Source organism: Cetorhinus maximus, chromosome 6, assembly GCF_964194155.1.
Source record: "Cetorhinus maximus chromosome 6, sCetMax3.hap1.1, whole genome shotgun sequence".
Lineage (NCBI taxonomy): Eukaryota > Metazoa > Chordata > Chondrichthyes > Lamniformes > Cetorhinidae > Cetorhinus > Cetorhinus maximus.
In genome coordinates, this window is record NC_135884.1 from 128,667,486 (window position 1) to 128,739,574 (window position 72,089).

Genomic DNA, 72,089 nt, shown 5'->3' on the forward strand with positions numbered 1-72,089 from the left:
TGGTGGGGCTTCAACCCGAGCCACTGTCCCCTCTTGTGCGCTCTGTGGAATCTCCACTACCGCTGGCTGGGGATTTCTATCCTCAGGCTGTACCTCTTCTAAACCTGTGTCAGGGGCAGGTAACTCTCTGCCCTCAGGTCCCACCTCGTCTGAGTCCCAGATGAGCGGGGAATGTCCCCAAATGGTGGGTGGGATGGCCCTTCCCTTAAAACAAGCCACTGCGCCTGCTTGTGCAGTCTGTGAGTTTGCTCCTGCTGCAGGCTGAGGATTTTTATCCTCAGACCTTGCCCTAACTGGCTGTTCCCTTCTCTCGGATTTAAACAACTTACATTGGTTAATGTGGAACCATTTGGTGCACTGAGGCAGCTTTATGGCGTATACCATGGGGCTTGCCTTATCTACAATGCTGTAGGGCCCCATGTATAATGGTTCTAGACTGCCTACCCGAGCAAAATTCCTAACCATAACCTGCTCCCCCTATCTCCCACTCGTGGTGCGTACGGGGTTCTAGCAGCAGTCGGTTACTCCGATGCTGTTTTCCCATGTTGCTAGCAGCCTGCCAGTGAACCTGTTTAAGGTGTTCAAACAGATTCCTGATGAAGCTGTCCCGGTTCACCTCTCTGAGCTGACCCTCCATGAGCACCGGGGCTAGCACATGGGTGGGGGTCCGCATAACCCTACCAGTCATGGGGAATACCCCGTGCTTTTTGACTGGCTGGTTCAGATCCCCATTAGGACCAACGGTAAGACTTCTACCCACTTTCTAGCTGAGTCTACCATCTCTTTCCTCAGCCTTTCTTTCAAGGTTCTGTTCATCCTCTCTACAATCCCTGAGACTGTGGATTGTGTGCAATGTGCCATTTCCCCTTTATGCCGAGTACCATAAGGGTATTCTGCATGACCTGCCTGGTAAAGTGCCTCCCTTGGTCGGACTCCACGTACTGTGGTAGCCCCCATCGTGAGAACACCTCCCTGACCAGGATCCTGGCTGTACTCAGAGCCGTGGCTGTTTGGCAGGGGAAGGCTTCTACTCACTTTGTGAACACATCCACCAGGACTAGGCAGTACTTATAGCCTCCCTGGGCGGTGGGCCCGATGTAGTCGACTTGGATCGACTGCCATGGTCCCTCTACCCTCCTGATGTGTCCCATAGGTACCTTCCTTTTGTGCAGGTCAGGGTTGTTAGCAGCACACACCAGACAGCTGGCATAGAACTCGCGGACATCTTCCCTGAGTCCTGGCCACCATCCTGCCTATTCCACCCGCTGCCAGGTCGTCTCAGGCCCGGGATGCCCTGCTCCTGGACCCTCATGGGCCAGTTGAAGGAATTCCCTCCTGTGCTGCTGCGGTACTACCCATTGCTCTCCCTTAAACAGCATGTCTCCCTTTACAGAGAGGGCTGCTGTGCTGTAAGGCCCCTCTACCCTTTTCCCTTCTGCCACTGCACTGAGGACTGCCTTGAGGACGGGGTCTTGAGTTTGGACCGTCTTAAGGTCCGGGGTTAAAGCTACCCCTGTTCTCCCCCATGTCCCATTCCTACCCGTGACTGCTGCTATAGGGCGGGACCCATATGGGTCCCAGAAAATGCCTGTGCGGGCACCCTCCTTAGCTAGCACATCGGCCTGCCGGTTGCCCTCACTCTGGGGTTCTGCGGAGGAATGGGCTTTCACCTTATGGATGAAAACCTCCCCTTCCTCCCCCACTGCTGCTAAGATTTTCTCTAGTAAGGGTTTGACTGTGAGGGGTCTCCCGTCAGCGGAGGTGTATCCACGGTGGGACCAGATGGCCAGGTACTCCGTACACGAATTGCATGTGAACATGCTGTCCGAGCAAATCGAGTATGGGGTGGGGAAGATCTTGGGGTGTGTAACCACGTACATTACCGCGGACAGTTCAGCCTGTTGGGCACTCATGGTGCTGGGGAGCTTAATTGCCAGGGCAAGGTTTGCCGCTGGGTCATAAACTCCACACCCCGTGAGTCGCTCACCAGCAGATACTGTGCTGGAGCCATCCACATCGATTTCACGGCCTGTGGGGTGTATCCCGGCCCATAAACCTATGTCTACTTCCCACACCCCTTCTATGGAACACCGGTGGGCTGTTCCAGGATATACCAGGTTAGTTGCAAGCTTTGGCTCGCAGAGCCCTTTTACTTTTAGGTCCATCTGTGAGAGAAGCAGGGTCCAGCGAGCAATTCGGGCACTGCTCACTGTCCCATCCTTGATTCTCCCGTCCAGGAGCATCTGGGTGGGCGTGTGATGGGTGAGGAGGGTGATGGGAGAGGTGCCTGTGAAGATCAGTGATCTTTTCACAGCCCAATGTGTGGCCAAGAGGTGCCTTTCACAATTGGCGTCGCTCTTCTCCACATCTGTGAGTATCCTGGAGGAGTAGACCACCGGTCTCAGCTTGCCATGCCGCTCTTGGAGCAGCACAGCACTCAGGCTGCCCCCGCTGGCTGCTGCCTCCAGGAAGAACTCTTTCTCTCCATCTAAGGCCCCTAGAGCTGGTGTGGTCTGCAGATCTTTCTTGAGCCTGACAAATGCTGCCTTGCACCCTTCATCCCAAACCCACTCCACTCCCTTATGCAGGAGTCAGAGCAGAGGGGCTGCTGTGGCCGCAATAGTCCTCAATGAAGTCTCTGCAGTACCCAATTAGCCCTAGAAATGAACTCACTCCCTTGACTGTGTTGGGGACTGGTAGGTCCTGTACTCCTTCTCGTCTAGCTTTATCTATGGCCCTTTGCCCAGCGCGTATTGTCAGGTCCAGGAATTTCACCTGCTGCTGGCCGATCTGCGCTTTATAAGACCATAAGACATAGGAACAGAAATTAGGCCAATCGGCCCATTGAGTCTGCTCCGCCATTCAATCATGGCTGATAAGTTTCTCAACCCCATTCTCCCGCCTTCTCCCCGTAACCTTTGATCCCCTTACCAACCAAGAACCTATCTATCTCGGTCTTAAATACACTCAATGACCTGACCTCCACAGCCTTCTATGGCAATGAATTCCATAGATTCACCACTCTCTGGCTAAAGACGTTTCTCCTCATCTCTGTTCTAAAAGATCTTCCCTTTACTCTGAGGCTGTGCCCTCGGGTCCTAGTCTCTCCTACTAATGGAAACATCTTCCCCACGTCCACTCTATCCAGGCCTTTCAGGAATCATGTAAGTTTCAATCAGATCCCCCCTCATCCTTCTAAACTCCATCGAGTATAGACCCAGAATCCTCAAATGTTCCTCATATGTTAAGCCTTTCATTCCTGGGATCATTCTCGTGAACTTCCTCTGGACCCTCTCCAGGGCCAGCACATCCTTCCTGAGATACGGGGCCCAAAACTGCTCACAATATTCTAAATGTGGTCTGACCAGAGCCTTATAAAGCCTCAGCAACACATCCCTGCTTTTATATTCTAGTCCTCTCGAAATAAATGCCAACATTGCATTTGCCTTCCTAACTACTGACTCAACCTGCAACCTCAACCTGAGAATCCTGGACTAGGACTCCCAAGTCTCTTTGCACTCCTGATTTCTGAATTCTCTCCCCATTTAGAAAATAGTCCATGCCTCTATTCTTCCTACCAAAGTGCATGACTTCGCACTTCCCCACGTTGTATTCCATCTGCCACTTCTTTGCCCATTCTCCTAACCTGTCCAAATCCTTCTGCAGCCTCCCCGCCTCCTCAATACTACCTGTCCCTCCACCTATCTTTGTATCATCTGCAAACTTAGCCAGGATGCCCTCAGTTCCTTCATCTAGATCATTAATGTATAAAGTGAAAAGTTGTGGTCCCAACACTGACCCCTGCGGAACTTCACTAGTCAGCGGCCGCCATCCTGAGAAGGACCCCCTTATCCCCACTCTCTGCCTCCTGCCAGACAGCCAATCTTCTATCCATGCTAATACCTTGCCTCTAACACCATGGGCTCTTATCTTACTGAGCAGCCTCCTGTGGGGCACCTTGTCCAAGGCCTCCTGGAAGTCCAAGTAGATAACATCCATTGGCTCTCCTTTGTCTAACCTACTCGTTACCTCCTCAAAGAATTCTAACAGATTTGTCAGGCATGACCTCCCCTTGATGAAACCATGCTGACTTTGCCCGATTTTACCATGCACTTCCAAGTATTCTGAAATCTCATCCTTAATAATGGACTCTAAAATCTTACCAACGACTGAGGTCAGGCTAATCGGCCTGTAATTTCCCGTCTTTTGCCTCACTCCTTTCTTAAACAGGGGGGTTACATTAGCGATTTTCCAGTCCTCTGGGACCCTCCCTGACTCCAGTGATTCCTGAAAGATCACCACTAACGCCTCCAATATCTCTTCAGCTATCTCCTTCAGAACTCTGGGGTGTAATCCATCTGGTCCAGGTGATTTATCCACCTTCAGACCTTTCAGTTTTCCTAGCACCTTCTCCTTGGTAATGGCCACCATACTCAGCTCTGCCCCCCGACTCTCTTGAACTTTGGGGATGTCACTCGTGTCTTCCACTGTGAAGACTGATGCAAAGTACCTATTCAGTTCCTCCACCATTTCTTTGTTCCCCACTACTACTTCTCCAGCGTCATTTTCCAGCGGCCCAATGTCCACTTTTGCCTCTCTCTTACCCTTTATATATCTTAAAAAACTCTTGCAATCTTCTTTTATATTACTGGCTAGTTTACCCTCATATTTAATCTTCTCCCTCCTTATTTCTTTTTTAGTTGTCCTCTGTTGGTCTTTGTAGGCTTCCCAATCCCCTGGTTTCCCACTGCTCTTTGCCGTATTGTATGCTTTCTCTTTAGCTTTTATGCTGTCCCTGACTTCCCTTGTCAGCCATGGTTGCCTCGTCCTCCCTTTAGTATGCTTCTTCTTCCTAGGGATGAATTTTTGCTGTATCTCCCAAATTACTCCCAGAAACTCCTGCCATTGCTGTTCCACTGTCTTTCCTGCTAGGCTCATCTCCCAATCAATTCTGGCCAGCTCCTCCCTCATGCCTCTGTAATTGCCTTTATTCAACTGTAATACCGTTACATCTGATTCCAGCTTTTTCCTCTCAAATTGCAGGGTAAATTCTATCATATTATGGTCACTTCCTCCTAAGGGTTCCTTCACCTTAAGCTCCCTTATCAAATCTGCCTCATTACACATCACTAAATCTAGAATTGCCTGTTCCCTAATGGGCTCCACCACAAGCTGCTCCAAAAAGCCATCTCGTAGACATTCCACAAATTCCTTTTCTTGGGATCCATTACCAACCTGATTTTCCCAGTTTACCTGCATATTGAAATCCCCCATGATCACTGTCACCTTGCCTTTCTTACACACCTTTTCTATCTCCTGGTGTATCTTGTGCCCCACATCCTGACTACTGTTCGGAGGCCTGTACATAACTCCCATTATGGTTTTTTTACCTTTGTGGTTCCTCAACTCTACCCACACAGATTCTACATCATCTGACCCTACATCATTTCTTGCTATCGATTTAATTTCATTTCTTACTAACAAAGCAACCCCACCCCCTCTGCCAACCTGCCTATCTTTTCGAAAGGACGTATATCCTTGGATATTTAGCTCCCAGTCCTGATCCCCTTGCAGCCATGTCTCCGTAATGCCCACCACATCATACCTGCCAATTTCAATCTGCGCCACAAGCTCATTTACCTTATTTCGTATACTGTGTGCTTTCTTTGGTTTCACTTTAAAACCTTCCTGCCCGAGCAGTTCCAGCAGTTCGGCCAGAAGTGGGCCATGCTCCTCTCTTGAATTGGTGAATAGGAGCAGGTCATCCACGTATTGTACCAGCCGCCTGGGCTGGCTGAAGCCCTTTAAACTGTTTGCCATGCATTGGTGGAAAATGCTGGGGCTATTGTGGAAGCCCTGAGGCAGACAGTTCCAGGTGTACTGTCGCCCTTTAAAGGTAAAGGCAAACTTGTACTGATCCTCTCTCCTTAAAGGGATGGACCAAAACCCATTGGAGATATTCAGCACAGTGAAAGTGGTCGCGGATGCTGGGATACTTCCTATCAGGTCGGCAACTGCTGCTATCGTGGGTGCACAGGCTGAGATGTTACTGTTGAGCACCCAATAGTCCACTGTGGCCCTCCAGGAGTTGTCCATTTTTCTAACCGGCCACAGTGGAGAGTTCACGTGGGTGGCTATCGGTCTCAGGACCCCCTGTTGCATTAAGGAGGACATAGCTGCTTCCATGTCTGGCTCTGCTTCCCTGAAGAAGTTATATTGCTTTTGTGGTCGGGCCATAGGATCCCCATCTACACTGACCTCGAACCCGTTGACCCTCCCACAGTCGTGTTTGTGTGTGGCAAATGTGGCTAGGTGGGTTCGCACAAATGCCTGGAACTCCTTGGGGTATTACTGACCATGAGTTCGAGGTTATAACCCTCTTTAGGCTTCATGGTGCACAGGGTCCCCTTCCCCTGTTTCCCTTGGATGACTACTACTCCACCTTCCTTTCCTGTTTTTGCCCCCCATTGGCAGTGATTCCTTAAATCCACTAGGATCCCGTGACCTACAATAAAGTCGGCTCCCAGGATCCCTGTTCCACCCTCCACTTCCCACTTCATTAGGATACAGGTCCACTTAGAGCGGAGTGTTCCTAAACGAATGGTCAGCGGGATGGAAAATGAGCCAGCCTGTTCTTTACCTGTGAACCCCGACAGACTGTATGGGACCCCGTTAGATAGAGGTGAGGTGGTGGGGTTAGCTGAATGGATCACGGTACATGATGCTCCTGTGTCCAACAGATAGGTCCCCTTTACGTCTTCTACCTCCATCTCAACGAGGGGTCTCTTCAAATAAGTCGTAGGTAAGGGAACACAGGTAAACAGGCTGCGCTGGCTCTAGTCAGGGTTGTGGGTTAGATGGGGCTGATGGGGTCAGCGCGCTAGTGATGGCTGCTACCCTCACTGGGTCAGTCAATAGGGTTCTCATGGCCTCCAAAAATTATCTCGACTGTGGGGGAGGGGTTCCTGTCTCTGCCTTTTGGGCTGGGGTTGAGGAATTCTTTCCCTTGTTATCTTTCCAAGGATTGTTACACTCCTTCCTCCAGTGTCCATTCTCCCCACACCCATAACAGTTGAGCTTTGTGCTGGAAGGGTTATTCCCTTCCTGATGCCACTCCATCCTACCCTGGCCGGGTTTCATTTCATGCACTTTTCCTTTAGGTGGATGTGCATCGGTTCCTTTACCATTACGGTAAGCTATAGTCAATTGTCTGATCACCGTGAGTTCGGTAGTCAGGGGATTCTTTGGGTCAAATCACATTCATGCCGCAGCCCTGACCTGTGGCAAGCTGTTTGCCACCAGGAAACGGAGCCAGTGGGCCCACTGATCCTGGTCCAGGTTAGCCCGGTTAGGCGTCCCACTGCATACGCTCCTATACACCGGCCACAACCTGTCTGCAAAAGCCTGCGGGGGTTCTCCTACGAGCTGCACTGTTTTTTCCACCCGGGAGAAAGGACTTCCCTCATTCATCGCCATGGCCTCAAGAACTTCCTCCTTGAGCTCCCCATAATCACACTGTCCCATCTTACATTGGTCAGAGAGGGACTGGAAGAGCTCAGTCTCCAGGGAGAATAGCAGCATTTTGACCTGTTCAGCATCATTGCACTTGTTGATGCTTGCTGCTTGTTCCACTTCCCTGAAGTGGACCGAGGGATCCCCATTTGCCGCAAGTTTAGTTAAATGGCTTACCATGGCCCTAAGCTGTTGGGTGCTGTGGGGAACTGCGAACTAGTTTTGGAGGGGTCCCTCATCCCTGTTATCAGCGGACGGGCCGAACCTTTGCTGCCGGGCCGGGCACATTGGCCCCGGTCCCAGCCTCTCTTGCTGGGGTTTTCCTCCTCAGCTTCTGCCCCTAATTCCACCCTCCCTCCTGCCAGATTTCGCTAAAGCTTGGCGCTACGGGTGGTGGTTGTGGGCCCTCCTGCTCCTCAGCCGGGTAATCCCTTGGCACCTGTGGTGTCTGAACCGTCCTCCCCAGGTTCCCTGTGAAGTCGACCTGGGCTGCACTAGGGCTTATGAGGCATACCATGCCTTTTGCCGTCCTTAGAGCAAGGTTCAGACTCTCTATCTGCTTCTGGCAGGGGCCATGGTCTGCATCCTCAAACCCCTGTGCGCTCAGTATCTTATAGGCTACCTGTAAGCCTTTTACTTTCTCCTCCTGCTCTCTTACTTGTCTTGCTAGGCGGGCATTCTTTTCCCGCAACCCCAGCTCATTGCTCTTGGCCTCGGTGACCTGACACTGTAAATATTCCTGCTGGGTCTTATGCTCCCACACTAGCTGCACCCTTTCCTGGTTCAGAGCCTGCAATGCTAACAGTAACTTCTCCCCTGCTAGGGCCTTTGTTTGGTCTTCCAGGGCTGACTCCTGAATCTCAGCTGCCTGTGCTTCAACGAGCCTGTCCAAAATCTGGATCTGTTTCTTGAAGCACATCGGCCAGATTGCCTTTTCTATGGATTTTTTATGATCCTTCCCTTCTGTCCATTTAGCTGCAACATCTACCGGGCGCCCAGCCTTTAACAGATTAGTGACCCATTTTTTTTCCATATTCACCTTACTGAACACATAATTTGAAATCCTCTCTTCCATTACAGTTCTCTCTTCCAAATCAGTGTCCACTGCATCGCATCCCTTTTGCCAAGGTCCTGTCGCGGTCGCCATTATGTAGGGGGTGGTGGTGTGTGTGTCAGCTTCACCTCTGACTTCTGAGCGGTCCGAATCACTCCCACTCCCTGGGCTCTAGACCTTGGACTTATTTGGGGGTTGTGACAAAGTGCAGCAGAAAACTGGTTTTGGTGCAAGAGAAAAAAAAACTGGGTTTATTGAAGTCACAAATGAACTTATAACATTAGGATTACATTGAGATTAAACAGACTTACAAAGTATACTTAGTTAAGAATGGGGAACATACGGCATAACGAGGGAAAATCATGCTACTAATCCCTTACCCTTGTCCCACCCCCAAATCCTAACTAAATTGAACTAGGAGAGGTCAGAGATCATGCTCACCAACCAGGGTTCCTTGACAGTTCGAAATCCAGCCAGGTAAGCCGGTTGCAGTTTTGGGGTATGCTCTTTGTGACCTCTGGGGCCTGCCGTCCCCACGTGGTCCTGGTCTGTGGAATCTGCGAAGGTTCTTCAGTTGGGTGGAGGGCACGGTTGTGGGTGGTCGATCTTTGTGGAGGGCTGCGGTTGCGGCCTTGTTGTCTTCGGTTGAGCCTGCCACCCCGTGCCCCTTGCAGTGATGTTGCCTGCGGGCTTGCAAACCTCCAGATCTCCTTCCTCCGCTTGGCTCAGCTCCCTGCTTAAACTTGGCTTCAACCGCTCCCAATTGCTCACTGCCCAAAACTGCTCACTTCTGATCTCCTGGCCCAGTTATACTGTTTTTTTTAAATTTCTTATCTCAATCCAAATCAAGGTTAGTTCCTTGTTTGATTTTGGTGGGCTTCCTCAGGTTATTGTTGTCTCGTTGTTTTTAATGGGCTCGCATGATGTTTATCATTGTCTCCCTGCCCCCGTAACTAGTCTTGAACTGAAAGCCATTGTATGTGTGGAGTATTGATGGGTTCGCATAATTGCGTTGATTGTTGTCTTCCTGCCTTAGTAGTTAGTAGCGATTATTTATGCAAGATTTTGATGGGCTTTAGTTTCGTGTCTTTCTCTGGGTTGATTGTTTTAAAGGGAAGAATGCATATTCTGTCTCCTCTCGTTGTCTGGTTTCAGGTAAAAGTCCAAAAGTCATATCCTTGTTGATGATATGAAAAGTGTGCGAATTTTGAGAACCCTTCAGACGAGAGCTCAGAACTGCAGGGTCAGGCAGGGAACGGGGGCTAATCCCACAGTGACAGGCACCTTTATGAGCACTGACACTGTTTCCCACCAGATCCACTGGGAAGGAGGTCTTGTTCCAGGAAGCTGTAGATGTCAACAACGACCTGCCATGAAAGCCTGTGCCTCCTGGTTAAGCTGAATTGCTTCGAGGTGGTGCTCACACAAGTCTAAGGAGCCAAACCTCTGCCTGTAAGCCTGCTTTGGTGGCCTGGCCTCCTCCCAGCTGGATCTCACTGTCCAGCCTCTCTGCCCCTGTGGAGTGGCATGTGGCTGAATAGAGGACAGCTGCTGTTGTTGCTGGTTTTGTTCTTGCTGCTGCTGGTGCTGTTGGTGTTGCTGCTTCTATTGTTCCTCATCAGCGGTTCAAGATGCAACAGCATAAGCTGTTCCTGTGCTGTGGGGAAGGCTGGCAGCAGGGAAGTGAAGATCAAGGTGAGTGAATCCAAGATGTCAGGTGAACTGCCTTCCAAGGGATCGGAAATCACCTGTCAAGAATTTAGAAATCACCTGTCAAGCAGTGAAAGCACACTTTCAGAAGTGCTCTGAGCAGCAGCCTCTAATCCAGACATGGCTGCAGCTCTTCTCTCTTCAGACTGGCTGAAAGGAGCAGAATGTGAAATTATCATTGAGATACACCAGCACAATCTTTCTCCAGAAAATCTTTAAGGCATGATATCAATTTAAACGTCCTAACTCTGCAAAATAATCACCGATATTTTCTTTAACTTGAGTAGCTCCTATTTAATGGTAACTTTTAGCACACACTAGAAATCAGATTATTGACATGTAAATCCAAACCAGAGTGAGGAAATGAAACAGAACAAATCCTCCCCACAAGTCCCAGGTGACTGGTAAAACACTGCATTACTTACAGAATGAACAGGAATTTACAATGGATCAGTTTACAAGAAAGCTGAACCGGGACACCCACCACTCCTCCATCAACCCCTACACCTCAACCCCCTCCCACGGCACATTCCCATGCAACCGCAGAAGGTGCAACACCTGCCCCTTCACTTCCCCCTTCCTCACTGTCCAAGGGCCCAAACACTCCTTTCAAGTGAAGCAGCATTTCACTTGCACTTCCCTCAATTTAGTCTACTGCATTCGCTGCTCCCAACGTGGTTTCCTCTACATTGGAGAGACCAAACGCAGACTGGGTGACCGCTTTGCAGAACACCTTCGGTCTGTCTGCAAGCATGACCCAGACCTCCCTGTCGCTTGCCATTTCAACACACCGCCCTGCTCTCATGCCCACATGTCCGTCCTTGGCCTGCTGCAATGTTCCAGTGAAGCTCAACGCAAACTGGAGGAACAGCACCTCATCTTCCGACTAGGTACTTTACAGCCTTCCGGACTGAATATTGAATTCAACTACTTTAGATCATGAACTCTCTCCTCCATCCCCATCCCCTTTCCGATCCCCCATTTTCCAATAATTTATATATATTTTTCTTTTCCCACTTAGTTCCATTATTTTTAAATGTATTTCCATCCATTGTTTTATCTCTACCTTTTAGCCTATTTCGATCCCACCCCACCCCCACTAGGGCTATCTGTCCCTTGCTCGTCCTGCTTTCTACCCTTAATGACCCCATTAGCACATTTCTTAGCTAATATCACCACCGTCAACACCTCTTTGTCCTTTTGTCTATGACATTTTTTCGCAATCTCCACCTATCACTGGCCCTCTATCCAGCTCTACCTGTCCCACCCCAGCTTAAACCAGCTTATATTTCATCTCTTTTCTATTTTTCCTTAGTTCTGATGAAGAGTCATTCAGACTCGAAACGTTAACTGTGTCCCTCTCCGCAGATGCTGTCAGACCTGCTGAGTTTTTCCAGCTATTTTTGTTCTTGTTCTAGACTTCCAGCATCCACAGTATTTTGCTTTTTATCTCATTAAGGTAATCTGTGCAGAATGTTGAGAACTAATACTGAGGACAAGGATGGCGACAGCACTTCTACGGCAATGGAGACGTAAATGAGGTGATAAGTATTACCAAGAATGTCAGTCTGATCAGTGTAATCTCCTGGAGATATGAGGGTGATTCCAGGGCCTGAATTTTTCCCTTGGCATGTGGAGGTGATCGGTGGGCCCAGAAGTGGATGTAAGCGCTGGTCCCACCCAAGAATGCCAGCCCACAGCAATCTTATACGCTGGCTGGCCAATTAACAGGATGAAACTCACTCTCCGAGAGGGTCAGCAGTGCCAGGGAGTGGGAATAGGGTGGGCGCCTCCATGGAGTCAGCTGCGGGTGGGGAGAGTAGGCAGTGAAGGCCATGGAGTGCCATGGCCAGTCTGTAAATACCTCTTTAAGGATAGAAGCCTGCTTACTTACGTAAGATATGAGCAATATGGTTTACACAGAGTAAACAACAGTTCTGAATTACACAAGAAATGTAAACTCCTGCATCCACAATCCTCGCTTCATCCTCAGCCTTATATCTCGTCCTGGATTTAGAAAGTGCAAATTGTATGTTCCCCGTCTGCCCGTTCAGCTGTAGAAATGCACAGCCCTCTTAAAATTGTAGTCTATTGCTTACTAAATTGTCTGAATTGCACCCTTATTTGACACGGGGCAGGCTGCCGACATTCGGGCACGCTCACCCAGAGAAATATCGTGACGTGGTGCGACGATCACGCTCTGTTTCGTGGGACGTCATGAGTGCCGGGTACCTGCACGGGTGCCATAAAATTTAGGGCCAGGTTTTGTAGGTGTATTTGGGACACATTCAGTGTGTCCACCATGGCCATTATTGCACTGTGAGAAAACAATAATACAACTTACAGGTTAGCAATCGCATACTGGCAAGATGCAGATCCGGGCAATTCAGTTTAACTTTTTGGATCTAAAACCCGTAATAATGCTCCAATTATCTATTCGGCCTAGCAGGAGGAGCCCTTGTCAAGCTGAATAACAGTTGGACAGTGTTTGGGAAAATAAAAATTCCTGAAATTAGAGCATAGTCTTTACTCTTCAAATGACTTGGCTCCCTCCAGTGTTAGCAGCATTTGCGGGTGTCTGAGAAGCATGGTTGGGGAGCAGTAAAGCATAATTAGAACCAGCTTCTGCTGTAATATTCTGTTGCATCTGGACTACCTCAGCGTGGATCATCCAATGGCCAGGGTAGATTACAGAGCAGCTAATTGTTCTGTTTTGTGTTCACAGGATCACAGAATTATTACGGTGCAGAAGGAGGCCATTCGGCCCATCGTATCTGCACCGGCTCTCTGAGCATTTTAACTCAATGCCAATCACCTGCCTTTTCCCCATAACCTTGCACATTGTTTCTATTTAAATAATCATCCAATGCCCTGTTGAATGCCTCAACCGAAACTGCCTCCACCACACTTCCAGACAGTGCCTTCCAAATCCTACCTACTCGCTGTGTGAAAAAGTATTTTTCCCTACTCTATCTCAATGATGCACCAGGAATCTCCTCTTCAGGTTCAAGAATAAATGGGAAGCAATAGGTGGAATCTTATTCTAAAGGACCTGCAAACAGCACTGAGGTCAATGCCAGGTAGGGAACCCATTTGATTCAATAACGGATTTTACCGTGGCTCTTTAAATCAGCCACAGCATTGGTATCCTGCTTTCCTGCTTCCACATTTGCCGGCCATTCAGAAATAGCGGGTGGGATGAAGCAATGAATCTGCCAAAGGAGGGATTTCTCCTGAGGCTCAGGCTTTCATGGCAGGTCATTGCTGACATCTGCAGCATCTGGACAACATTCAAACCTGGCAGAGTTTAGAATGGCTGAACAGTACATTGATTCCCGAGGTTTCAGCAATCCCAGGAACGGAGAGAACTGGGAAGGTTGCCCCTGGGTTTTAGAGACTTTTGCTGGAGGTCCTGCTGTGGGATCTGAGGAACTGAAATGATGTGTTATTTGCCATGGACAGGAGGATGAGGCCAGTCGATCAAATCACACAGGGATGGGCGGGAGTGGTGAAGAGTGAGCAGCAAGAATGTCATCCCTCAAACCTGGTGAAGCTCCCCAAGTGTGGGGACAGTAACAATTCTGTTTTTTTCTCCTTACAGAGGAAGACAGCTCAGAACCTTAGGGTGAGGCAGGGAAGTGTGGTGGGGAGGGGTCAATTCTCCAGTGACAGCCACCTTGACAACCCCTGACAATGTTTGCCCACCAGATCCACTGGGAGGGTGGTCTTGTTCCAGGAGGCTGCTGATGTCAGCAACGACCTGCCATGGAAGCCTGAGCCTCCTGGTTAAGCTGAATCGCTTCAATCTGGTGCTCACACAAGTCAAAAGAGTTGACCCTCTGCCTGTAACCCTGCTTTGGGGGGGGTCTCACCTCCTGCCAGCTGGATCTTATTGTCCAGACCCTCTGCCCCATGGTGCGGCACGTGGCTGAATGGAGGACAGCTGCTGCTGGTTGTGCTCTTGCCGCTGCTGGTGCTGTTGGTTTCACTGCTTCTCTTGTTGCTCATCAAAGGTTCAAGGTGGAACAGCATAAGCTGTTCCTGTGCTGTGGGGAAGGCTGACAGCAGGGAAGTGAAGATCAAGGTGAGTGGATCAAAGATGTCAGGTGAACTGACTTCCAAGGAATCGGAAATCACCTGTCAAGCAGTGAAAGCACACTTTCAGGAGAAGTGCTCTGAGCAGCAGCCTCTAATCCAGACCTGGCTGTAGCTCTTCTCTCTTCAGACTGGCTGAAAGGAGCAGAATGGGGAATTATCATTGAGAACTCAGATTGTTGCCACCTAAACGTAACCCAGAATAAGGAAATGAAACATAACAAACATTCCCCACAAAGACCAGGGGACAAACAGGTGACAGAAAATGTTACGTTACCTGCGGAATGAACAGAATTATACAATTTATCAGTTTTACAAAGGAACTGAACCTCATTCAGGCATTCTACAGAATGTTGGGAACTGACCGATAATACTGAAGACAAGGATTGTGGCGGCATTTGTATGGGAATGGAGATTTAAATCAGTTTATGAATATTACCCAATATTGTCAGTCTAAATCATGAAATCTCCTGGAGATGTGAGTGTATCTCCGTGTTTTAGGTGTATTTGGGACATATGTAGTGTGTCCACTATGGCCATTATCACACTGTGGGTATATAATAATCTGACAGAAATTCCACCTCAACATCCAGGCCAGATTCTGGTAAGGTCCAGTTCCAGGCAATTCAGCTTAACTCTGAACCTCACGCCCATGAATAAGACTCTTGATCTAATTGGCCTAGCAGGTGCGACCTTTATAACCCAGAGTAACAGTTGGACAGTGTTTGTAAAAATAAAGATTCCCTAAATTAGAGGAGGGCTGTCTTTACGCTTCAGATGAATAGGCATTCTCCTCTGAAGTCAGACTGGCAGCATTCAGCACAGGGGTGTCTGAGAAGCACAGTTGGTGGGGAGGGGAGAGGCAGCAAAGAGTTAACTAGAACCACTTTCTGCTGCAATATTCTGTAGCAGGCCACCTCAGTGTGGAACATCTACTTTTTTTTTTGTAAAAATATACTTTATTCATAAGATATCTTCAATCACATTCCAAACCATTTCAAACACAACATTACAAGGGTACAATCCAGGTTAAACTTTTACAAAATGTATCACCAGGTGCATCAGTACAAACAGTATTACAATCATTTACAGCCTTTCATTTTGATCTGTACAGCCCGAGGGGCTCTAAACAGTTCCCAGTCTCTCGGTGCGCTGTGGTAGAAAGGTCTTAGACAGCGACCCTTCCCCATTGCGCCTTTGCGGCAGTTGCCCCAAGCTTTAGTGCGTCCCTCAGCACGTAGTCCTGGACTTTGGATTGTGCCAGTCCGCAACAATCGGTCGGGGACAACTCTTTGTGCTGGAAGACCAACAAGTTTCGGGCAGACCAAAGCGCGTCTTTCACCGAGTTGATGATCCTCCAGCTGCAGTTGATGTTTGTCTCGGTGTGTCCCCCTGGGAACAGCCCGTAGAGCACAGAGTCCTGTGTCACAGAACTGCTCGGGATGAACCTCGACAGCAACCACTGCATCTCTCTCCAGACTTTCTTTGCAAAGGCACAATCCACAAGGAGGTGAACAACGGTCTCTTCCTCACCACAGCCACCTCGAGGGCAACGTGCAGAGGGGGTGAGCCTCCTGGCGTGTAGGAAGGATCTGACGGGGAGGGCCTTTCTCACCACCAGCCAAGCTACGTCTTGGTGCTTGTTGGAAAGTTCTGGCGATGAGGCATTCTGCCAAATGACTTTGACAGTCTGCTCGGGGAACCATCCCACAGGGTCCACCCTCTCCTTTTCCCTCAGGGCCTCTAGGACGTTACGTGCTGACCACTGCCTGATGGACTTGTGGTCAAAGGTGTTTTTCTGCATAAATTTTTCCACCAGGGACAGGTGGTACGGCACGGTCCAACTACTTGGAGCGTTCCGCGGCAGCGTGGCCAGACCCATCCTTCGCAACACCGGGGACAGGTAGAACCTCAGCACGTAGTGACACTTGGTGTTTGCGTACTGAGGGTCTACGCACCGCTTGATGCAGCCACACACAAAGGTGGCCATCAGTATGAGGGCGATGTTGGGCACGTTTTTTCCCCCTTTATCTAGAGGCTTGTACATCGCGTCCCTGCGGACACGATCCATTTTCGACCTCCAGATAAAGCGGAAGATGGCTCGAGTGATCGCCATCGCGCAGGAGTCTGGAATGGGCCAGACCTGCGCCACGTACAGCAACAGCGAGAGTACCTCACACCTGATGACCAGGTTCTTTCCCGCAATGGAGAGGGAGCGTCGCTCCCACATGCCCAGTTTCCTTTTCACCATAGCCACTCGCTCCTTCCAGTTTCTAACGCATGCCCCGGTCCCTCCGAACCATATCCCCAGCACCTTCAGGCCGTCAGCCCTGACAGTGAAGGGGACAAAGGATCGGTCAGCCCAGTTCCCAAAGAACATGGCCTCGCTCTTCCCACGATTTACCTTGGCTCCCGAGGCCAGTTCGAACTGGTCGCAGATGTGCATCAGTCTGCGCACCGACAGCGGATCCGAGCAGAAGACGGCGACGTCGTCCATGTACAGGGAGGCTTTTACCTGAGTGCCTCCACTGCCTGGGATCGTCACTCCTCTTATGCCCGGATCCTTCCTGATGGACTCGGCAAAGGGTTCTATGCAACACACGAAAAGGACAGGCGAGAGAGGACAGCCCTGCCTGACTCCAGATTTAATCGGAAAGCTATCTGTTTCCCACCCATTGATTGAGACTGCGCTACTGATGTTAGTGTAGAGTGTGGAACATCTACTGGTCAGGGTGAATTACAGAGAGGCTGATTGCCCTGAGTGTTGTGTTTCTGTCTGTGACTAAATGTGGCACCGAGGCCTTCACTTCATGGTTTGAGTATCAATGGGAAGCAATGGACCGAATTCTAATGGACCTGCACTCAAGGGAGGTCGGTCGCATGTCAGGAACCCATTTGATTCAGTAGTGGATTTTACCGCAGCTCTTTAACTCAGCCACAGCATTAGCATCCTGCTTCCACATTTGCTGTCCAATCAGAAATGTTGGCTGGGATCACTCACTGAATCTATCAAAGGAAGGATTTTTCATGTGGCTCAGGCTTTCACGGTCGTTGCTGACATCTGCCACATCTGGGCAACATGTCAACCTAGAAGAAGTTAGAATGGCTGAACTGTACATTGTTGAAGCCTCAGGAATCAATCACAGGAATGGAGAAGGGAATTGGGAAGGCTGATCCTGGGTTTTGGACACTTAGCTGGAGGTCCTGCTGTGGAATCTGGGGGACTGAAATGATGTTATTTGCCAAGGACAAGAGGATGAGGCCAGCCCATCAAAGCAAGCAGGGACAGGAGGAAGTGGCTAGGAGTGAACAGCAGGATGTCGTCCCTCAAACCTGGTGCCCGTTCTCAAAATGGGGCACTCAATATTCTCTGCTTTTTTTTCTCCTTTCAGAAGAATAGAATGCAACAGAGCAGCGTGAGGCACAGCAGGGTGAGGCAGAGCAGGGTGAGGCAGAGCAGGGTGAGGCACAGCAGGGTGAGGCACAGCAGGGTGAGGCAGAGCAGGGTGAGGCAGAGCAGGGTGAGGCACAGCAGGGTGAGGCACAGCAGGGTGAGGCAGAGCAGGGTGAGGCAGAGCAGGGTGAGGCAGAGCAGGGTGAGGAAGAGCAGGGTGAGGCACAGCAGGGTGAGGCACAGCAGGGTGAGGCAGAGAACTGGCCTCCAGTGACAGACACCTTATTGAACATCAGCAACACCTCCACTGGGAGGGTTGTCTTGTTCCAGGAGGCTGTAGATGTCAGCAATGACCTTCCATGAAAGCCTGAACCTCCTGATTAAACTTAATTGTTTCGATCTCATGGTGCTCACACAGGTCATAAAGCTGACTCTTCCTGTAGACCCTGTTTTGGGAATCTCGCCTCCTCCCAGCTTGATCCGGGTGTGTCCAGCCCCTGTTCTTTGTCAAGTGGCATGTGACTGTGGAGAAGGCAGCTGGTGCTCCTTCTGGTTGTGCTCTTGCTGCTGCTGGTGTTGTTGGTGCTGCTGCTGGTGTTGTTGGTGCTGCTGCTCCTCTTGTTCCTCATCAGAGATTCAGGTTGGACCTGCATAGGTTATTCTCGTGAAGGGAGGCTGCACAGATTTGCAGATCAACATGAATTAAATCAATGACAGGTGAACTGACATCTAAGAAGTTGGAAATCACCTGTCAAGCCATGAAATCACATGTTCAGAAGAAGTACTGTCACTGGACTATAATCCAGAGACTAGGGTAATGCTCTGAGGACCCAGGTTTAAATCCCACCACAGCAGATGGTGAAATTTGAATTCAATTTTTAAAAAATCTGGAATTAAAAGTCTAATGATGAAGGAAGGAAACCTGCTGTCCTTGCCTGGTGTGGCCTACATGTGACTCCAGACCCATAGCAATGTGGTTGACTCTTAAATGCCCTCTGAAAAGGCCTGGTATACCACTCAGTTCTCAAGGGCAATTAGGGATGGGCAATAAATGTTAGCCTAGCCAGCGATGCCCCCATCCCATGAACAAATTAAAAAAAAAGCTGTCACTCAGAAATGGGTAGGACACAGAGGGTTGACGTGAGGAGAATTTCAGTTACAGTGCTCCCAACCTTTGTTGTATCTCTACTGGCATTGATTAGGTCTTGGTCTCAGTTTTCTCTCTCTTGAATTAGATCCACTTGCCTTTGTCGTTTTGCTTCTCATGATGAGTCCGTGGGTAATTTGATTTAAAGCCCCACTTTCGCTTGCTCAGCCTGACATCAACTCTATACCTGTAGCAGAAAATGAAATTAGACACAGAAAAAAACTGGATTGTAACAAGTACAACAACAGGTATTTTATAGCTCCCCTCATGTTTTAAAACCACTTAATTTGTAAATATTGAATGCAAATTCTGGGGGTAAAACTCATTGATTTATTTCCTTTCTTGTAATGTTACTGCTGCCAACTTTGTATTAAAAGCAGAAGATTCAATCACTTCTAGAGTTGGACAACTGACAACTTTTTCAAAATATTTTACATCCTTCATTCTTCAAGTCTGAATCCTGAGCTCTCAGTGCTGGTGGATAATTTGAGAAGCTGATTATTCATTTGTTCACTCCCTCCCTCTCAGCCTCTGTCCTTATTTAGTCATTCAGTCTATCCCAAGACTACAGTCAACATCAATCAGTGGTCTCAGGAAGGCTCTCAAGTATAAACAAACCTTTTACAGCAACAAGCTTCTGAGTGTCAGCTGGCTGGCAATGTTTCTATTGTTCACTCTCCCTTCAAGAAGGAGTTAGATATAGCTTCTGGGGCGAAAGGGATCAAAGCCTATGAGGAGAAAGTGGGAGCAGGCTATTGAGTTGGATGATCAGCCATGATCATAATGAATGGCGGAGCAGGCTTGAATGGCCGAATGGCCTACTCCTGCTCCTATTTTCTATGCTACTATGTTTCACAAAGTAAAGCTGTTCAGATCCACTGCACATCTGCATTCACTCCTAAAGGAATCAGCCAGAGAGAATAAGTCAGTTCAGCTCCATTTCCATCACTGAAACTGGTTGTGCAGCCTCCTGCCTCAAATTTACCCAGTTTGAAAACTTACTGAGATGTCTGATCTCACTGTGATACTCAGTGTGAGGGTGACTTCCCCTGTGATGTCATGGTTTCCCTTATCCAGTTATAGGGCATGACCTTGATGAAAGCATTGGGCAAACAACCTTGACTTCATTTGCTGGAATGAAAAAACAGGTTTCCATGTAGTTACAAGCCAGAGAACTGGGCTCAAGGGCAATGGACAGTGATGGAAATGTTTGCCTTTTCTGTGGCCCTACTCTTGGTGGAGGATGGTTCCAATACTCCAATGTCCTTGTGAAACAGTACTTGTGTTTCTTGGGTTTAGGGCACTGCAGAGCTGAACACTGCAGATTATCAATGGTGCCAGATACCATTGATCAGGATCCACTGATGCTTGGTTGGTATCAATAGGTCAGGAGAATTGATTGGTGCAGGTGGGGGTCTTACATGGAGCTGAATCCAATTCTGACTGTGCTTCATGTGTTGTTTAGGTCAAGGCTCTTCAACATGTTGTTGCCTGAGAGCACAGTCATGGCTGATGAAACTGGTTCCCTTACACTCCATTACATACACGCAAGTAGTGGGGGAGCGGGAGGGTGGTGGGGGGGTGGGGTCGTGGGTAAATGCCTTCCTGGGACTTTAGTGAGGCCCAGTAAACTGGTTACTACTGCCTAACTTTCAGACTGATCTCAGCAATACCACGGGAGATCTAGCAAAGATGTTACATACTTGTATACATTTACAGAGCAGGGAGTAAGCATCAAATTCGAGGGGTAGCAGCCTGTCAGGTGAGGGATAACAGCTAAGTACCTGAGAGTGGCACTGTGTAACCATCAGATTCCAGGCCCCAGATGAGCAACAAAATTGAAGATTTACTTGCAACAACTTCAACTAATCCACCCTACTATGCATCAATATTACTGGGTTGGTTGTACTGATCATATTGCTCGTTATGACATTCACAAATTACAAGGTAACCATGTGGAGACAAACTATTCAATGTCCTTAGCCTTCTATCTAGTCTGCTGGTTAAGGATGTTGCCGTTGTTTGGTTCTTTGAGCTGATCCCATTCACTCCGAGACAGATCAGTCTGTTAGTAATAGTCCACATCTTTCACTGAAACTAGTTGTGCAGCCTCCTGGCTCAAATTTACCCAGTTTACACACAGATTGTGATGTCTGATCTCACTATGATGCTCAGTGCAAGGGTGAGACAAACTGTGATCTCACAGTTTGACTCAGCTAGCTGAGGGCTCACCTTTATAAAAGTGTTGGGAAAATGCCCTTCAGTTTAATTTAGGTCAAAGTGACCTAAGCAGCTAGAAAGTAAAAACAGGTTCCCATGTGGTTACAACAGATGGCAGTAGGTAATGGTGATGGGATTGTTTGCCTTCTCCGTATCACCATCTCCTGGTGAATGATGATTCCAATGCTTCAATACCCTTTGAAACAGGGCTTATGTTTCTTGGGTTTGGAGCACTTTTGTGGAAAGCTCCAAATTATCAGTGGTGCTGGATACCATTAATCAGGATCCGTTGATGCTGGCTTGGTGTCAGAGGAAGGGGAGCCAATCGATGCAGTTGGAGGCCTTAGATATCAGGCTCCAGGCACTTGACTACCTATGACATGGAAATTTACTTGTGACAAAAAATACAACTATTCCACCCCACTGTGCAGCAGTATTCCTGAGTCTGTTATATGCTTCACAAATCACAAGATAACCATGTTGAGTCAAACCTGTCAATGCCCGTAACCTTCCATTGAATGTATCAGTTCATGTCATTATCATTATTCACGCTCCCTTCACAAAGTAGACTTATTCAGATCTTCTAACTGAATTTCTTCACTCCTAGATAGATCAGCCAGCCAGTAACAATTCCATTTCCTTCGCTTAAACTGACTGTGCAGACTCTGGTCTCAGATTTACCCACTTTACAAACACATTGGGCCATAACTTCTGTGCTCCAGGTTAGTGTAAATGGGTGTATCCCAAAAATGCACTGGGGAACCACCCCCCTTCTCCAGAGGTTCCCAGTTACGGATTGCACAGCAATTGCAAACTTTTGATGGGCAATTGCCCTGCATTGGGACCCATCCAAAAATGTGATTTAAATCGCAAACTTTGGAAGGTTCCAACTGTCTTACATCAATAGTTAGTCAGAAAAAGTTAAAAGAATTAAACCACTTCTAGCTTCTGGATAACTATTGTACAGACCCAGAACGAACGCCCATGGGACTTCCCCCATACCCCTGAACCCTCAGGGGACGCCCCCCGCTCTCTGACTACACTTCCCATAGGACTCCTCAATGCCCCCTGTGATCCCCCAGGGATCCCACCCCTATGGGACACCCCACCGCCACGGCTACTCCCACTCCATTGGACTTTTACCCCACCTTCATGGGACTCTTACTCCCCTTCGGGGGACTCCCCCCACCCCCCCACCCCCCGCCTCTCCCCCCACAGGACTCACCCCATTCCCTGACTACACACCCAGCACTTACCCCTGCCGCCCCCCCACCAAGGTAACTTCCTACCCCACAGGATTATTCCCATTCCCCCCCCTCCGCCCCCATGGGAACTGTTCCCCCAACAAGCCCCGACTCCTGACCTCCCGCCCCCACTCTTCACCCCCCTACCAAGGCCCGATTCCCGACTGACGACCTCCCCTTCCCCCCAACCCCTCCCTCGACCAGGCCAAGACCCAGGCTGACCCGACCCCCCACCTCCCCCAAATCCTACCCGCTTACCTTATAAACTTACCTTCTCTCTGGCTTGTCAAATACCTTTAAACTTGGTTGGACTTTTAAACTTACCTGGTTTACAGCAACTTGCGCTGAACAAAAGGGACATGGATTACTGACCTGTGACTGAACTGCCCCTGATGGTCGATCCCAGGAGCAAGCTGCACTGCACTGCACAGACCTCGCCAGGCCTGAGTCGGAAGATCGGGCGAGGTAGGTTCGCCTGGGTTTCCAGATAAGTACTTTCGAGTGGGGTGGCAATCTGACTCAATTGCCACTCCATTGGAAATTATGGCCCTTTTTGATGTTTGATCTCATCGTGATATCCACTGTGAGGGTGAGACTTGCGCTGTGATGTCACGGTTTGACCCCTCAGTTAAAGAGATCACGCCTTGAGGAAATTCTTTGGCAAACCCTTGGGCTCCGTTTAGGATACAATGACAGTGTGCTAGAATGCAATAACAGGCTTTGTGCCCCGGAGAACGGGGAGTGCAGTCGATGGATAGCGCTCTTTGCCTCCTGCCATTGATGTTAAGTAGTTGTATATTTACAGCAACAGGAGCCATCCATTCAGCTCCCCAGGCATATTTCACTATTCATTAAGGTCATGGCTGTTCAGTGACTCAAATATGTTTTCCCGTCTTTGATCCATATCCATTGTTTACGCTTCCTTCATAAAGTAGACTTATTCAGATTTTCTAGCCGACCACATGCTCTCCTAGATAGATCAGCCAGTTAGTAACAGCTCCATTTCCTTCACTTAAACTGATTGTGCAGACTCCTGTCTCAAATTTGCAGTTTACAAACATATTATGATGTTTGATCTCACCGTGATACCCATTGTGAGGATGAAACTTGTACTGTGATGTCACGGTTTGAAGGCTCAGTTAAAGGGATCACACTTTGATGAAACTGTCTTTGGCAAACCCTTGCGCTCCAATTAGGGTACAATGACTTTACTGCACTAGAATGGAATAGTAGGTTTCAAAATGATCACATCCCAGATAACAGTGAGCACAGGAGATGGGCAGCTATGGGAATCAATCCTGCCATTGATGTTAAGTAGTTGTATATTTACGGCAACAAGAATCGGCCTTTCAGCTCCCCAAGCATATTTCACCATTCCTTTAGATCATGGGTGATCAGTACCTCAAATATATTATCCTGTCTTTGATCCATATTCATTGATAAACTTAGGAACATAGAAACAGGGTTACTCCATTCAGCTCCTTGAGCCTGTTCTGCTGTTCAATTAGATCTCTGTATCTTTACTCAATCTACCACCTTGCTTTCATATCCCACAATAACCCAAATAAACATAAATCTTTCACTCTAACTTTTAAAGTTTCAATTAACCTAGCCTAAAGAAAGCTTTGTGGGGCAGAGAGTTTCTGATATCTACTCCACTTTCTGTGATGAAGTATTTCCTGACATCACCCCTGAACAGTCTAACTCTAAATTTAAGAACATGCTCATTATTCTGGACTCTCTTGTGGGAGGAAATAATTTCGCGCTATGTAATCTATCATATTATCATATAATTAAATCTTAAACACTTCAATTAGATTAACCCTTAAGCTTCTATACTCGAGGGAATGCAAGCTTAGTCTACCAATATGTCTTCATAAGTTAACCCTCTAATCTCCAGTATCATTCTGGTGAATTTACAATACAGCCCATCCAGGACCAATATATCCTTTGTGGGAATGTGCTGCCCAGAACTGAATACTCCAGATGGGGTCTAAAACAGAGTACAGTGCAACTGTGTCATAGCTTGCAACCATTTGGATTCCACTCCCTTAGAGATAAAAATCAACACTTCATTAGCTTTATAAATTATTTTTTGACTTGTCTATCGGTTCCCACCTTCTCATAAATTTAGAAAATATTCTGATCGATCATTCCAATGTGGATTTGCACTTCCCCATATTGAACTCCCTCTGCTGCAGTTTTGCCCAATCAGTCTATCAATGTTGCTTTACAACTTTCCACTCTCACCTACACTACTTACTGCACCACTTGTCTAGTGCTGTCAGCAAACTTGGTTATACAGCTCTCTATTCCCTCATCTCAGCCACTGAAAAACAAAGTGAAAAGCTGAGGCTTACAAAGATGTGCTAAGTTAATTTGCTTACCCATATGTTAAGTAGCTGAATAGTCACAGAACAGGGCATGAACACCAAACTCTCAGACTGGCAGTGAGACAGTCAATCAGGGACTCCAAGGAGGGACCTCTGAGTGGTGCTGACTAACCATCAGAGCTATTACGTAACATAAAAAATTAAAGATGGATCAGAGTTTCAGTTTATCATTTAGTAGGAAGGCAAAGGGGGCTAGTACTGAGAAAGGGCAGATTACCCATCATAAATATGATCTTCCTCATTGTTTGACTGCAATTCAATCTGCACATACAAATAGGATACAGCTGAGGAAAACCCCTGGGGTATCTTCCCTTAACGAAAATTACATTCCGTGCCAGTCAGATCTCCCCCACTCTGTTGTAGGAAGATTTTGTTCTGGGTGACATGTTCGGTTCTTTACTACAAGAAAGCAACATTGACCTCAAAGAACAGCACAATTACAAAAACTGGCAACAGTCTCTCCAAGCCACTCTGCACCCGATAAGATTATGAATGGGCAGCGATGAAATTTTGCACGTGGAGGCTGAATTTCAAAGAATCCTGAAGATCATACATGCAGTAGATCATCGGACATTATAGGTTATACCTTCCTCATTATTGAATAATGTTTGGCCTGCATAGCCAGTTACAAATGTCCCTCTAAGCCATCAGGCAAATCCTCCAGGAGACAGAAACTAATTTGCAACTTTGAGCTTTCAATTACGTGATTCCCCTCCTCACATCCATTTCCAAACTGTAGTGACTCCCAACTTAACCCTGACTGCAACATCAATTCCTTGAAGATTTTTTGGAAATCTTTGGGGAATTCGTTATTGGTTGCATTTTTCGTCTCAGGCCTGGATACTGTCCAGGTCCTGCTGTAGGCTCACAGAGGATGTTTCAATATCTTTGGAACGTGAATAGAGTTGATCACTGAGGGGTTATCAGCCCCGTTCCTCACGTTATGAAGGGCTTGTCTCCCTAATACGTCCTGAATGATCCCTCCATTCTGCTCACTCTAGATTATTGCTCGTCTCCTGTTCTCACTCCACCATCAGAAGCTGATCCTTCAGTCGTTATGCCCCTGCCCTCTAGGACATTCTTCCTATCAATGTGTACTTTTTTCCCTGTCTTCAAAACCCTCCTGAAAACCATCTCTTTAGCCAAGCCAACCCCTCAACAACACTTCTTCTTGCTCATAATGTTTCTCCGACCTGTAAAGCATTCCAGAGTTTGCAGACAAGGAAAATAATACCAAATATAAAATACATTCCTCCTACTTTACTATACACCGTGACCTCAGAAAAACGCCCTGACTGTAGCAGCTTTGAACATTCTCCACAGCTGCCTCTAGGCCTGACAATTTTTGTACCAACTTTTATGATGGACAGTTTCAGTATGGGTTGAATTTGAACTCAGGTTCCAGAGGTGAAGTAGATGTCTTTATCTCCTGAGCTACCCAAAGCTCAAAGGGAACGGAAAAGCATGGGGACCACTTTCAACATTAATGTTTCTCACTTATCAGGAAAAAAACAGAATCTGGTTCTGAATGCCTTCTACGTCAAATTGTGTGGTTCAATTAGAGATTCAGATTATAGGAAAGCTAAACCTGGTAACACGCTGTGAGAGATGGTGGGGGCAGGACGCAGGGGAAAGCAGAAATAAAATTACTAAATAAAAGCTTCACTATTCCCTCTCGCTCCCACCAAACCCTGGAGAACAGGCTTTTTAGGAATGCTTTGTTAAAAACACTGGCAAAGGGAAAATACCATGCAGATTTTTAAAATGTAATGCATTTTAGCAAAGTCAAGCCCATTTATAAAGCCTCAAACATATTGCAAACATCAGAAATAAGGGATGCACTGGTGATGCGCTGGTATTGAACAGAAAGCTTTCAAGTTCCATTCCAAATCTGGGCATGCTGCCAATGGACCCTTTGCTGAATGTGCAGAATTGAATAATTCAACATACATAGATCAAAAATGTCAGTGTGTTTTATTTAGAATGGGTTCCATTGAGAGCCAAGGAAAAATTCTTTCACAATTTGTTGCCCATAAGTTGGGGGAAAATTGCATAATTGCACGGTAGGTGTAGTAACTGCTTCATTTATACAAAGTGTACACTTAGTTATCAAACTCCCCATTTTAAGTTGGCATGTCAGTTATTTTGAGCAGGGCAGATATCATCACATTTAATTGCTGGAATTAATGCAGGACTATGTTCCACACAAAATGTCACTTTAGGTAAGCCACAAGAGATTTAAAAAGAACGGAGGCTTTGTTCACTATTGATAAATTGCTAATGTACTACCCTAACTATAATCTTCTTCCTGAGGAGTTAAGTGCAGATCTTTATGAAGAGCCACTTAGAACCTAGTAAAGGGAAAATACCATGCAGATTCGATTGTATTTTAGCACAGCCATGTCTATTTGAATAGGTACAGTAACTGGTTGTATTGGACAAGCAACCCAGAGGTTGCAAATTTGAATCCCAAAATCATGCTGTGAAAAAGATTTCAATAAATTTACCAGCACCAGAAAATGGTGATGAAATCTGTTCTGAGTATTTCCCTCTCCTCTTCTGTAAGCAAGAGTGTGATCCCAGTGGGTATAACTCTGAACTCTAGGTACCTACTTCCATGTCCCCAAATGTCAAAATCCCATTTAGCCAGCTGTACCATCACATTAAGAGGCCTCCCAAATGACAAGTCCAACCCACAATGCAATTTGGTGTGCATCTTCCAATAAAACAACTCCTAGGAGCCACCATTGCTTGAGCTGAATGTCAATACCACTTGGAAAGTGAGGCCATTGAATAATCAGCATGGGAAGTTCCTATGAAAGTCAAGCTGGGCAGTACCACAGTAGGGAAATCAGTGCTGAGGAGTAGCAGTAATGCAATATACAGTATATGCATAAAATATGACCTATTACCATATGTATGCTATGTTTCATATGCTCATCGGTTCTATTAATAATTGTCATATAACAAGCATCAAAAGTGGATGAGGTGGAATTTTAAATTTCTAATTTACTCAGTCAGTAGAGTGCATGTTTGGGCAGTCATGATGAAACTGTATCGTACTCTGAGCTTGTGTACGAGCCAGTCTGGACAGCGAGACACAAGGCCAGAACGTGACTCCAGGAGGTAGTACAAAGAGATGCCTTGAAGTCATTCCTGTCAGAGGACTGAGTTACTAGGAAAGGCTAGAACACTTTAGCTTTGAAAAGGGGTGAGAAAGGATATCCTATTTGAGATTCTGGCCTTAACTTCTACAGGACATGATCCTGGCATAAACTTCAGGCTGTGTTTGCCAGTATCTCAGAGCAATGATCCCACTGGGAATATACATAGGACTTAGAAGGATTAGGCCATTTGGCCCTTCGAGCTACTCCACCATTCAATAAGATCATGGCTGACTTGGTTGTGGTCAGCTCCGATTTCCTGTCTGCCCCCATAACCCTTGACTCCCCTATCGAACAAAAATTTTATCTAACTCAGCCTTGAATAAATATAAAGACCCAGCCTCCACTACTTTCTGGAGAAGAGAACTCCACAGACTAATGGCCCTCAGAGAAAAAATTCCCTTCATCTCTCTTAAAAGGGAGGCCCCGAGTTCTAGTCTCCCCCACAAGAGGATACACCCTCCGGGTATCCACCCTATCCAGTCCCCTCAGAATCTAATATGTTTCAATCAGATCACCTTTCATTCTTATAAACATCAATGGGTATAGGCCAAACCTGTTCATCCTTTCTTCATAAGATAAGCCCCTCATCTCAGGAATGCGTTGAGTGAACCTTCTGTGGACTGTTCCTAAAACAATTATATATTTTCAAATAAGGAGACCAAAACTGTACACAGTACTCGAGATGTGGTCTCACCAAGGCCCTGTACAACTGCAATAAAAGTTCCCACTTTTATATTCCATTCCTCTTGCAATAAATGCCAACATTCCATTTGCCTTCCTAATCACTTGCTGTACCTGCATACTAACTGAGAAATATTTCAAAAGTACAACCTCAGGACAAAGGAACAAATTGAGGTGTGATTATAAAGCAATTAATTCTTGGAATGGCAGCTCTGAATGCTCTAATGGGGGAGAATCACAAAGTTAGATTGAAGTAGGAACTACATCAACCATCAGCTTCCCCCATCTCAACTTGTGTTGCTGATGTAACTGTGACATGTTATTTATGTTACTGGAGTAAGGGACATCCACAGATTGATTTATTGATCCAACTATAGTACATGGAACACAAATATCTTTACCATCTTGCTTTGGTGGGTGAGGAGAACATTATTTATGTAGTCAGTCTATTTTTGAAAATTCGGGTTCACAGGAAACCCACTTCTACATTTTATAACTCCTTGGACTGAATCAAACTTAACAAGCTGTAAACTGATCTCGTGGCATTAATTAGCACAAAACTTCAATCCTTAGCAATCCCCAAGAGCTTATCCAGGATATGCTGCTGTGAAGCCATGAGGTTTCCTCATTCTGCTTGGTCATCAGTTTGAACACCAGTAGGTGTCAGTTATCACCTGGGTCCATATTCTAATCACCTTGTCGCTCTCTTTTGTCAACATGTGACTATGCAGTAGCTGCCTTGATAGCAGCAACAGGCCCAACTCGAACGTTGTCCATTGCAATTGCTGGTAGCTGTATCTCTTGAGGCCTGTGATCTGCACCCACTGCTTCAGCAATGCTGGAAAATCCTTGTTCCCTTTAAAGAAAAAAATTGAATACGGCTGTTGATGGACTGAGGCATTGCTTGCAGAAACATAGAAAAAGTAGCCCTATTAGCCCAAGGCCACAAAATCATGTGTTGGCATAGCAACAATTTCAATCATGAAAGTTTAATACATGAAACCAGAACGACTAATTTTTGAACCCACTGATCCATTACATGACCCAATCAGTATGACAAAATGTCAGTATTTGATTATGGGATGTCTGCCTCTGTACACCACCTCCCTAGAATGATTCATTAGAAGCAGGGAGCTCAGGGACATGGAAGACTGGACCCATGGCTCGATGGTGTGTGGCACTGCATGTTGCTCTGATGCACCATCCTGCAACGTAGGCAGAGGAATGATTATTCAGAGAATTATTCAAAGACAATCTACATCACACCCTACAGCGCAATGCTTCATGTCCAGTTATGTTGTATATTTTGTGCCAATATGGTGCTGGTATAATATTGATATTGCTTTCATAGCAATTACAACTGATTGTAAATGGGACTTCAGGACTGAATGCAACCTGCCCTGCCAGTTTCAATGGATATTCCTCTTCGTCAAGTTTGCATTCTATTTTCCACAAGCAGGGACATTCCACCCATCCAACAAACACAAGACGCCAAAATGAAGTAGTTAATAAAACGCCCTGCTGCCAATGCATTACGTTACTGAGGAAGCAATATTTGAACAGTAGTGCACGCTTACTTTAACAGCTGCTCTAGTTCGCGTTTGATTTTGTTTACCACAGGGGGTCCTTGATATATGAAGACTGTGTACAACTGGATCAAAGTGGCTCCTGCTCGGATCTTCTCAAGGGCATCAGCTCCATTACTGATTCCACCCACCCCAATAATAGGAACTCTTCCTGTAGAAGAAAGCACAGCAGCAATAAGGCTCATTACATTTAACTTGTACAAGTGGAACTGATAACTAAATATTGCACTGACAATACTTCACTGGGCATGGGCTTTTTAAAATTTAAAATGTATATAAATTCAATAGTGCAAGGGTAAATATATTTTCCCAATTATATTAACCAGCAGTAAAAATTTCTTTGTGTATGCTTATAAAAGTTAAAAATAAGGGAATTAGGAAAGGATGTCAAGAGTAGCTGAGCTAATGTAGACCAGGAAGGACCCAGGTTTCAACCTCTCTCTCCACCAAATTAGTTGATTTCAGTTGTTTTGAGGGAGTTACAATTGGCTTCATTGCCTTGGAGTTGGAGGAAGTGGATCCAACTCCGACTCAACATAACACTGTGAGCATTGCGGGAAGCTCAAGTGGCCAAGACCAGTTCTGAAGGTCAAAGCTAATGTTCATAGTGTTGAGGGTCACACATGCTTAACAGCCATTTGAGCAAAGTATTGGAGGACACCTAGAACCCATGGAACTCTGCTCCAACATGCAGTCAACATCTTCAGGAGAACAGGGAACAAAGGACAAGAAAAGAAAAGAAAGAAGAGTCATATGGACTCGAAACGTTAACTCTGTCTTTCTCTCCACAACTGCTGTCAGGCCTGCTGAGTTTTTCCAGCAATTTTTGTTTTTGTTTAAGAAAAATCAAGTGTTTTACTGCACCAATTCAATGCTATCCCTCTGTACTACCATTCTCCTCCCATTCCCCACATTCTCAGACCTCCAAGTCTCAGCTAGAGGTAGCTGGATTATTCCCAATTGATGACAAATTTTTCATATAAATTCATGAACTCTGGTAAGTGATTGGTGAGTTCTCAAATTTCACCCATGAACCTTGCCCAAATTGAAAGAACAAACATTAACCTCCCATTCTAGGTTGGATTTTACAAAGGTCCCAGACGTAAAAGGACAGTTTAAATGAAGCTTGTGTCCAATCTGATGCCCCCTTTGTACCTCAGAGGTGGAGATGAGGGGCTGAGATGCAATTCCCACAGGCAACACTAAACCATCTTTACTCAACTACAGTGATGAAATACCTCATCACTGAGGGCACTGCAATCCACCATGTAGCTCATGCTACCGTGAAACTACATTGTTTAGTTAGCCCACAGAACCTCCACACAAATTACTATGGATCTTATGAGACCCCACTGCAATTTAAAATGGTGAAATGATGATGTCCATTTAGTTCATCACTACGACAACTTCATTTAAAAAAAAGTGTTTAAAAAAATCTTGAGAAAGACTGTCTTTGCTATATGGGGCAAAATGATAAACTTGCACATAAACAAAGTACATTTTCTGCCTTGATGTTTGTTGCTGTACCAGTGGAAGCACCCAGTAACAGGCTCCTATGCCCAATGTTGAATTTGAACTTCAAATCACTGATGTCATTTGTGATTCCATGCAGCTGAATAATACCTTTGGTTAGTGAATACATCTCATTCACAGCCTGTGTTGATATTTCCTTCAGTGGTGCTCCACTCAAGCCCCCAAGCTGAGTCTGTAGTGGGTCTTGAAGGGATTGTGGCCTGCTGACTGTAGTATTTGTCACGATTAGACCATCAACTCCCAGCTGCAAATTGGAATAGGAGAACATCAAGTGGAAGATTGCACACTGTAACTGGGTAGTCAGAATAATGCAGTGACTCAGAATCAGTCCGTCTCAGTGGTTTACCACATTTCACAAAGCACACAGATACAAAGAAAGGAAACAGTTGCAAATCTAACACCAACAGTCTGAATCCTGAAATGCAAGGTCAGTCTCAGCTACACACTCAGAATAAGAGCTCATTACCTCCTCTAGGGTTCTTTAACCAATCACCCAAATGGAAAGCTCATTGTTTCTAACCCAATTTTCAAAATCATTGAAAATCCAAAATCCATGGAGTAAACTGGCTCATTTTCTACAAATACAGATCTGCAATCAGGCTATACGCGTGGAAAGTGAACTTGGCCTCATTTAAGGTTCAATTGCTCTATGTTGCATTGTCCCTCACCTCTATTACAACACGAGCAATGTCTTTTTTATCTTGAGCTGTCAGATCTGGAGCAATTTTTAAAAGTACAGCTGGCTTCCGGTTGACTTTCAGAGCGTCCCTTTCCTTCAACACCTGTAAAAGAATCAGGAAAAGCTGCTACAAAACTTGGAAGCAACAGGATGTTATTAAAATAATTGAGGTGAAGTATTCTAACAGCACAAACAGAGCAATGCTCTAAAGGAATTAGGGTGTCCAAACTTTCTTTTAAAAATAAAAGAATGCACATTTGCCTGTCAGCATTAAAAACAAACCAACATTGGGCAAGAATAAAAAAAATAATAAATTCTGACAGATATTTGCTTTCTTCCTTAACAAAAGGAAAAAAAAGACTTCATTTATACAGTACCTTTTATGACTTCAGGATGTTGCAACATGCTTTACAGCTAATTAAATATTTTGGATGTGTAGTCAGAGTTCTAATGTAGAATATGCAGCAGCCAATTTGTGTACAAACAGCAGTGTGATAGTGACCAGATAACCTGTTTAAGCGATGTTGGTTGAGGGATAAATATTGGCCACAGCACTGGGGAAAACTCCCTTTCTTTTCTTCAAAATTGTGCTATGGCTCTTTTATTAATTTGTTCATGGGATGTGGGTGTCGCTGGCTAGGCCAGCATTTATTGCCCATCCCTAAACGTTTTAAGAGTCAAACACATTGCTGTGGGTCTAGAGTCACATGTAGGCCAGGCCAGGTAAGGACAGCAGATTTCCTGCCTAAAGGACATTAGTGAACCAGATGAGTTTTTACGACAATCGACAATGGTTTCATGGTCATCATTAGACTTTTAATTCCAGATTTTTATTGAATTCAAATTTCACCATCTGCTGTGGTGGGATTCGAACCCAGGTCCCCAGAGCATTACCCTGAGTCTCTAGAATATTAGTCTTGTGACAATATCGCTATACCACCACCTCCCCCCAGGTCCACACAAGAGAGCAGATGGGGACTCAGTTTAAATCTCATCTGAAAGGCAGCGCCTTCGGCAGTGCAGCACTCCTTCAGTACCACATTGGAATATCTGCCTAGTTTTTGCTCTCAAATTTTAAAGAGTTGGGCTTGAATCCACAAGCTCTAGAGCTGCCACTGAGCTACAGAAGTTACAGACAACGGGTGTTTTGGTTTTAGCTGCTTGATTGGACACACCAAAAATAAGTAAGCCATTTGCTGACCTTTTCCAACAGGTTCCGCAGCTCCTCCTTGCTCTGAAGTGCTCTTAAACCTGGGGTGTTGGGACTAGACAGATTCACAACCAGATAGTCAGCTAGTGGACCCAGCTGCCGGACTCCTTCCACATAATCGGCTGCAGCGTCCTGAGACAGCTTGTTCTTCCCAAGGTTTATACCCAAAGGTCTCCCCGCTTCGAAAACAAAAAAACAATTCACACAATGACTATTTCTATAAGGAGCTTCCATCAAAACGTGACAGGAATTACACTTTGAAAGTTCTATGGAAAGCAGACATCATTCATATACAGTTGCTAGTCACAGCTGGAATTAAACAGGTTTTACAACTCCAAAGCCTTAAAAATTGCTGGAGTTACTCCACTAACATTTTAATGCTGAAAAAAAAGACATTTCTTTGTCAAAGCTTTTCGACTTGCACTCACCAGGACAATTCACAAGAATTAAAAATGTAAAGGGAACTTTATTCTTGTGAACTGTCCTGATGAGTGCAAGATAAAAAGCTTCAACAAAAAGTTAAATTTTTCAGCAATACTCAAGTTCTGTACTACCAAACGGCTATTAACATTTTATTCCTGAATTTTCCTTCATTTAACAATTTTTCATACTGTAATGTACTAGAACCAATGCCTGTGTCCTGACTCCAGATGATAAACGTACAAGGGGTGAAATGCATGAGGATTTGAGCTCCTTAACCGATTAGCTTTGCAGAAGCACTAAATCCAGTTTCGCTCGGAAGAAAGAAATTGCATTTAAGTAGTGACCTCCACACTCAAGATATCTTGAAAGATTATACAGACAATGAATTAATTCTGAAGTACAGTCACAGTTGCTTTGTAGAAAAAACAAGGTCCTAGAAACAAAACGTTTTGGTGATCTTGACTGAGGGACAGACAGTGTTCAACCCCCCTATTCTTTAAATAGTTCTGTGGGGTCATCTTACATCCACTAAGAACAGACTAATGAGTTTTGGTTCAACATCCGATCCAAAAGAAGGTACCTCTGGCAGTGAAGCACTCCCTCAACACTACTGAATGATCTGCCCAGGTAACATGCTCAGATACTGAAGTGGGGCTTTAACCCAAGATAAATGTGCAAGGCATCAAATTCACAAGGATTAGCAAACTTCACATCAATGGAATATAGAAGATCTCAATCTGATTAAAACTAATGTTGGTATATTGGGTCTTGGTTATCTACAAAACAATTTAATTAACACTTATTAACTGTCTCACTTGGCAAGGTGAAAAGTTCAGTGAATAAGAAGTTAACTGGGACATCTAGGTGCTAAATAGCAACAGAACTTTCCTGAAACACTCAGCAGATTAGGCAGTATCTGTGGAGACAGAAACAAGAATTCATGTTTCAGATCTTTCAATTCTGAAAAGTATCCACACCTGAAACATCAACTTATTTGTTACCCTCCACAGACCTGCTGAGCATTTCAAGTATTTTCAGTTCTTTGAATCAGATCACCAGTCTTTGCAATAAGATAAAAACGAAAAGCTACTGCGGATGCTGGAAATCCAAAACAAAAACAGAATTACCTGGAAAAAGGTTCTTTGAGGTATTGTGAAAATGACTGAAGTCTGCCGCCACCATGTGACTGGAAACCGTATTACACACAAGGCTGCATATTTGCCACTGAATTGTTAATTGAATTTCCCTATCTGCACCTTCAGAAAAGATAGTTTGTGCATAAGTTGCAAAATGAAAATGGGAAAATAAAGCTGGACAAGGGTTTGTGTCAAAACAAAACAGAATAAACTGAAAGAATACAGAGTGAAGCAGGTTTGAGCAACAAAAACAGTGCAGAAGTTAGCCACTGTACTCAAAAGCAAAATACTGTGAACACTAGGAATCTGAAATAAAAACAGGAAATGCTGGAAAAACTCAGGAGGTCTGGCAGCATCTGTGGAGAGAGAAACAGAGTTAATGATTCGAATCCAAAAATGACTCTTCTTTGGAAATTTTTCCAGCTCTTACCTTTCGTAAATTGTTCCTGGGTTTCCAACCGAGCTTGAAGCCTCTGCTGTACAGCAACATAACCATGACTATTAAAACCATACCTAGTTTAAAAGAGAAACACCAGAATCTTAACATTGCTGTTCTCCACAGGAGGGCTTGTTAATACAGCGCACCGGAGGTACGCAGCACCTTACCTGAGCCCAGGAACACACCCCGGGACCATATTTTAGGGGAGATTTCATGTCCCATTTATGAGGAAATCTTCCCACTCCAGTGCAGGCATTGGGGGAAATACACCCCAGGATCAGATATTGGAAAAGATTCCCAGTACTTTGTATGATGGAATCTCCACATCTCATCATTGGACTCATCAGGGCTAGACATTGGGAGAGATTCCAAATCCCAGATGTGAGGGAATAGCTCCCCACTCCCGGTAAAGTAAACGGGGATCACATTTAAAAAGACAAAGTGTGGTATAAATCATTTGTGGGTTCCGGTCATTTCTACGGCCCTGACATGCCACCAGCACAAGCCCACAAGCTTAGAGAATCAGGGCCAGAATGCCGATTGCTATACAATACTAGCAGCTTCACTTGGCTTCATACTTTAAGGACCCAATGACCCCAGACAATTCACCTTTTTTGGGTCTTCCCCACCTTGTTGCATGCTGTTCTCAGATCAACAGGTGGTGGGTAGTGGGGGGGGAAAAGGTACCAGGCACAAGGGCTTGTGGTGCCAGCTGCCTTGGGCATGAGTGCATCTCACACCCTTCTGCTTATAGATTGAGATGAAGTAGAGTGGGAGGGAGCTTGTGTGGAGTGTAAACACCAACATAGATCAGTTCCTTCAAAATTAAAACCCAGACTGAAAAAGTCCCCAATGTACTCACTAAGCTTTTACATGTACGCTGATGACTCTCGCCATCATAGCTTCTATTGCCTGCTGCACTGTCACTAAATTATCAGACTGCTTATTCCGAGATCTAGTACTAGATGAGCAGAAATTTCCTCCAATTAAATATGGGGATGACTGAAGCCACTGGTCTTCAGTTCTCAATACAAATTTTGTTCTTTAGCTACCAACTCCATCCCTCTTGCTGGCAACCACTGGAGGCTGAATCAGATTGTTGACAAAACTTGGCATCATACCTGACCCCTAGATGAGCTTCCGACCACATATCCACAGCATCACTAAGACCATCTATTTCCATCTCCATAACATCGCCTGACTTTGCCCCTGTCTCAGCTCATCTGCTGCTGAAAAGCTTCATTCACACCTTTATTACCTCTAGACTTTACTATTCCAATGCAAGCCTGGCCACCCTCCCACATTCCACCCTCTGTAAACTTGTGGTCATCCAAAACTATGCTGCCTGTGTCTTAACTCGCGCCAAGTCCTGCTCACCCCGGTGCTTGCTGGTCTGCACTGATTCCATGTCAAGCAACATCTTCATTTTAAATTTCTCATCCTTGTTTACAAATCCCTCCAATGCCTCACCACCCCCCCCCCCACCATCTCTGTAATCTCCTTCAGCCCCACAGCCTCAGAGATATCTCCGCTCATCTAATTCTGGTCTCTTGACCTTCCCCGATTATTGGTGGCCACGTCTTCAGCTGCCTGGGTCCTAAGCTCTGGAATTGTCCCCTTAAGCCTCTCTACCCCACTAATCAGGCTGATGTCATTCGCATCCAGCCCCCAACCCACCCCAAAATATTTTCTACAAACTATAACACAAGAATTTATACTCACAGCAACTTAGCCCTACCTGTTGATGACAGCCTGGTCTGGCTCCAGTCTGAAGACCCTGGGTCTGGGGTTTCCTTCCTGGGGTTGTGGCGTGATACTTCCTATCTCGACAAATCCAAACCCCATCTTGTAAAGGCCATCCACTGCCTCCCCATGTTTGTCGAACCCTGCTGCAATTCCCACAGGGTTCTTGAACTTTTGGCCAAATACATTGACCTCCTGAAAGAGGTCAGTGATCACCGGTGAACGAGACAAACTCGGCATTCAGCAGCGAGAGTTATTCCTCACACTTAGGGCTGTCAACTCTCCAAGATTGTCCTGGGCTCTCCAGGATTCATCTCCTGGATCCTGTGGCAAGTTACCCAGGAGAAAAATCACAGGGTGTTAAAGTAACTGGTTTTTTTTCCCCATTTTCCTTGAACACGTTCATTTACTAATTATAAAAATATTGCAGATAAGGGAAAGGCTGTTTTCTAGTTCAGGGGTAGTGGGAGTTGGAGAACCCTTCAGCAATACTTCCAGAGTTGGCAACCCTATATATAATGCAAGTTATCCTTTTACACATTATAGATAGAGCATGTGTACTAAGAACCAGCGCCACTCACTGGGTGGGATTTGCCAGCCCCGCCCACCGCTGGGATTGTCCAATCCTGCCGTAAATCAATGAACTTTTGGCTGGGCCGCCGAATCTCCTGCGGCGGGTCCCGCCAGTGTCTTGACTGCGGAGGTTTTTGAGGACAATTATTTCCCACTTTCCCTTCCTCTCCTACAGTCACTCACTCTCAGGCGCGCTGGTCGGCAATTTACCCAGAGCTTTCACGGCATTTCTTTCCTGCATATCAGTCACTCTTCCTCTTAAGGATTTCAAAAGGAGCAGGTTGTATTTGAAAATGAAACTGTTAATGAGCTCACACTATGAGTTTGAAGAAGCTGACAGGTCAAATCAGTAATCAGTGGGCAGAGGCAAGCAGGTGACCTTTCTTGAAACTGGGACCATTTTCTGAGCAGCAGGAATCATGGAATTCATGTTCCTATGTGAATTCAACTAAATCTGACACAGGAATTTATTTTCCACATTAAACTGTGTCATATATGCAGTGATACGTACATATACATATCAATGTCACATTCAGCCATGCGACAACCTCTCTATTCAAACTAATTTTCTCTTACAAATAAAATTGTGACTGTAAAAGTCCTCAATGTTTACAAATGATACAATTTCAAAAACACCAATGAGACTGTGATTTGCAGAAGACGTTCGTATTTGATTATCAATTACAATCACTGCAATCGCCATCCTCTACTCTCCGAAAACTGAGGGTATATTTCCTTCCATTTGCTATTTTTTCTGAAAGATATAGACAGTCTTCCTCACTTTATGCTCAGAGCAACTTTCTTGCTAAGATTAACAAATAGCAGGAAATATACACCACAAAATATTTAAATATTTTAATTTACAAATCAGGATTTTAGCAAGGATGGAATTGCATGGTTATTTCAACATAGGGTTCATAAAGCGACAACTGCCAAGTCTTCTGATCAGAGCTGGGACCACAGCGTCCGATGCTGTTCAGGCAGAAAACTACCCACTTGCTTGGATATGTTTAAAAAGACCAGACTTCCAATCCATGATACAGGAAAACTCCCCCAGCGCAGGAATCCATGCAGAGAGCAATGAGGAGAATTAGCACAGAAGACACACACCTTTATATGGCATTATCAGTCATAAGGTAAGTTTAAATGTCCAGTGTGAATGTTAGTGAAGGGATGAATGGATGAATGAGTGAATGGATAGGGTGGTAGGGTGCAGGTGGGTCAGGGGATAGTTGAATCGGGTCAGGAGGGGTTGTCAGGTTGGGGGTTAGTCAGGTTGGGTCGGGGCGGTAGAAGAGTTGGGTCAGGAGGTGTAGCCAGGGTGATCAAGGTGGATTGTCGGGGGTCAGGGGTCAAGGGAGGAGTCAGGGGGTCAGTGTGGTGACTGGGGGGGTGGGGTTGTCAGTTAGGCCAGGATATTTTTGTCCATAATTTCCAGGGTAACTACTCAGGTAAATACCACGGAGCTGTCCGAAGTCTCCGATTCTAACTTGGAGCTGAAGACTTTTGCTGAAGGTCCTGGGGAGCAGGGGAATTGCCCATCGGAAGTTCAAACTTCCTGACAATTCCTATGGAGTCAGCATGTCGGGACTTCCCATGGGTCGTACGTCTAGTCTCCAATGATCCGGAGGCCAGACGATCTGGACTCCAATGATCTAGAGGCCAAACGATCTGGACTCCAATGATCTGGAGGCCAGACGATCTGGACTAACATTGTGGATGATTAATCGAGGACAAGTCGCGCTCATTATGAGAAACTGTCCTCGGGTTACTCCCAATTCTTAGAGAATGACAACAGCAGAAGTAGGGTAAATGGAGGCTTGTGTGAAGAGCAGGGCAATAATTTGAAATACATGAAGCGGTTCAAGAAGGCTGCTCACCACCACCTTCTCAAGGGCAATTACGGATGGGCAATAAATGCTGTGCTAAGCAGCGAAGCACATGTCCCATGAATGAATTTAAAAAAAGGAAGTGGATGATTGAAAGTGCTAAGATTAATAAAAACACTATTCACAGCAAATTCAAAACACTTTTTGTAATGCCAATAAAAGTTATCCATTCACTTCACTTATAGCAGAAATTCTTTGGGAGTGTTCAGGATACTTTTGTTGGCGACTGGGGATGTGGCTTGTGCTTCATGGAGTACTTACCAGGGCAGAGGAATCCCTGCATTTTGCCCACGGGATTAATCCCCAGGAAATAAACCGGATGGCAAGAGTATGTGCGGTTTCTGGATCCACAAATTTCCGCAGAGTAGGCATCAGGTGTTTGGCATAAAACTTCTCATCCCCAATAGCAGTGCAATAGGTGAAAAACAGACAAGTGCCACCACCCAGCACTTGAACAGCCTCTCTTAAACGCCTCTGTAGTGAGGAGAAGCAAAACAATACTGAAATTAAATCCAAAACTAGAGAGGATATCTTTACTGCTGTTAACCAATAGCAAATGCTGTAAATGCTTGCAGGATGGTTTCAATCAAGAATATGGCTTCTGGTGGTTTGTTTTTGTGGACAATATGTTTATATAAGAGTGTAAAAGAATATTGCAGAGAACTTTACAAGGCGGAGAGCTGGACATTGAGTAGAAAAAGGAGGAATTTTAGAATAGTCAAAAGATATAAGGTTTCTGAAATTAATGAGGATTTTTTTTTTTAAATGGGGGTGTGAGGAGCTTTTTCCCAGGGTGGAAGAGTCAATTACTAGGGGACATAGATTTAAGGTGAGAGGAGAAAACTATAAAGGTGATGTGCGGGGCAAGTTTTTTTACGTAGAGGATAGTGAGTGTCTGGAATTCGCTGCCAGAGGAGGTGGTGGAAGCAGGTACGATAGTGGTGTTTAAGAGGCAGCTTGACAAATACATGAATAGGATGGGAATAGAGGGATATGGACCCCGAAAGTGCAAAATGTTTTAGTTGACGGGCAATATGATCAGCGCAGGCTTGGAGGGCCGAAGGGCCTATTCCTGTGCTGTACTTTTCTTTGTTCTGAGTGTGGAAGAGTTCCAGGAAGCATGACTGAAAGGTCATCCTCAGACGGTAGGGTGGAGACAACAGGGAATAAACAGTAAACCAAAGGCAGAATGTGGGATTGGGATGTACAATTGAAGAAGATGCTTCTGTTCAGTGAGTTTAAGGAGTATTTGAAGACGTGGTCCCATGGAATTCTGAAGATCAGTCATTAGCATGCACTGGGAGCCAGAGAAGCATGACACTCTCAGGGAAAGCCAGTGTTAGGGTCTTTGATTGATTTGAGAGCATTGTTCCAGAGGTGGAGCAATGTAGTCTTAGAAAATTAATATTTCACAACCATTAGGTAAGAGTGCGAATGAAGAAAAAACATAAACATGAGACAAGATCCAGGTTGATCAGGCACCTGTCACAATTTAACCCAGTCAAAACCCACCCACTTGCACACAAAATCGGACCCATGCATATTCTAATATGCTAAAGGTTCTAAAGTGGGGGGATACCGAGATTTAGAATCACATTCTGACGACAGCTTCTTGAACTTTTGCAAAATGCACATAAATGTAAATGTCCAGCAAGATGCAATGTCAACTTTAACCCAATCACACACGCATTCTTTTATCAATTCACGCAATAAAATCTAACTTAATGCAGCATTGTGGACATTTTTTTCTCCGCTATATTGGAAGTTTAAGCAAAATAAAGGATTTATCTGATGCAATTCATAGTGCATCTACTGTTTGCTTTACTGCTGAGCGGCAGCCCAGGACGGTGAAATACCACAGTGAGTCCTAACACAAACTGCAGTGCAATCGCTGCAGAGCCCGGACACATGGAGGAGACAAGTTCCAGCTACATTGTTGCGACGTGCCGGCCCTCCAGTCACTCTCCTACCTTCAATGTGCTGCTGGCCATTCTGTCTTCAGAGGCAGTACTTTGGTTTCCTGTGATTCCGGAACAGGCAGGCTCAGAGAAACCAGACAGACGGGAAGTGCAGCGAGTAGGACCGCTCTATAGCAACAGCAAGTGTGAACCGGCGCATGAGAAATTGCAAACGCTTCTACAAAAATAATTACAAATTTAACCATTTTTTTTAAAAACAAACTTACGAATTAAATTAATTCTGATGCTTCCAAAATTTTTTGATGGTTGAGGAGAGTACGGTGAGAGGGTTGAGAACTTGAATTCAGCCTCTCAAGTCTTCAACTTTGATGTGAAGTAGAATTTCCGAACATTATGTTCCCTCGTGAGCGGAACTGGGCTGCTCACAGCTCAGGGAAAGGTGAAAAGGCAAAACACTATACCAAGAACAGGAAACACACTAACAGGTCAATTATCAGAGAGCAGACAACTTAGACTGATCCCTCCCTTCAGAAGGATAAAATAAAATTGTCGACTGTGAAAAGGGATTCCCTAAAATAAGAATTTGTACTTATATAGCGCCTTCAACGTAGTAAAATGTTCCAAGACGTTTCACAGGAGTGTACTAACCACAGGAGTGTACTAAGACACACATTAGCATTGAGTCCATGCAGGGGAGGTTAGGACAGGAGCTTGGTCAGAAGTAGATTTTTAGTGGAGGTGAAAGGAGACAGGTGGAGAGGTTAGGGGCTAAGCTGAAGGCATGGCTGCTAATGGTAGAGTGTGGTAAGTGGGGAACGTACAAGAGTCCTGATGACATCCTATGTGGCATACATGCCAACCATTCTCACCTGACCAGTTGTCAGCTTGGTGGCGTTTCATGAGACAAATCAGCTTTATTTTTCACCAGGAAGCCTTTTACTATCGCGTGCCAATTTAAAGTAAAAAAGTATTCAGGTGATCTGATGGTTTTCGAGAGTCGTCATTGCGTTGATGTTTATTTTGTGTTTGTCACAAAATAAGTATTAATGACAAATCAACTGGTAAAATGTAGCTTTTACTGTCTTATTTTTCCCATTGCGTACAAAATAGCTTTCCAAGACACGCTCATCTGTTGTCTTATCTGTACATGACTACATATTAAGACTACCTATAACTAACTTTTATTTGATAAGTATGTTTCTTAGTGTGTTATGGACTAGATTTTCCAGACAGGTTACTCATTAGAAACATCAAACATTATTTACAGGCTGCAGCAGCAGTTACATGCTTCCATCAAGGTCCACAACTAGAAGAACTCTCACTCTGAGGTTCCTGTGCTTAGAACCGATTCATTCACACTGTCCTGTGATACTATACAATACAATAAGTCTTAAAGCTACAATCATTACATTCCTTTAAACTACGATTACTGCATTTCCCCCTCTTTTAAACTTTTGTACTGTTTGTATTTACAAGAACATCTACATTCATGACATTATGAATATATATACTGGTCATGGAATTATAAGTTCAGCCACCCAAGTGGTTTCCTGATCCGGGTGAAACTATGTTGCTCCACGACCTTCGAATCTCTTACTGGATCCACATTATCTGGAACTGCAGCAACATCAGGTACCTCTTTAGGCACAGGCAGTTCAGTGTTATCCACTCCAACAGAGACATCTGGTATGTCTATCTTTGGTTGAACAATTTCAACAGGGACCACGGGTTCTACAATGGTTATAGGTGGAATATAATTTTGTTGGGGCATCTTCCTTCTTCTCAAATGATCCACGTGTTTGTGGACGATCCAGCCGTCCACTTCTATGTGGTACAACAAGGGTCCGGTCACGGAAACAATTACACCAGGTAACCAACTCGGTCCACCACCGAAGTTTCATACATATACTGCTTCACCAACAATAAACACTTGCTCTCAACTGTGCAAACCATGAGTCGCTTTTTTGATTCCCTTGACTTTCCTCCACCTTCCCCTCCAAATTGGGAGGTACCAGGCTTAATCTTGTTTGAAGGCAGTGCTTCATAAGTAATCCTGAAGGCATTGGACCTATAGTAGTGTGAGCGGTTGTTCTATAGTGAAACAGGAAATGTGAAAGTTTAGTCTCCAATGATCCTCCTGATAATTTTTTCATCCCAGCTTTAAAAGTCTGTACTGCTCTCTCAGTTAATCCATTAGATGACGGTAGATATAGTGCTGCCTTTACATTTTTGATACCATTTAGGCTCACAAATCTTTGAAATTCAGTGCTAGTAAATGCAGTACCATTGTCTGAGACAATTACTTTTGGCAATCCATGTATAGAAAAGCTTTGGCCTAATCTAGCCATTTGAAATGTGCGTTAATTGTTAGTAGGAACATGGTGCCTAGAAAAGGACTGACGTGATCTATGTGCAGTCTCACCCAGGGCCTACCGGGCCATTCCCACAGGTGCAGTAGGACCTCAAAAGGTAACTTCTGTAGTTGTCAGCATTGTCTACAGTGTTTAACCACCTTCTCGATATCACCATCCACACCTGGCCACCAAATGTAACTTTGCGTGATCATCTTCATCCTTGAGATTCCCAGATGTGCTCTGTGCAACCCTGCTAAGAGTGGTTCCCTTCCTTGTGAAGGAACAACCACTTGCACACCCCATAACAGGATACTATCTTGACTGTTCAATTCATTCCTTCAAGTGAAGGATGGCTTCAATTCATCAGGGACTGGTTCCTAGGACCATCCTTTCAACACTTGGTCTCTCACTCTAGACAGGAATCATAATTCATCCAGTTTCTTAATTGCCTTGCACAGGCTGGTGAGGAATCCAAGAAATTCATCGCTAATACGATCTCTATGGGAATTGGGGCTTGTTCATTGCTCTCCTGCAAAGGAAGGCGACTTAGGGCATCAACATTTACTATATGCATCTCTGGTCTGTGCAGAAAAGTGTATTCATATGTGGATAAAATTAGAGCCCATCTTTGAATTCATGCAGAAGCTATGGGAAGGAAAACTTTTTCTTCACTGAACAGACTGATTAGTTACTATAGTAACAGACATGTACGTATTGATGGGATTTTTTAACTTCGAAAATAATCGATAACGCTTCCTTCTCGATTTGCGAATACCCTTGTCGGCCGTTGAAAGGCTTCTGGACGTGTAACCTGTTGGCCTTTCTGAACTGTCGTCCATCTTTAGCGATAGTACTGCTTCTATGCCATAGGGGAACAGGTCGCAGATTAGTACCAGTTCCTTTGTCGGGTCGTAGTGTAAGATCATAAGACCATAAGACATAGGAGCAGAAATTAGGCCATTCGGCCCATCGAGTCTGCCCCCCACCCCCCCATTCAATCATGGCTGATAAGTTTCTCAACCCCATTCTCCCACCTTCTCACCGTAACCATTGATCCCCTCACCAATCAAGAACCTATCTATCTCGGTCTTAAATACACTTAATGACCTGGCCTCCACAGCCTTCTGTGGCAATGAATTCCATAGATTCACCACTCTCTGGCTAAAGAAATTACTCCTCATCTCTGTTCTAAAAGGTCTTCCCTTTACTCTGAGGCTGTGCCCTCGGGTCCTAGTCTCTCCTACTAATGGAAACATCTTCCCCACGTCCACTCTATCCAGGCCTTTCAGGAATCATGTAAGTTTCAATCAGATCCCCCCTCAACCTTCTAAACTCCATCAAGTATACACCCAGAGTCCTCAAACGTTCCTCATATGTTAAGCCTTTCATTCCTGGGATCATTCTCGTGAACCTCCTCTGGACCCTCTCCAGGGCCAGCATAGCCTTCTTGAGATACGGGGCCCAAAATTGCTCACAACATTCTAAATGTGGTGTGACCAGAGCCTTATAAAGCCTCAGCAACACATCCCTGCTTTTATATTCTAGTCCTCTCGAAATAAATGCCAACATTGCATTTGCCTTCCTAACTACCGACTCAACCTGCAAGTTAACCTCAAGAGAATCCTGGACTAGGACTCCCAAGTCCCTTTGCACTCCAGATTTCTGAATTCTCTCCCCATTTAGAAAATAGTTTATGCCTCTATTCTTCCTACCAAAGTGCATGACCTCACACTTGCACACATTGTATTCCATCTGCCACTTCTTTGCCCATTCTTCTAACCTGTCCAAATCCTTCTAGAGTCTCCCCGCCTCCTCAACACCATCTGTCCCTCCACCTATCTTTGTATCATCTGCAAACTTAGCCAGGATGCCCTCAGTTCCTTCATCTAGATCATTAATGTATAAAATGAAAAGTTGTGGTCCCAACACTGACCCCTGCGGAACTCCACTAGTCACCGGCCGCCATCCTGAGAAGGACCCCCTTATCCCCACTCTCTGCCTCCTGCCAGACAGCCAATCTTCTATCCATGCTAGTACCTAGCCTCTAACACCATGGGCTCTTATCTTACTGAGCAGCCTCCTGTGCGGCACCTTGTCAAAGCCCTTCTGGAAGTCCAAGTAGATAACATCCATTGGCTCTCCTTTGTCTAACCTACTCGTTACCTCCTCAAAGAATTCTAACAGATTTGTCAGGCATGACCTCCCCTTGATGAAACCATGCTGACGTTGCCTGATTTTACCATGCACTTCCAAGTATTCTGAAATCTCATCCTTAATAATGGACTCTAAAATCTTACCAACGACCGAGGTCAGGCTAATCGGCCTGTAATTTCCCGTCTTTTGCCTCACTCCCTTCTTAAACAGGGGAGTTACGTTAGCAATTTTCCAGTCCTCTGGGACCCTCCCTGACTCCAGTGATTCCTGAAAGATCACCACTAACACCTCCACTATCTCTTCAGCTATCTCCTTCAGAACTCTGGGGTGTAATCCATCTGGTCCAGGTGATTTATCCACCTTCAGACCTTTCAGTTTTCCTAGCACCTTCTCCTTGGTAATGGCCACCATACTCACCTCTGCCCCCCGACTCTCTTGAACTTTGGGGATGTTAGTCGTGTCTTCCACCGTGAAGACTGATGCAAAGTGCCTATTCAGTTCCTCCACCATTCCTTTGTTCCCCACTACTACTTCTCCAGCGTCATTTTCCAGTGGCCCAATGTCCACTTTTGCCTCTCTCTTACCCTTTATATATCTAAAAAAACTCTTGCAATCTTCTTTTATATTACTGGCTAGTTTACCCTCATATTTAATCTTCTCCCTCCTTATTTCTTTTTTAGTTGTCCTCTGTTAGTCTTTGTAGGCTTCCCAATCCCCTGGTTTCCCACTGCTCTTCGCCGCATTGTATGCTTTCTCTTTAGCTTTTATGCTGTCCCTGACTTCCCTTGTCAGCCATGGTTGCCTTGTCCTCCCTTTAGTATGCTTCTTCTTCCTAGGGATGAATTTTTGCTGTGTCTCCCAAATTACTCCCAGAAACTCCTGCCATTGCTGTTCCACTGTCTTTCCTGCTAGGCTCACCTCCCAGTCAATTCTGGCCGGCTCCTCCCTCATGCCTCTATAGTTGCCTTTATTCAACTGTAATACTGTTACATCCGATTCCAGCTTTTTCCTCTCAAATTGCAGGGTAAATTCTATTATATTATGGTCACTTCCTCCTAAGGGCTCCTTCACCTTAAGCTCCCTTATCAAATCTGCCTGACAAGTACTAACAAGTTTGAAGAGTGCAAGAGTTGTCCAACTTTCGTGAAGGCTTCTTCTTGGGGTGACTTCCAAACCCAACACTGGTTTTTCTTTAAAAATGAGTTTAGAGGGGCTAGGACCATTGATAAGTTGGGTTGGAATCGACCATAATAATTATCCATACATAAGAATGACTTGAGTTCAGAGACATTTTTAGGCGAAGGTGCCTCCTTAATAACTTTAATTTTCTCTTCTACCAGGTGTAACCCTTGGCCATCCACCCGGTGGGCCAAATAAACGACTTTGCTTGCCTGAAAGGTACACTTTTTTTTAAGCGCACCCCTGCTTCCAAAAATTGATTCAAGACTTCCTCCAAATTAGCCGAGTGTTCAGTTTCCGTAAGCCACGTTATTAGGACGTCGTTCAGATAGACCACGACTTGAAGTTGACCTTGTAGCAAACTCTCCATCATCCTCTGGAAAATCGCACAGGCTGAAGAAACACCGAAGGGCAGAGGCATTTATTGATATAACCCTTTGTGGGTGTTTATGGTCACAAACTCTCTGGAGGTATCATCCAGCTGCTGATACGTGTGACTCATATTTAGTATAAGTTGTTCCTCCTGCTAATTTAGCATAGAGATCGTCAATCCTGGGGATAGGGTACTTGCCCAACTTGACAGCTTTGTTTACTGTTAGCTTGTAGCCCCCACAGATCCAGATGGTCGGTTCCAGTTTTAAGACAGGGCCTAAAGATACTGCCCACTCTGAGAATTGAACCAGCTGTATGACCCCCAGACTTTCTAAATGGTTCAATTCGGTGTCAAACTTCTCCCTCAGAGCTATGGCACCAACCTTGCTTTAAAAAAACAAGGAATTGCTTCCAAGTCAACGTAGATCTTAGCCTGTAGGCCTTTGATTCTCCCCAGTTTGTCTCGAAAAACCTTGCCCTATTTCTTTAGCAGCTCTGTCAGTCTTCCTATTCGTAGCTGGAAAATTTCAGACCAATTTAGTTTAATTTCTTGCAACCAATCACGACCTAGAAGGCTTGGTCCTTTGCCTTCTACTACCATCACTGGGAGTTGTGCTGTTTGGTGCTTATAATAAACAGGTACAGTGGTAATGCCCTTCACTTGGATAGCTTCGCCAGTGTAAGTTTTCAATTTGGCTGAAGTCTGTTCCAAATTCAATTGTTGAGTACCCTTGTTTAAATATTGGAAGGTGTGCTCTCCCACTACAGTGGTTGAAGCACCACTGTCCACTTCTACCATTAAAGGTTTTCCATTTACCTGCAGATTAACAGTGATTGGCTCTGTCTTCCCTACTTTTACATTACGTAGGGAGTAAATGTCAGGATTGGTGGTTTCTGGTTCTTCCACATTGTGTACTTTGATTAACTTAGGTTTGCTGCCTGGGAGCCTGTCTCAATCTTGCTTTATGATGCTTCAGTGTGTGCCCTCTTTTATGGCAAAAAACCTCCTTGAAACACAAGTTTCAGGAGTATGATTGCTTCCACATCAGTAACAATTAATTTTCAGATTTCCTGCTGAGCTGTTTCCTGTATTTATTTTAAATGTTCAGTAGCGGGGGCTGTCTCCTGCTTCGTGGTGGAGTCCCAGTTTCTCGCACCACACCTGGCTGTCTGTTCCCGGCCCGACTGGAAAACGGCACCATTTTATGCACCTTGTATAGCCTGCGTGTCCTGTTCGGCGCTTTCCATTGCTAGCGCTATTTCCAATGCATTTTTAAAATCGAGGTTTACTTCAGCTAATAATCATCGTTGAATGGCATCATCTTGCACACCGCAGACCAAATGATCCCTGAGCATATCGTTTAGGGTCTCCGTGAGATCACAGAATTCAATCAGTTGTTTCAATTTCACCACGTATGTAGCAATGGTCTCCCCTGGGGCTCTAATCCTCAAATTAAACCTGAACCTCTGCATGGGTGACTGAGGTTTTGGGTTGAAAGTGTCCCTTAAGGTCTACCAATTCACCGAAGGTCTTCAAATTGGGGCATTTGGGACCTTCAAACTTTGGATTAAATTATAGGTTTTACTCCCACAAATGCTTAGGAGAAATGCTCTCCTCTTTTCCTCCCCTGTTATTTCATTTGCCTGGAAATAGATGGAAATAGAACCCAAGGCATTCTACATATTGACAAAAATCCTCTGTGAATGGTTCGAAGGAGTCAATCCTGCCAAAATGTGACATAGCTGGTGAGTATATCTTCCTTTTCTTCTGTTTGAACAAGATACTCACAGTCGCATAAGAGACGACACCAGACCTGATTTATTCTCATCGCCAGTTTGTTACAGATTAGATTTTCCAGACAGGTTTCTCATTAGCAACATCGAACTTTATTTAAAAGCTGCAGCAGCAGTTAGATAGTTCCATCAAGCTCCACAACTAGAAGAAGAACTCCCGTTCTATGGCTCCCTGCACTTAGAGCTGATTCATTCACACTGTCATGTGATACTAGACAACACAATAAGCCTTAAAGCTACAGTCATTAGATTCCTTAAAGCTACAATTACTACATAGTGTGAATGCATTTTTAGGTTTTTATGAACATTTCTGTCACCACATTTATGGAATTGCCAGGATTCGGAAATAAAGTGAGAAATGGAATTGGTATGATGATAAATTTTATTTTATTACTCCTTTCTTCACGTCCCTCCCTGCAGCTTCCACCATCCCCTTAGGTCCAATTATCCCACCATCCTCTAACCTAGCTCAATCTGAATACTGTAACTGGTCTTAACTTCAGGAGTGCAATGCTACAGAAAATGAACTAGTACATCCTAAAAATAATGGTTATGCAGCTGCGATTGTGAAGGGTGTTCAGTTAATGACTTAACCATGGAACGAATAAGTGAGTTGTTTACAATGTCATCTGAAGCACTCAATGAGGTTAATTATTCCTATTATTCTCTATACATCAGTTAATACCCAATAGTAATTATTTCCATGTTGATTTGGAAATTTGATCCATCACCAACTAATAAGCACACATTATAAAAGCCCTTCCTTAAATCCTTCAGAGAAAATCACTGTGTTAGACTCAGTAAATGAACCAAGTCATGATGGAAGTCATGTTCTGCTCTTGCAGAATGAGTTTATTCAGGATGAGTTTAGAATTGTTTCTTGTGTCTTATTCTGTTTTTTATATTAAGGCAATGCCTTGCTTAGAGCATCAGAAGGAATTTCAAAATTTGTGCTATGCGTTTATGGAACAACAGCTGAATTTTAAGGTTGCACAGAAACAGTGTGAGCGAGGAGGTGGGCAGCTCGTTGTTATCCAGAATGAAAAAATGTATGACTTTCTGCAGAACCAAATGCCAGTTGATAAGAAATGGTGGATTGGCTTAGTTTTATTGACAAAAAAATCAAGTCAGAGACCCCGTGTCCCAGGTAAGAGACAGATAAATGAGCAGTAGAAGGATTGGTGTATAAGAAACATATGTCAGAAACATAAGCCTCATTTGAGGACAGATTGTGGTGGAACTATTGCAATGTGCAGATGGGTTAGGGTGCCCCTTTTCATAAAACAGGAAGAGGGAACAAGTCAAATATAGGCAACAATTTGACTTTTTCCCTCTGCATATATTCCCTCAAACCTTTATCACAGTACCAGAACAAGTAAGAAGAATGAGATGTACTCCTTCCTGACAACTATTGAGGGCTTGAGAGAATACTTTGTGAATTATTTTATCATTTATCAAAATAAAATTAATTACTCCACGTGGCCAGTGCAATAGTAATAACTTCACTATTCTGATGTGAACTTTAAGGAAATATAATTGTGATTTAACTTAATTTATGCTGCTAGAGGTTAATTTTCCATACTTCAGCAGTAAGCACATTGTAACTGTTAGCTGAGGTATGCATGGCTAAATTCATCTGTCTTGGTGTGTTCTCATTTTTACAATAATTTATTCATAATCTCAGTGTTATCCTGGCTGGATGGATCAGTGCAGCTTCCCAGTGATGGGATTTCCAAACAAGGGGCAAGTTTATCACCCAATTGTGGCTACATTTCATGGATGAGTAGGTACCAACAGTGGGCCACAACCAGCTGTAGCAAAGCATTTCCATTTATCTGTGAATTTGGTAAGGAACCCTTTTTAATTTTTCCCAAAATTAAACTGTCTTAAGAAATGTAGGATAATCATTTGTTACAAGCACATTTAAAAAAAAAACACATTCTAACATAATTCCATTCTTTGGGAACCACATGTGCTTGGCAGCTTTTCAATAGTTTCTGCTTCACAATCACTGAACAGGTGCTGTTTCAGTCCACACTTTAGAAAGCAGGAGTGGATCATGCAGTTTTTTTTTGACCAGGGCCAGTCACTGGGCTGCTACTTATTGAGCAGCTATGGGGCAGTATTAGTCTGGGAATAGATCACCTTTCCACCTTCTTTCTAGCAAATAGTCTGTTTGATGCTATGCGACAAATAGGGTTGCCAATCCCCCAGAAGAACCCTGAAGTCTCTAAGAATTAAAAAAAAATCCTGGAAACTGCTGCAAGCAACCCATGGAAAACGAAATTTTCGTTTGTTATATAAATCTTGGAGATGGGAGAAAGTCACAGTTTGACTAGGGTGGGGGTATGGTTAGAAGATAATAGAAAATAAAATATTTCACATTGTAAATAAACTCTTGCATAGTGAAATATTAAAATTTACTTGCACAAATTTGCTATATAACCACTATTCTGAAGTTCCCAAAGTCACAGATGTTGCTGATGTCTTAATGATAAACAACACTATCTGGCAACTGTATCAACAAAGCAGGCTGAACAAATGATCAGACATCTGTTTTTCCAACTGACTTTATTATGAACTGAGCTCCAGGTCTCATTAATGGATTCATCTCTATTGGGGTTTGTTTACATAGCTGCAAAGAGGACTGCTAGCTTTGTTCATTGAAGTGGTTTTTCAATGTTTACTTGCTTATTTGGACAAGGTTAGGAGATGGTAAGTGGATTAGAGCTTTTTTAAATGAGAGTATGAATGCCTATATTTGATAGTTTTATAGCCATTTGGTAGTATAGATCTTGAGTATTGTTGAAAAAAGAGACATGTCTAAACTTTTCATCTTGCACTTGTCAGGACACTCACAAGAATACCAATATAAGGGGGAAAACACCAATTTATACTGTATGTGAAGAGAGTGTTGATTGATTGGCAAGTGGTGTTGCCATGGAGAATGCACCACTGATGGTGACTGACAGTTAACTGCCAAGCATCATTTAAAATGTAAACTAGGCAGCTTGACCCTGATTGGTCAAGGCATTGCCCTGAGGAATGAGTCACTTATTTTGTTTAGCTAAAACAGGCACAATGTATGTACATGTTCTTTCTGTCTGCAAAGAACAGGGCCCTGTGTGTTAATATATGTAGCTTCCAGTACACGCAAATGTGCCATACTGCAAGCCCGAGTGAAAACCTTAAATTGGTTGTCAACGTAATTCTTAGCACATTGAGGATCATTTAGCAAATGTTGTCCAAATCGTGGAATCTTTTCTGATGCTGGACACTGTGTTTTGAGTTTTGCAAGCAAAGGCTGGTTGGGTACAGTCTGTGCCTTGCCTGTTGCAAACAGCGATTGAAACATGCTGTTTGACATGATCCACCAGTCTTTGGGACATGAGGTCTACACACCAAGCATCACACTGACATTGAAATTCATATACCACATTACTCATTTGTGTGATAGGCAGAATGTCTTTTTGGCTTGACGGTAGTATCCTCTAAGTTGCGAATACCACTCGTGTTGCTACTGCATAGCAGCAATGTGGAACAGCTAGCTTTCAAATTTTTAAGATACCTCGCCCTTCCATGATAATCTGAGGTAGACGGGGCACTTTTCAAGGCCGAAAAGGGCTATCACTTATGAGCTTGTACGAGGGGCAGGTTTTTCAATGGAGTTTTGAAAGGCGGATTGTTTTGTTTTAGTTTCATAACCTTTTCAAAGACTTGCCAGTGTTATTACAAGGCTCATTGCTTCCATAACTAGTGAATACTGGAAGAATGCCTCAAAGGATCAGCAGATATCAGGACATTAAATCAACATGAAAATCAAACACAGGGACCACTACATTATTAGTATCTGATTCTCTATATTGTTGAATGCAGAAGGGGATATTATCCACTGGATAAAGTACTTTAATGCATTTGAACCCTTATATAGTGCTGGTCAATTTAAAGGTCTCTTAGCTTTTAAGGGCAGAGCTCTATGATCAATCGCTGCATTAATAATGTATTTAACTTATCAAACAACATCCAATTAAGACAGTTGAAGTTGGCGAGAGCTTTTAAACTTACACGCCAAAAGGTTCCCGAATGCACAGCAGGCTTCCCCCATGCTTTGCGAACTGACGTACCTGGCAAAGTTCCCACAGCCTTCAGGAAGCAACCTGCCTAAATGAAAATAGCAACCTAAGGGAAAATTGAATTTGGAGCAGGCATTTAAATAGTGAGGCCAATATCACTTTACGTGAATGTCAGGTTGTGATCCGCCACATTTCCCGACCCGATAAAAATAGCATGTGGCGGGAAAGGCCTGGCAAATTTAAATTTGTAGCGCTGTACTTGTCCCATCTGGTCCTCCCGGTGCTGATTTGCAGTGTCAGGAGGGGAAAATTCAATCCATAGTCTCTATAAAATATGACCACTAAGGTATGTACAAGATAAACTAATAGGTATGAAGTGAAATGGCAGATATATTGAATAGCTACCTTGCTTCCGTATTTATTAGGGAAACTAACAAGGTGGGCATGATATTAGAAGAAGAGAAAAAATATACATTTAAGGTACAAAAGGAGGGAGAGGATAAAACCTCTGGTCCAAATGGATTGCATCCATGCATATGGGTGTCCTTGTACACCAGTCGCTGAAGGTAAGCATGCAGGTGCAGCAGGCGGTAAAGAAGGCAAATGTTATGTTGGCCTTCATAGCCAGAGGATTTGAGTACAGGAACAGGGATGTCTTGCTGCAATTGTACAGGGCCTTGGTGAGACCACACCTGGAATATTGTGTGCAGTTTTGGTCCCCTTATCTGAGGAAGGATGTACTTGCTATAGAGAGAGGGCAGCGAAGGTTTACCCGACTGATTCCTGGGATGGCGGGACTGACATATGAGGAGATATTGAGTCGATTAGGATTATATTCGCTGGAGTTCAGAAGAATCAGGGAGATCTCATAGAAACCTATAAAATTCTAACAGGACTGGACAGGGTAGATGCAGGAAGGATGTTCCCGATGGTGGAGGAGTCCAAAACCAAGGGTCACAGTTTGAGGATATGAGGCAGACCATTTAGGACTGAGATGAGAAGAAATTTCTTCACCCAGAGAGTGGTGAGCCTGTGGAATTCGTTACCACAGAAGGTAGTTGAGACCAAAACATTGTATGTTTTCAAGGAGGAGTTAGATATAGCTCTTGGGGAAAAAGGGATCAAAGGGTATGGGGAGAAAGCGGGAGCAGGCTATTGAGTTGGATGATCAGCCATGATCATAATGAATGGCGGAGCAGGCTCTAAGGGCCGAATGGCCTACTCCTGCTCCTCATTTCTATGTTTCTACATTAAAAGATGTTAGGGAGAAGACAGCAGAGGCACTATATGAGAATAGTGCTAGAGGACTGTCAAGCAACTAATGGGAATTCCTATACTTAAAATGGGAGGTAGAGCAAGTCCAGGGAACTATAGACTAGTTAGCTTAACATTGGTGGTAGGAAAGATGGTGGAATCTTTACTCAAAGATGTAAGAAAAAAAACATCCAGAAACTCATAATGAAATAACGAACAATGAGCACAGATTTCAAAAGGGAAGGTCCTGCTTGATGAACCTTATTGAATTCTTTGAAGAAGTAAGAGAAAGAGTAGACAATGTAGTTCATCCAATATATTTGGATCTTCGAAAGGTCTTTGTTCCACACTGTAGACGCATGCCAAAGGTCAGAGCTTGTGGAGACATAGGACAGGTAGTAGAATGGATAGCAAGCTGGTTACAAAACAGAAGTGATATTAGAGGTGAAAAGAAAGTTTAACCAACTTTCCTTGACGTTTAATGGCATTACCATTTTAGAACCTCTCCCACCACCAACTGGAGCAGCCTTGGAGTCAACATTGACTGGAAACTTAACTCGATCTGTCACATACATAATGTGGCTGCAATACAAGGTCTGAAGCTGGGAATTCTGCAGTAAGGAGCTCACCTCCTGACTCTCCAATGCTTTTCCACTGCATACAAGGCACTAGTCAGGAGTGTGATGGAATATCCTCCACTTGCCTGAATAAATGCAGCTCCAACCACTTTCAAAAAAGTTTGAACCATCCAGGATAAAGCAGCCCACCTGAATGGCAACCCATTCAGCAGCTTTAATATTCATTCCCTCTATCACTGGCAAAACGTGGCTGCAGAGAGTACCATCTACACGATGCACTTCAGCAACTCACCAAGATTTCTTCAAAAACACCTCCCAAACATGCAACAACTACCCACCTACCAGATGCATGGGAAAATCACCAAATTCTCCTCCAAGTTACTTACCATCCTGACTTGAAAATATATTTCTGTTTCTTCATTATCACTGGGCCAAGAGGCTAGAACTTGCAACCTAATAGTACTGTTGGAGCACAATCACTACTTTAACAGCATTGGTTCAAGAAGATGGCTTACCACCTTCTCAAGGGCATGTAGGGATGGGCAATAATTGCTGGCTTTGCTATTAATGCTCACATCCCACAAATGTCTGAAAAATAAAGTGGCAAAAGGTAGAAAGTCGTGTTCCACAAGGACCAATGCAGGGGCTCTTGTTATTCACAATTTACATTAAAGATTAGGACTTGGGAATTGGAAGCACAATTTCAAAAATTGTGAACAACACCAATTTGTGGGGTATAGTTAATGAAGGAAAATGACGAGAAAATACAAGAAAACATTAATAACCTTGCAGAATGGGCATGCAACTGGCAAATGAATTTCAATATTGAGAAGTGTGAGATGGTCCATTTTGAAAGAATAAAGAGGTCACATACTGCTCGGTTAATAAGAGTATGAATGGAGTAAAGGAGCAATAATAGAGATACACAATCACAAATTACTAAAAGCTGCAATACAGGTTAACAGGCACTGGGGCTCAATTCTAGAGCGATAGAATTGAAAAGCAAAGATGTGGGGCTGAATTTTCTCAGAGTCAGGGAGACGCCTTTAAATGTGGAGGCCTGGACCCAATTCTGGGATTCCTGGCCCCATTCTTGGTGCCCCCAATTTTTGTTAGGGTGGGACAAGGGTTCAGGTTGGTTTGAACCACAGTGCATTGAGAGGATAGGCATCTCCTAGCCCTCTACAATTTTCATGGTGTTGGTCCAGCTTTTCAATGAGTCATGGTTCACGGCCTCTCAGAGATATCATGAACCATAGTCTAGCTGAGGAAATCTTTTGAAAGGCAATTTCCAAAGGTCTTACCCATGCCCTCCATGCCAACCTATACCCCTCCACCCACTCTCCCAAGGCACCTTATACCCTCCACACCAACCAATGGCACTTAAATACCTATTTAGCTAGCATACACTCTACACAACCAATGAACCCTATAGTAACAATGTCATGTGTGAAAAGGCTTTTTAAAAAAGTCACTCATTCATAACTTTCTTATAAAAAAACTCCTTTTGCTACAGTCCTGGAAAAGTGTCAGTCAACCAGTCCTTTAAAGTATCAATTTCAGAAACTGTAAGCACTTGACACTCTTTTATCTTGTGTAAAATGTTACAACCATGTCTGGGGGGGTGAATAAATTTATCTTTCCAACTCCTGAGATTGGCTGTAACAGAGTTTAAATTTTTTTTAAAGTTGCGATTTTTCAATTCAGTATGTGCCTGACTGTATGTAAAGCTATATGAAGAAATAAGCCAGCCAGATCTCTTGAGTTAACAAGTAAAGATTTAGTTTATTGTTAAAACTCATTCAGATAAAAGTATAAGACTTATTGAAAAGGTAATAACACATCCTGAATCCCGTGACATACACACACATGTGTACACAAACACATGCACACACACATACAAGCATGCAAAACATAACAGGCTACAAGGTGAAGGAGGTGGAATTGAAAAGAGTTAAAGTGCATAAGAGAAAAAAGAAATATACATTTCGACATTCCTTTGAGGGTATTGAAATTCCAGTTATATTGCGGTTGATGTAGGCTGGTTGCTTTGCTGGAGATAGTCTCTTTTAAACTGCAATCAGTCTTTTTCCAATGTGGGTGCTATCACACTTGAAGTTCGTTTTGATTAAAATTCTCTATCCCTGTGATGTATTCGAAAATGTAACCGAGATAGGGCCCTGAACCAGCAGAGTGGGAGAGAGAGGCAATGTTACATTCTGCAGTCTTCTCCTTGATGTGACTGGTGCATCTGCTGACCCTTTTTTTTACTGTAACAAACAGGCAAACTTATAATCATAGCTTTTCACAAGTGAGGTTCCGGTCATGTGACAGCTGGCTATTGGCACACAATGGAGGGCAATCCATATTTATGAAGAAGCTTCGATCTCCCATTGTCAAAGCTATGCCATTGAAACAGATAGGGGGTCCTTAGCACCATCCTTGCATTGTGAGTTTTGTTAGTCCTTCTTTGTTCCTGGCAGTTTCTGGAGTCATGAAGTCTGGTGGACTATTGCCCTTATGTTTTGCAGAGATTCAGGCAATGGCAGGTGTGAAGTCCATCAGGAGAACTGCCTAGCCATGTCCTTTGGTAACCCATGTTCAGAGGTTACTAGAAACTTAGCCATTGTAGGTCAGGTGACTTCTGTAGCCATTTAAACCACAGTGTCTTTGCAGTTCTAGCTGTTTCTTTCCTTTTTAAGAACAATCCAGGACATTAGACCAGCTGATGAAACTAATGATTAATATTCCACATTGCACATGAAACATCATCGTGACAAAATAAATATTGAGCAATTGAGAAATTGATCAAAAAGAATGCATGAGGATGTTTGGCTGAGATCCCAGACATCCATTAGCCTGTTGAAAAAGCTGTACCCAAGGAAAACATTGCTTGGTTGACAGCTTTCTCTCTTAAATCTATTTCTCAATTGCTTAGTTATACAAGATAAAGAGATGTCAAGTGCTTGCAGTTTCTCCTACTGATACTTTAAAGGGCTTGTTGATTGACACTTTTATGGAGCTGTAGTAAAAGGAGTTTTTTGTAAGAAAGTTATGAATGAATGTTTAGTCTCACAGCCCTCCTCCCACTCAACCCAGTGTCCAAGATATCTCCTATTTAGACTCTTCTTGAAAACAGAATCAATAAATTAAAATAAAAATCACTGAGGAATTTCAGCCCCTGGTGGGGCACTCTAACTAAGACAAAAACGTGAAAGGAAACTTACAAAACTAAACCAAAATGTAATTTCCAGGGGTGATGATGCACCCCAGCCCCCGTGGTGTCCACCAATCATGGAAGGCCTCTAGCCCACCGGCGGACACCACGCGCTCCTTTTCCAGGGCCATTCAGCTGCAAACTTAGCCCTGGTAGAGGGGCAGACAGTTGGGCTGGACAGTCCCCTTGACCGCCTGCTGCCTGGACGTGTCGATGGCCACCTTGGCCAAGCCCAGGAGCCAGGCTTATAAAGAGATCCTCCTCCCTCCCCGCCCATGTCCGCACCGGATAACCAAAGATCAGGAGCATGTGGTTGAAGTGCACCCAAAAATTGAGGAGCAGCCCCCTCAAAAAATGAAGAAGGGCTGCAACCTCGGGTAATCTACGTATCTCCTGTGCTGAAAGATAATTAATACCCATTACCTGTTTCTCCTAACCTTAGCAATGTAATTGACATTTAGGAACCTTAGCAATGTATTTGATAAGACATTACACAGGCTCAATTCCAGTAAGTACCCATCCCCCAGGAATGAAAATCCTGCCTTTGCAGGCACTTTCTCCCAAGGTGGTCGCACCAAGCTAGGAAATTTTTTGACTCCCGCTACCCACCTCTAGGATGAATATCCAGCATGTTATGTTAAACTTGTATCAATCCTTGGTTAGACCACATTTGGATTACCGTGTACTGTTCTGGTCTCCATATTCTAGAAAAGATATGGAGAGATTGGTAAAGGTGTGAAGGAATGCAGCTATAAATATAAAGTTATAAGAGAATCCAGCTATGTTAAAAAGAGTGTTTCTCCTATGAAGCAGGGATTAAAAATTAAAAGCAGAGCTCATCTGCTGGATGAAGGTTCAGAAGCTTATTAAAATGCCTGGGCATAACTGTGTGCTCAAGGACACTAACATCGTGTGGCGTAGGATATGGTATATCCTCTAATACAAGGGTAGTTCCTGATAAAACAGGAACTGGCCTCTATATCACCTTAGCAAGGCATTGTAAATTGCAAGATACTAAAATCTAACAAAGGATAACCTGAGGATGCCCCTAAAATACTTGTTAACTAAATTCTGGAAACCAAAGGCGGAATTGTTTCAGATTTGCACTAAGTGTGGCAGCGGGCGGGAAAAAAGGACATTTTACCCACCAGCTGCAATGGCGGCTTTTCATGCCGTATCGTCCCAATCCCGCCTCATTAATCATGCATTCCTGGGAGATATGCTGTTTCCATGGCAGGCAGGCTCTCATTTGCCCACCATGCCATCACCTTGCCTCTTCATCATGCCGGGCACCATACTAAAGTACAGCTACGTGCACACCTCTTAATGCATCCAGCCCAGGATTGCTGCATGGAAGACATGGCTCCAAAAGGCAAGAAGACCGCAGCCCCCAGTTTAATGACGCATCCTTCGAGTGCCTTTTGGATGCAGTGGACGTCCGTTGTGATGTCCTTTACCTCCGCTCTCGCCGCAGGAGGGACTGCAACATCTCTAATCCAGCATGGGAGGTGGTGGCAGCAATGGCCAGCACCAATGCCCTACAAAAGAGGACAGCCACCCAGTGCCAAAAAAGGATGAACAATCTCCTCCGTTCTGCCAGGGTAAGTCACTCTTCTCATCACTCTCAACTAATACACACTCTAACCCATCACACATCTACAGGGATTTCACTCACTACCAGTTCAATGGACATCACCATTCACTCTCTCACACCTGCCATGGGAACACTCAGCACCCACACATGTCAGGCATACTTATTATCTGGCTTGGTGGGTGTCCTGCTTACATTGTCTCCATCTGTATTCATGCAGGACAAGCTGGCATACAACAACAGGGAGAGGTCATAGACTGGTGGAGGAATGCCTGAAATCAAGGCCCTCATAGACTTTGAAAATACAGCCATCCAGCTGGCTGGTGAGGACCTGGGCCATTCCTGTGCTGACGGTGAGGTCAGTGATGCTCTACCAAGTGAGGGTCCAGCAGTGCAACATCCATCAAACAACCTTGCTGTGAGTGATGCCATCCTGTTTCACAGGCAAGTGCCATGCACTAATTATCTCTCCTTGCTTTCGCAGGCATATCTGGAAAACAGCCGACAGTCCATGACCCAGGGCCTCTAATCAGGCCCTGAAGAAATCTCTGAAGAGGAATCTGAAGGCATATTCATTGAAGACCCGTCCACAGCACTCACCCACACCCTCCACCAGTGCAGAGACACACACCTTGGTGGGACCTAGCTTTAGAGTAGCCTCGGGGTCACAATCTGGTGAGCACATTGCACTGTCTGATCTACGTCATGTGGAGCCAGGGACTTCCCAGGTCCCCGGCACTCAGAGGACTGCTGGTGGCCAGAACGTTGCTGAGTCTGAGTCAGAGGATGAGCCTCTGGACTTGGTCATGTCACAGTTGCTGGAGCTGCAAAGGCAAGCTCGGGAACATCAGGAAGGAATGGTTCAGCAAATGGCATAGATGCATTTAAGGGGAAGCTAGATCAGCTCATGAGGGAGAAAGGAATGGAAGAATATACTGATAAGGTTCGATGGTGAGGGGGTGGTGGGAGAGGCTGTTTGGAGTATAAACACCATCATAGGCCTATTGGACTGAATGTATTGTAGACCCAATATAGTTTGATATATTATATATATATATAAAAATGCCCTCTCGTCATAAAATGTTAGCTAGCATGGCTCACATTTCAAAAACCATATTTTATGTAAAATAATGAATCAACTGAGCAACAAAATTACTACACAGAAAGAAAGAGAAACCCAATAATTTCCTACTATTTTGACCTTTAGATAACCTAGAAACTTTCTAAAGAGGGAAGCCAAACAGCAGCTAATTTAGAGAAACTTTCTTGTGCAATAGCTTCTAATTGACATGAGGAATATACCCAATTAGATCACTTTGCCACAGGGTGGTTTTGAGCAGTGGCCTCATAGAAAAGACCTGGTTAATAGTTAAATGTCAAAACTTACCTCCGGATCATTGATTACCTATACACAATGACACAGAAGAGAAGCTGTTCTTGTATTCTCTTCTATTCTGTGTATTCTTTGTATTCTCAATTTTAGGAATGTGATTTTTAATTAGAGCAGACAGCACAAATGAATAGAAAGGAAAGTTTGCAGATATCATACACTGAGCTGGTTAATTATTATTTGAAACATAAGACACTCAAGTTACCATTCTCAAATTACAAATGACTTTCTGATGTTTCTATTCATTTGTAAGGGACATTGAATGGCTCAGTTATACAATATCCATTTAATTTAGCAAATTGTGTTTATAAACCATGAACAATTAATCATTTAAGTACATCCCACTGCCTTCATGAAATGAACGTTGATTAATAAAGAATAATAGTGGTCTGAAAATATTAATGAACTGAGCACTTGACCAGGTTCCTGAAACGTGAAATGCAATCTTTATGGTTTGTTCAATGCTGTGTCTAATTTATTCTGTTTACTTTTAGTTTGCCATATTGTTTGAACAATTTATCCAATAATTATGAGCACACAATGATTGTTAGCTCTCAGGATAAAAAATGACATTGAAGTGTTTCTCAATCTTTTTGGGCTGTTCTGATACGAATGTCTTAAATACAATGCTCCATTGGTTCAGGTCTGCAGCTGTCACAGGGAGTGACCTCTTCAAGACTGAACATCCTCACCATCTCACCAGAGCAACCACATTACAAATCTTCTAAAATCATTTGCTCGGTGGACACTGGGGATGGCCGCATGATAAATACTGAAATTCCAGAGCAGTGAGTAGACCTACTTTAGAGAAATATGGTATTTCCCTTGTTTGAAAATGATTTTAAACTAATTAGACAAAACTGTCATATATGAATTGAATGTAAATGTAAGCAGCATAAACATTAATGGAGTTGTAAAGCATCTTGATTTTGAATAACAATATCTTGTTTCCATTGCTCTACCTAGGTTATAATTAAAAGGTAAAATCTGCCCGATATAATTTCAGATACAGCAACCATCACTCTGTGGGGACATCTACAATCCAGCTATAAGTCTAAGACCTTGTTTGGCTATGGCCTGGCTAAAACTCGAACTTCCTTCCCCAGCAGATTGCTCCTGGCCAATGTTCATTCTTCAATCATCAATATCAGGAATAACAGATTATTCTACTCATTGGAAAACAGGGAAGGAAGGGTTAGCATTAATGAGTGATGCTCGGATTGGAGAAAGGCTGGAATTGATGTGCCCCAGGGGTCAGTGCCGGGTCCAATTTTGTTCTCAGCATAGGTTGATGATTTGGACTTGGGCATAGGGATTTCAAATTTTAAAATTTGTTGACATTATAAAAATAAGGGGCTTGGCTGACAATGAGGAGAACTGTAAATGGCTTCAGGAGGGTGTATGAAAAAATTAAGACCATGCACAAAAGGGTTTAGTTTACAGAGCGAAGTGGTCCAGCAATGGGCCTGGGGTGGCTGAAGCATGATATATTTTGTGTGGTTAGCATTGCAACTTCACAAGACAGCGTGAAAAAAGCAGTCGGGCTCAACTGGGCCTGGTTGTGGGGCCAGTACCAAGACTGGAAATAAAATTGGGAGACAGTGCACTAACCTTTGTAAAACACTTCAAAATCATTCCATACTAAGACATGAGCTTGACAGCAATACCTACTGCAAAGGCAGTGACCCAGATGTGGAACTGCGTGAAGTCATAAGCTTCACCACAAAGTAGCATCTAACATACATGATATTTAACATCGAAAACACTGATCACTTCCCCACAACATACAAATGTGGACACAGTTAAAATAAAGTTCCCATAAAGAATTATTGACAACGGAGTTTTCAATGGGCTGAATTTTGCAGCCCTCTGCTGGGCATGTTTTTGGCAGGGGGCTGGGACATGTAAAATATGATAGGTGGCTAGCCCACTGCCTTCCCGCCTATCCCCCGACCTGGTCCCCATTATATAGGGAGTGATTAAGGTGCCCACTAGGCCACCCACCATTAGGTCTATTGAGGCTCTTAATTGGCAAATTATTGCCCACTTAATGCCCCCAATCTGCCTACCTCCGCCAACATAATACACTGGCCAGCAGAAGATGGACGAGAGTGGGTTGGCTGTTTTTGGCCAGTAGCTCTGTAGTCCTAGCAGCACCAGGATCAAGTTTAGCCACTGCTGGGACTGCAGCAGTCTGCTGGGAAGAGGTGCCATGGAGCCTGGATTTTGGATGGGCCTGCCTGGTAGACACTAGCGAGGGAGGGGATGGAGTGGGGGGAGGCGCTGGGTTTTAGAGGCTGGGGAATTGGGTTAAAGGTGGAGTACAATTTAGAAGACGGGATGCCTCTGATGGCCACAGAGCACCCCCCAAAGGGGTACCCCACATCCTGCCCAACAGCAACCCGCACAGTGAAAGCTGCCAGGCTGCCCGCCTTGCCTTCTCCTTCCCCTGCCACACGTAAAATATCGGTGGAGGCAGAATGAGGCCCTTAAGTAGCCATTAATTGGCGATTAGTTTGTCTTATTTTAAAATTATACATTTTTTTTAAACATGGCATCTTGTTTGAAAGAGTGCTTAACTGCCCTCCTCCTGTCATGTGAGCTGGCCTCTTTCCATTTCTCAAGGTTCATTTTTAAAATCTCCTTGCAGAGCATTGATGCATTAAATTGATGATTCAGTTGGCTCTTTGAGTTGATATGAGGACAAAAAAAAAGATTTCTTTTCAGCTAGTGTATAGAGAGAATTTAACTCCAGCTGGTACAAACCCAGTCAACATGCTGTAAATAGCTGAGTATAATTGTTCTGTAATCAGCCTTAAATGTTTTGTTAGGCAAAAGAAATATAGCCCAATAATAAAGTATAATATTTTTATCCCATAAATATCAGACCACATGAATTTATTCTTCACCACAATGAGTTATGCTATGAAATCAGAATCACCTTCTGAGAGCACGGCAACATTTTTTAAACTTTGGTTTCATTGGGTGTCACTCTAGGGACAATTTTGCGTTGTTGGATTGTTGCTAAACATGGTTTTTACTACCTAGACACCAATAAACAGTCTTATAGAAGTTACCAAGAAGTCTTTATTAACATTACTGAACTATATACATATTTACTGTACAGGGTACAGGTTTGGAGAGGACTCCATGGCATGTCCTTACATGTTGCTACCTAGCTCTACACTGCTGACCTAAGCTCTAGGTCAAGGTGCCTTCTTACATCACCAGTAGGTTGTACTGTACTCAGCCCCAGGTTAACCCTCGATGTACTGGATCCTTCTATTACAAACTTGTAATGTTATGGTACCATAACTGACGTCGGTACTTGTGCATGCTGTGACACAATATTGCTAGTGCATGTGTTGTGGCACAGTGTTGTCCTGCATTTTGTACCACTGATATAACTTTGGTCTGTATTACCTATGAACATGTTCTCCTGCTCAGCCTCCCATCTTTAACCCTACAACTCTGCTAATTGTGTCCTAACTCATGCTCAATTCCCTTCACCCAACACCCACCTACATTGACTCTCTGCCAGGCAGTGCCTCAATTTTTAAATTCTCATTCTTGTTTTCAATCCCTTCGTGGCCTCATTCCTCCCTATCTTGGTAACGTCCTCCAGTCATACAAGCTTCTGAGGTCCCTGAGCTGTTCCTGTTTTTGTCTCTTGTGCATCCCTGATTTTATTCACTTCACTCTTGGAGGCCATGCCTAGCAGCCTACATTCTGCAATTCACTCCTATAAATATGTCTCTCTCTCTCTCTCTCCTCCTTTAAGGCACTCCTTAAAATCCACCTCTCTGATCTAGTTCATCTGTCCTAATTTATTCTTTTGTAGCTCAGTGTCAAATTGTGTTTGATAGCACTCCCACAAAGTGTATTAGGACAGTTTACAACATTACAGATGCTATATAAATTGCAAGTTGTTGAAATTGAAGTGCACATAATCAAAGCAAAAGCACATGAAATTTCAGAATGTACTGTATCAATGCAGATGTAATTACTGTGTATATGTACATTAGATCATTCAGGATTTTGCACACATACAGAGGATCTGGTCTTTTCCACATCCACGTTGAATGTCAAACCAAGAATAGTCACCTGGAAGCTGAAAAAATTGTTTTTATTCAAGAGCCACCCAGTGATTTCAGTGGCACCCGATGTTCCATCTCAGACCAATCGGACGCTATTCCTACTTGTAGAGTTCGATATGGACATACATTGTTGATTAAAGTTGCAGTCGGAAAAGGTAATGGTTGATATCTATCGTAATTTGTATTTGATTGCTTCTGATTATTTTCTATTACAGTTTTTGTTAGCTGAAGCTTCCATGTTAAAATCCTGGTTCTAGAGTTGTAATCAAGTCATTTTCTTCCCAAGTTAAGTCACAATTAAGTCATTTTTTAAAGTGAAGGTCAGTATCATGTCCCCTTGCACTTTTTCCTTTACTTCACCATAGCCTGTAAATCTATTAAAATAGATTAATATACAAACTAGTCTAATTATAACATGAAAGTTGAAGAAGCCTTTACTTTTTCCCATTTGTTGATGAAGCAATAATAATCCGAGGCTGTAGGCCTGTTTCTATTCTTGGATAAACTTTGCCTTCTTTCCAGACACAAATTTTCTGACGTTAGTGACAGGAACCTCGTACAGTCATTCATGATGAAAGATTTCAATGATAATATTACAACTAACATTATATCTGAAGTCATTCAGAACTATAAATTCAGGAAAGAGTGGTGTTTCTTAACTTTTATTACCAAATGATGTGACTTTTGGTGATAACATGATTGTTGTATAGCTTGCGAAAGCAATATGTGCACTACGCGCAAAGAGATTAGCAAAGTGACCTCAGTATTTCAGCAATCAATGCAGTTAATCATGTAATACATGCAACACTCTAGGATTCACTTGTGTGCGCTGATGACCTGCTCCCTTGTCCCTCTCCCCTGCACTTCCCCTTTCTCCCTTTGTCCTCTCCTGCTCTCTTGTCCCATTCCCCTGACCCTCTCCCTTACCTCTCTCCCCTACTGTGTCCTCTCTTCCCCACGTGTCCCTCTCTCCCACATGTCCTTCTCTCACCACCCCCACCCCCCTCTCTCCCCACCCTCCGACCCTCCTCTCTCTCCCCACCCCTTCCTCCCACCCCTTGCTCTTTTCCCCACCCCCATCCCCCCTCTCCCCACACCCATCCCCTCCTCCCCATGCCCCCCCACCTCCCCGCCCCCATCCCCCCTCTCTCCCCACCTCCACCCCTCCCCACCACCTGCATTTTAAGTGGGATTCCCTTGCCTCCTAGCAGCCTGGTTTTAAGTCTGTTTTAAGGTGCAAAGAGAACATTGAGGTGGGGGAAGTGCTGCAGGATGACAGCATCATGATAGCTCCCAGGAATCCTATGCATACCTCCATTAACGCTCGCTGACCAGAAAATTCTTCCCATTGTGTTATTCTGTAAAGAAGGCTGGATGTGTGTGTGTGTGTGTGTGTGTGTGATTTAATTAAGTTGGGCAAATGTTCAATAGGAATCAGGTTGTCTGGGGATTTGGAAACATGAAATGGATAAAGGTATTAAGTTTGAGGTGCAAGTAAATAGGTTAGATCTAACATTTGCATATTTAGATAAGTTGAAAGATTGTTTGAATTTCAAAGGGCAGTCAGGTGGAAAGAAAAATGTTTGCATCTTGCAAGAAGAGTCCATTGGTAAAGTAGTGGGGATATTGTATTTTTATTGACCCAAAAGCAAAGAAAAGATGGAAACCTGAAAGATCTTATATTTGGAAGGGTTAGAGTTTCAAAGGGGTATGAGAACAATGGGACAGAGATGAAAGGGGAAAAAGGTATATTAGAGTTACTGTGGATAGCTGGTTTTTAGTGACTGAGCTGGAAAACTGTTAAGCTGGAGATAGCTGGAGCTGCTGAGAAGCCTTGGGCTGCAGCCATTCAGTTTTATTCTGAAGTAGATTCCATAGCAGAGTGGAAGAGGGTAAAGGTCATGTACATTTTATTGAAGCTACAGCAGTTTGCTTTGTGTAATATTACTGGATATTTCATAGTTAGATATCTATAAGGGAGTGTTGCTTGGAAGGTGTTTACTTGTGGGTTTAACCAAGTAGAGAGTTTTGGGGCAATGTTTATAAGACCTTAATTGTGTAACTGTAATCTTGTGTGCTTAAGTTTTCTTTTACTTTGTTAATAAAACTTTTACTTTTAATTTTTAAAAACCTAAAAGCGTTACTGGACCTCTTACTGCTGAGATCGGTACATTGCCTTCTCGTTACCAGAATACAAAAAAAGCGGCTGTGGCCCGTAAGCCAAGTTTCCCTCTGGAATTTTGTTTGCGCAGCGATTAACACTGGGCTGTGGTCGTAACAGTAGCAAGTTCCACATTCTTACCATTCTTTTGATAGAGAGGTTTCTCCTGAATTACATATTGGATTTATTAGTGATTATTTGGTGTCATCCACAAAGTTTGAAATTGTACTTCCAATTCCAGGGTGTATATCGTTAATGTAATATTGGCAATGTTGGTCCCAGATCAATACGGATCTCACATCTCATCCCTCTTCTATGGGGAATCTGTTAATAGTGAAGGATAAAGAATCAACAAACTAATTTCTCAATGAGCACCAGTCAATTTAAAAAAATCTATTTCCTCCCCGGTCCACTCCATTGTTTTTCTGATCTTCCCCGTATCTCTTATTCTTCCCATGTTTTGCAGAGTCCTTTCAGTATTCCCTGGCTTATTCTCTGTGTTGTTCTCTCTGCATCAAGGTCTCCTCTGAGCAGCTACTAGTTTTTTTAAGTGCTGGTGGTCCAATTAAGAATAGATGTTTTATTCTTGGTGTCAGTGCCTGCAGTTATGTATCAAAGTGATGCACCATGCAGAGTTAGGAAGGTCAATACCATAGAATTGAACCCCAAAGTATGCCTTCCTTTGCAGACTACCTCAGGTATCCAATTGAATTTAGAAATACTTGTAAACAATGATCTCAAAATTCATTTACATTTTTTTACAGGTGCCAATCTGATCCAAGTGGCATCAGTTGGAAATATCACTCTCTACATGTCCACTGTGCAACCAGGAATTATTTCTGTTGACAATGCCACTCAGCACCTTATTGGACCTGGTATACATCAAATGACCATTCATGTTTTCAATAATTTGACATTGAAACAGACATCTCAGAATATTACCATTCATTTAATGGAGCTGCTTGTTGGTCTAGAAGTCACGTTTGGCTCAATTATTCTAGCACCATTGAATGATCTTCCAGTAAGTGTCACAATATTAGATGGTGGCCCAGTGAAGAGAGGGTTTGAACAGTCAACTGTGAATGTAAATGCCAATGCTGCAGTGAGATACTCAAAAGACAAAGAGAAGGATTACAAAATTCTAATGAATTCTAAAGGTAAGGAGCTCTTTGGAGAGTTGTATTAGTATCCCTACAGCTTTATGCTATATTAACAAATGGTAAGAGGATTAGCATATATTTTCTTTATATACATCAGCTAAAATACTACAATGGATTAATTGTAATAATACCATTCAGCTAAGACAGGCTGAAAGGACTGACAGGTAATTTGTTATAACAAATTAAAGATAATGTAGCATGTATACATGTGATAAAAGTAGAGATAATAATAAAGTACAGACAAAATTAATTTAAAATTAAAAGCTTGAAATGACAAGGCAAATAGAAATAGACAGCAAAAAGCTTTACAGCTTCTCAGAAGACTGTGCAGAGAAATGCATTGTCCAGTACAGAAGTGAGCCGTGTCGCCAGGCAGATTCATGTTTGATTCTCTCTATTGACTTTGCTGATTGCACCCAGGTTGGATCTACAATTAACTCCACTGCCCCTGAGCTACAGCATGGGGGTGGAGCAGGTGGGGGGCGGGGGGGGGTAAGGGGTTGGGGTGGGGGGTGGGTGGGAAACTAACTGGAAGCCCATTCATTCTTATATACTGAACCTTACTGAAAAACACACAGCTATTGAAACTGCATAAGGTGAGCATTGGATTCTGCTGTAATTGCTCCCAGAGTCAAATTGTCCATTACCATTGACAGGCCCGATTCGAAAAATAGCAGTTAAATATGGCACTCGAAGGCAGTGAAGGTACGTGCAACTGCATATTCCATCATGCATCAGTGCTTTCATAAAAAGAGGCTAGAAAAGTGGAAGAATTAAGAAAAAGGACTTTACTCAGTAGAACTAGGTCTGTGATTCTACATTCCCAATTAGGAGGCATATTCACAGGAATGTTGGAAAATGGAGGCTAGCCCTTTCTCTACATAGTTTCCCTGCTGAGAATACAAGAGCACAAAATCCAACTCTTACATTATTTGAAAGCTGTGGTCTACTCTACTCTCCTGTGCTTTACAGGTGCGTGTCTGGTTAACGTTACAAATTCCAACTCCTTTGCTAGTTTAGTTCTTTCCCTTAAAAATATCACCATTGCATCCAGTGATGGCAGATACCGGCCAGAATTTTATTGCCCCATTGTGGCGGGGATGGGGCTGTAAAATGTGGCGAGCCATTCTAAACTCCATTGACTTCGGCAGGACCATAAAATCCCACTGCTGTAAAATTCCGTCCTCCAATACTGGAATAGCTCAGTCCAGGAACTGGAATAACATGATTAATTGATATAGCCCTTGAAACTTTTCTGAGAAAACAAATGTTTTCTGGCATTTGATAAACAGTATTCTTGTCAGTAAAGGTATGTCCAGCACATAACAGAAACAATATAGCTGATCAGTTACATATTTTATAAAGGTTGCTGGAGAAAATTTATCTTTTAGAACGTGTATCAGAAGGTTGGCATTTGGCTCATCACCCCTTTGCCAGCAATTTGAAAGAGCAATCTTTTTCGTTCATGTCCATAACCGTTCTTTTAAAAAAAGATTTTCAAATGTCAATTGACTCCCCTGTTAGTGGCTGTTATGAAGACTGCTCCTATCATTGTTTCTGTTAGGGCATTCCAGGTCCTAGCAGTGCTTTTGATACCTTAAAAAATATCTAAATTTTCCTTTCTTTCTTCCAGTGATACTTTTATTTTTGTCCTTTAGTTACCAACTTGCCAATCAGTTTAAATTGTTATTACCTTTTTACCTCACCTAAAACCTTCATAATGCTGAAAGGTTTGTTGCATTTCAGAACTATCTACAGGACCAGTACCTGTAAGTAAAGCTCATGTTTGAATAGCCCAGTCAGCCGCAATCGGTCCTCCTCACTGATGCCTGGGAATTGCTGCCTTAGAAGGTGGTGGTGACATAGTCGTTCTCACAGAATCATACGTATCTACCAATGTCTCAGACGCCCACCTCACCATCCCTGGGTATGCCCTGCCATGCCAGTAAGGTCAAACACCCCAGAAGTGGAGGCGTGGTGATATACAGTGCAAAACGCGGTGCCAGTGCCCAAATGTCAGAGAGATTGAATTTTGCACTCTATGGCCAGGTTTTCCGGTCCCGCCCACCATGAGACTTGTTGCGGGCGGAAAATTTGACCGACTAGCAAAAGGTCCATCGACTTCGGGTGGGAATGTCTGGTCCCATTGCGGGCAGGTCTGGAAAATCCCACACCAAGGGCAGAATTTTTCATATGACGGGCGGGCTCAGCAGAAGCAGGCGAGGGCGGGGTCAAGCGCGGAGCCAATCGCTGCCCGCTGCTGTTTTACGCAGGCAGGCCAATTAAAGCTTGCCCAGCGTAAGACGCGACCGGTAGCACTCAGCGCACAGAGCACAGAGCTGCCTCAGGGAGATTGAATCGATATTAAAATTATTAAGTAAAAGGTTTAAAAATTTATTTAAACATGTTCCCTTATGTGACTGTGTCACATGAGTTGGGACATGTTTTTATATTTATGAAATTTATTTATCTATTTGATAAAAGCTTCAGGAAACCTCATCCTGCTTGTGGATGAGGTTTCCTAAAAAACGCGAAGGCCGCTTGGATTTTTCGCCTGCCCGCCAAACTTAAGGTTGGACATGCAGCATTCGCAATAATCTTAATTAGATCCTTAATGGCCTTAACAAGCCGTTTACGTATCGGCGGGCGCGCAGCCGACTCCGGCGCACATCTGCCAAACGAAACATTGCAACTCAGCGCGATGATGTTGGGACGTGTTGTTCCTGCCCCCGCACGCTGACTGAGAAATTCTGCCCCATAAGTTTGTAGAGCTATGTCATTATGGTTGCAAAGTCCTGTTTCGCTACTCAGTAAGGTGGGTTTTTTTGACTTCCACTATGGTAAAATGATTTTAGTGACAGATTATTTCCAAATGCCCTTCTTTATGCATTCAACGTATTATAATATGCATGTTAGACAGGTAGTTCAATTAGTTTTTTTCATCTCTTCCATTTACTTTTACAGGCCC

General features: G+C 44.1%; 1 protein-coding gene across 1 annotated transcript; it reads right to left on the minus strand.

Moving 5' to 3' along the window:
* Window positions 1–26,720: 26,720 nt before the first annotated feature.
* dhodh (dihydroorotate dehydrogenase) lies at window positions 26,721–41,864 on the minus strand. Its single transcript, XM_078544523.1, has 9 exons — window positions 41,799–41,864; window positions 40,090–40,302; window positions 37,362–37,561; window positions 35,615–35,697; window positions 33,617–33,804; window positions 32,405–32,518; window positions 31,827–31,980; window positions 30,195–30,354; window positions 26,721–29,473 (listed from the first exon to the last, which is right to left on the minus strand). Exons 1-9 carry the CDS (start codon window positions 41,817–41,819, stop codon window positions 29,341–29,343), a joined length of 1,266 nt encoding a protein of 421 aa, XP_078400649.1. The 5' UTR covers window positions 41,820–41,864; the 3' UTR covers window positions 26,721–29,340.
* Between the last annotated feature and the right edge of the window lie 30,225 nt (window positions 41,865–72,089).

Coding starts and splice junctions, on each gene's coding strand:
- dhodh (XM_078544523.1), bottom strand. CDS start 41,819: ATGGCCAGCAGCACATTGAAG. Junction 40,303..41,798: donor TGGCCAGCAGCACATTGAAG/GTAGGAGAGTGA, acceptor TCCTCACTACAG/AGGCGTTTAAGAGAGGCTGT. Junction 33,805..35,614: donor CCAGGAACAATTTACGAAAG/GTAAGAGCTGGA, acceptor TTGTTTTCGAAG/CGGGGAGACCTTTGGGTATA.